The sequence below is a fragment of the Papaver somniferum genome, unplaced genomic scaffold (assembly GCF_003573695.1).
Source record: "Papaver somniferum cultivar HN1 unplaced genomic scaffold, ASM357369v1 unplaced-scaffold_67, whole genome shotgun sequence".
In the NCBI taxonomy this organism is placed as follows: Eukaryota; Viridiplantae; Streptophyta; class Magnoliopsida; order Ranunculales; family Papaveraceae; genus Papaver; species Papaver somniferum.
The window spans coordinates 1144613-1216223 of record NW_020649526.1 but is presented as its reverse complement, the minus strand read 5'-3'; the positions used below and the strand labels follow the sequence as shown (position 1 = coordinate 1216223).

Here is a 71611-nt window from a genome sequence, read left to right as displayed (position 1 = left end):
ATTTAGTTCATACCTCGCCCAATTGGTTCTTCTCAGCCGTTCAAAATATGATCCAGAGGTTTGCATTTGTTGTGGCGGGTTAATTGCAATTGTATATATACCTTGCATTTGGTACTGCAGTCTTTCTCCCAGGTACCAAACCCCTCTATCCAATGGTGGAGTGTAAACAACAACTCTACGCAGAGAATAATCAAGAATATGTTGTCCAACATCAGCATCATACTGAGGAAAATCAATGTAAGGGTGAACAACGACGTTGTTGTGGCTTTGAGTCATCTGATGAAACCTCTGAACAAAACTAGAACCCGAGATGTCGCTGCCAGTGCCCTTCACTAAGTTGGTCGAGATGTACATATTCAACACTGAAAATCTTTGGGTATCGTCTTTAAGGATTGGTTACTAACACGGAAGTAGGTATACCACCAATACTGTAAATTACTCCATAATTTTAGTATTTTGACTTAATTTACATTCGCTCATAAAAATTATTTAAATTTTAGATAATAGTTTTGATATTTACCTCTATGATGCCCCAGAAATCAGTGAAGTTATCTCCGGCCATGGACGCGTGATCCAGCCCACAGTACAATTCTGCTAAAATTGCAGATCCCCAGTCATAATCTGGTGCTTTCTCAAGATCTTTTAAAGCTTGAAGCCAACCAACACGAGCAACATAAGTTGAGTTTGGAAATGATGTCTGACCCAGTACCCATAAGATAAACATCCTTTCGAGTTCATGATAGTCATCTACATGCTCTGGGTTGGTTAAGGAAAAACTTCGACATTGAACATTTAATCCCACCTCCTTTCAATTGTTTATAATCTTCAGGTATTTCTGAATCTATAAACGAGGGAAAAAGCGTCTCCCATTTACTATTTGATATTCATTCGTCTTGGTTGAACGGTGAAGGCTCTCCTATTCCACTTGGGATCCCACAAATGAAATATAAATCAAGGGGCGTAATTCCTATTACAAGTATAATATCAACTATGATTAATTCTTTTGATTATTTAATAATTATTTAAAAAGTATAATTTAAGTTAAAAACAAGCTTACCAATTTCAAAATCAATAAAATGGAATGTGTGCGTCTTCGCCCGCCACCTTTCTACCACTGTTGTTGGAATTTTATTGTTGTGTCTTTTAGGCTTCACACTATAAAGCGCACGCCAGGGATATCTGTCAACCCTTTCTCGGACTTGAGGGGGTAAAACATCATAAATAGCCTTTAAGTCTGAAAATCCACCTCTCATTCTAAAATAATCATCAGACCGGTCTTGATGCCCCGACACATGACCTTGGACTAATGATGGACCAACAACGACACTATGCGCAGCAAACTCTGCTTCCCGATTTTGAGAAAAATCTACACCTGTGGCAGACCGCGGTGTCGGTTCATTTCTTCGATCTCTTTTCTTCTTTATACTATTGAACACTTTTCTTAAAAGGCCGCTCATATTGTATCAAAATTTTTTGATTTAGAAGAGTTTTAGAAGAAGGAAATAGTAGTGGTGTGACAGAAATGAAGTCAGCTTAATCCAATTTATAGGTTTTGAAATATAGACGTTGGAATTATGGTCGTTGGAGATTTTGTATCTCACGCCCGCGTTGATAGGACCAACGCCGAGTTTGTTTTACCAACGCCAGAGTTTGTAATCTCAACGCCCAAACTTTTTTTTTAAACTCCAGCGTTTGTCTTAAGCACGCGCGCTTGGTTATCTAAAGCCCAGTGCTTTACCATAGTTGAAAAGCCAGTTTGGTCATCCACCTGGCTCAACAGAAAAATGGATTTGGCCATTGCCATAGGAATTTCCCTAAGGGAATAAAGTGCGCAGAATCCGGCATAGTTCAAGAGGCGTAAGGAACGCAACTGTACCTTGATCAGTGTGAGATTGGTTAGGGCTCAACTACATTCCAGTTCAAAGTTAACTGGTAGTAGGCTAGTGTCTGTAGCGGCTTAATACACCATGGTGTTCAAATCTGGACTAGGTCCCGGGGTTTTTCTGCATTTGCGGTTTCCTCATTAACAAAACTTCTGGTGTGTGTGTTATTTTTTTTCCGCATTATATTTGTTTATATAATTGAAATATCATAGGTTGTGCGTGATGGGTGTTGTAAACACCTTGATATTTATCTATTGTTTATGCTTTCTTTGCTACTTTTCATGTAAATTATGTATCTTATGTTTATTTTTGAGTGTTTAGGTATTTTGGAGTCATTTGGAGCAAAAGAAGGAGAAATCGTCCATTTGGAGCGTAAAAGACAAAAAGGTCAATTCACAGGCGAATTATATTTGGAACCAGCTAAGGTTGCGCAAAGAGGAGGTGAAGAATGAACTGTCAGTTCCATATAACTGACAGGCCAAATAATCTGTTGGTGGCCCGTATTAATAACAGTGGGTGCTTGTAGTAATTCTCATCATTACCTAGCCCTAAAATCAAGAGAAAATTTTCTCTTGTCGTTACAATCATCTGAAATTGAAAGGAGAAAAGGCGGCTGTTGCTGGTGATTTTGGTCCTTGAACGAGAAATCGAGATGAAGCTGAGCTGAAATGGAAGTGATGATTATATGTATGTTAGGAGTTAACATTACAGGTACTGATGCAGCTGCAGTTAAGACAGTATTAATGGAATATGTGTTGGTGCTACAGATGTTGTTCATGGTGATAATTGCAGGTGTTGAGGTTGTTGGCCTCTGCAACAGGCTGAGGTTGTTATTCATATTAAGCAGGTGAAGGTTTTGGTGCTGAGTTCGGTTGAATGGGTTTTGGTTGTACAAAATGGTAAAAGTTCAGGCTTTGTACATGGTGGTGATATTCTGGACTGAAATGGGTGTTGCGGGCAATGCTGGTGGTGCCGAGACTATGTTTTGCAGAGAATATGACAGTGAGTTATGGAAGTAATGGAGAAGCTCATTGATGGCTATGGTAAAATGGGTTCCGCAGTTGAGAACAAAGTGTTGGTTTGAGGCTGTGTTGAAAATGGATTTGTGTTGTTGCTTGAGGTGTGAGCTGAAGGCAGAGAGCATTAGAATTATCCATGACAAATGAATGGTGAATGTGCAAATGCAGTTGTAAGCAAGGGTTGCAGTTTATGTTGGTGATTAAGCCTTGGACTGAAGCAGTGATATATTGCAGAGAGGTTGTTGTGGCTAGGTTGAGATTCTGAAGTTGTGGTTGTGTTGACTGCTACCAATTGCAGTGAATTGCACTGGCATAAGATAGGGTGCAACTGCAGTTATTTGCAATTCAGGTTAAAATGTGAAAGCTGTGATTGAGATGGCTTGAGGCATTAGTGACGCGCTGCTGCTAAGAAGTTTGAGTTTAAATGTTCGATGTTGTTGCCGTTGAGAAGAATCAGAAGAAGAATTGAGTTAAACTGAATCAATGATGCATTGGGAAGATATGAAGCTGTTGCAGCTATGGAATGTGCGCCATTGTGGTTGAACTGGATTTGTGAAGCGCCATGGTGGTGCAACACAAATCTGGCTTGTGCAACAGCCTTGGCCTAGACTACTCAGACTAGTTAGATGAGTCAGCCAGCTGACTCTCAGACTTGACATACCTGACACGATTTGACTTTCCGAGTTGACTCGTTGACAAATTTGATCTGGTTTCCGGTTTGACTTTGCCGGTCCTGAGCTACTTTCCGGTGATCTTTACGGCATTTTGCCGACCAGTTTCCGGCGACTATTTTTGGGGTCAGAGTTTTCTATTGGGCTACTTTCACACATGACTTATATGGGCTTGGTGGATATATTGGACTTGGACTTTTTAGGTTATGACCTAGTTTTGGACATAAGAAAGCTGCAAAAGGAAGAAGACTTCTACAACTTTGGACGACGTATTTTACTTGGAGCTTTGGAGAACTACTAGGGTTTGCTTTCGTATTTATTTTTCATCTTCTTCATTTCATTGATTATTATGATGATGAACTCAAAAGCTATGAGTAGCTAAATACTATTATTGGTTATGGGATAAAATTGATTTCATCAAACATGCTATTTGATTCAATGAATTAGTTTTGTCTCAATTCTATCGCTTATGATTCATTCTTTATATTATCATATGATTTGAGTGCTAGTTTGGTTGAGTCGGAATCAATTGGATTTGTTTTCATCTCTATAGATATATTAGGGTTTTCAATACGTAAAAGTTGTTAATCTCTGATTTCTAGTAGCATCTTGTGGTTATTTCTTGTAGTGATACATCTTATTAATCGCATATGAATTACAACCTTGGTTAAATTGGATTAGTGCTTTTACACGTTCAATTGCCTTGATTTGTCTTGTTTCATAAAACTTAATGCTCTTGTAAAGTTAAACTTAATTGTGCCTTTACACTTTAGGTTGCTTTCTAGGAAGATTTCACAATAGCATCTTTTAATTTTGTTTGTGATAGAATCAGGAAATAAACGGTATACTTTTGCGATCAAGATATCCTAAGACTTTTGATAATTGCGAGATTAAATTACCAATTCTAGTCATTGATGAAAATACATGTTTGTGAATGATACTATCCCGTGACCAATATCTTCTCCTTATTGATTACTTTTATTATTAATTTGCTTTCAAGTTAGCTTTATTGCATTGATAAATCAATAATCCCCCCTTGGTTACCTTGGAAACTGAAATCTTTTAACAACAAAAGCCTCCCGTGGAACGAACTCTTCCTTACTTTATACTTCATTTATATTTAGTTAAGTGAGAAAGTGAATTTATTTATGACGCATACGACAGCGATCAATGCGTAGTTCAATCAATTAGATAATCCAACCTTTGGTTGTTGATATAAACTGATTGACATTTGAACATTGGTCTTTGGTACCGTGCAAGTTGTTTCACATAATAAGCAGGCTCGCAGGTTTCTATCTGTTTGATTTGCTGGTTACATTGTGAAACGGAGAGACAACTCTTGGATATATTTTCATTATTTGAGTCTGACCGTCTAGTTGATTCTCTTGGAAATATATCGGAGATTGTCCATACAGATTACTAAGCAAAATATTGGGTGTGGTTGTTAGACCCCCGCTTTTTTAGTTACCAGCGCTAATGGTGTTTGTGGCGGAAGATGTAACACCTTGGGGTGTGCTGATGGCGGCAGATGATGCATTGGTGTCGGCAGCCAGAAGTGTGGTGCCAGGAGTATTGTCAGCGCAGCAGCATCAGGGTTAGTTACCGATCCAGACCTAAAATCCACCATTTTTCAATTGATAAAATTGAAAATTGAGAAACTGATTTTTGCAACCTAGAGATTAATTTTCCACTGTGGTTGCCAATTTGTAGTAGGGTAAAAACTGATTCTGCTGAAAATGGTAAATTTGGTGTGTCGATGAGAAACGAGTCTAGACCCTAAACAAATGTACTACACAGGAGTACTTTAGATTCGAGAGATCAATCTGTACAATTCTGGCCTAAACCTAGAAATGATCGTTCCAGTCTTGCTTCAGTTACAAAATGAAGGAGAAGGCTTGATCTTAGGGAGGAAAGGAGAGAAGGTGTTGATATCAGACAGACATATTCTGTAAGGTGTAGTTGTCTATGACTTGTATCAGAATATGAAACTTTCTTGTAATATATAAGTTGTGTGTTCTCTGTGTTTTTTCTAGATACTTTCCTTGATCATTCCTTGAATAGATTGAAAATCTATTTATATCAAGTCATAATCGAACACCCTGATCTCGTAGGAAGTGGAAACAGTTGAGATGTGGAGATCGTGTAAAAATGGTGAGGACCATATCCCTATTGTGAAGGGGAGGCTGGTCGGTTTTACATCCACTACTCATTTACTCTTGTCAACTGTCCTCCTTTCCTGACACTTTCTCATAATGGGAGTATCGCACGCCGCACGCTGTAAACCGCCAGACCAATACCCCGATGATCATCCTCCATTTATGTGACATGTTTGATGTCTCGAGTATTTTTTAGAAAATATGGAGCAAGTCACATGAAGAATGGAACAAATCTTGCATGGTAGCTGCTGAGTGGGTCTTGTTTACAAGACTTAAACATCTCGACCAATCACGCGCAAGCTAGGAAGCAGGTGATCATAAGTAACAAGTCAAGTCGTACGAATGAGACTTTCCGTGACTTAGTACTCGAAAAATAACATATAGTGCTTTTAGGTTAAATAAAAATTAAATAATTAAATTATTTATGAAATCGATATTCATAGAATACGTTTTTAATCGATACTTACAAGGCATCATTTTTAAGCAAGCAGCTCAGAATATTCGATGCATAAGAAGCATCGTTGTATAGAGCCTGCTCGAGTTAGTCGCGGATTTCACGGTCTTAAAAGGGGTGTGATGATAGACACATTTTTGTGTTTAATTTGATCTCAATATTATATATTGTTGGCACTCGAGTTTGTACTAATTTTGGTGTTTTATGTGTTTGTAGGCACCTTTGGAAAATAAACATTTTTTGGAAAATTCGGCTCGAAAAGTTGGTAAAAGCCCCGGAGGACACGTGTTATTCGGACTCTCACCGTTGGATAAGGGGCACCTCAATTACTAAGGGGCACCCCAGGTCACCCCAAAAGGTATCTGCTATTCGTACCCCAGTACAAGATTAGGGGGAGGTCATCTTCTCCATTTGAAATTTTTTTTTGGCGGGAAAATGGAGAACACTTCTGCAGATTTTTGATCGAATTGTTGAACGTGTTCTAGGGAGATTCAATGGCTGATTTTTGGTAGATAGTTGTGATATGGCCTATTAAACACACTGTGGGTGTTTGGTTCGACCAGAATTGGCTAGAATCAGCTAAACAATTCACAGGTTGAAAACAGGGCAGTTCGTGTATATCACGGGTATCACGTGATTTGGAGAAGATTCAACGTGTTTTGTGCGTGCATGGAAGACCCTCACAGCCTGTTGGAGCGTGAAGGAGTTAAATATGGTAATTTGGAGGCTTGAAAACGCGTGAGAAGATGAAACAGGAAAGAAAATATTCCCAAAAATATTTTCTTTACGGCCGAGTTAAAGAGAATTATATGGAGTGAATGAGCGAGATTTGACGGGTCTGTTGGCTATAAATAGGTTGCTGGGGTTGAGTAGAAAGGCTGTCGAGAGTCTGGGGGGATGAGGAGAGCCAGAGAAGAAGAAATTCGAGTTTTCCCAAACTCGGTTTCTGCTGCTGCTGCTGCTGATGAACATGAAGAACACGAAGAACGGACCTGCACCAGCAGTCGTTGTGCTACAGTAATAACGACTCACACCTGTGGGTCGTACATCAGGCAGACTTATTTGCTACAGCGTTTGCGACAGAGCTGCAGCAGTCTTATTTTGTCACTGAGGATCATAGTTCTCTGGTTTGTAACAAATATAATTGTTACAAACCCGGTTTTATTGTATTTCTCATATTCTCATCATTTGTAAACCATTTTTGAGCATCAATGAAATTCTTTGAGAGGTTTTCCAACATGATGAGCGGCTAATTCTCTCGTAACCAAGGCAATGGATGAAGCTATTCACACATGAACAATGGGTAATTATTTCATTTTATCTAATATTTAATTATAATTCACTCAATCACTGCTTTTGTAGAGTTCTTAAAAGTTTACATAATTTTCTTCATTAGTTGTGATTCAATTAGATAGGTTATGCTTTGGTTAGATAATCTATGCTTAAGGGATACAATTAATTTTTGAGAATATGTTTGATTATTTGTGGATTAAGAAATAAAGGATTAAAAGGATAATTAGAGTTATGAAATATTTGACATCATTCATGTGTAATAGTGGATTCTAGTGTCTTGGTTACCTCTCGCCCACTTTGTTAATATTTTTGTATATAATTTTATTAAATCTTTAAATTTAATCTTCACAAGTCCGAGAGTTTGAACCTCATTACTAAAACATCATCAAAAAAATTACATCAAATTTTGGCGCCGCCGACGCGGATTTGTGCTTAGGTAGAATTTTTAAGTTTTTATTATTCCATTTGTTCTTTTTACGTCTCTTTGGTTGTGTCTTTGTATTACAGGTTTGAAGTTGGATACTAAAGACCTTGGAATCAAAGCTTAAAGCTAAAAGAGAAGGAAAAAAGACAAAGCAAAAAAATAAAGAAAAAAGAGAGAAAAAAACAAAAAAGAGAGAGAATTATTTTTTTTAAGAGACTTTCCATTTTTTTATATTTTTTTTTGTAATTATTATTATTATTTTTTGTATTTATTTTTATTGGACTGGACTTTGGACAATTTATTTTAATTTTAAACCCTACGGAAGGGTTATATAAAATAAAAAAAAATATAAACTGTTTGCAGGGAAGGACGACGATTACAATATCGTCTCGGCCCCTCGGGTTCGCACACTGACACCGGAGTCAGTGGCCCGAGTCGACTACAGCGGTTCTTCGCCCGTCTGGTACGGGAGGTAAACTTCTAAACACCCGCGAATCTCCTGTCAGCGGGTTTACTGTCTGCCTTAAGGTGATTATATGTTGAGGACTGAACCGGCTGCTTTAGTTTCCTAGTAAAGGGCAAGAAATGGCCATATAAGATAAGGGTTCGGATTTCATCACCGTTCCCTTCTTGCCCGCCTTAGGAAAACGAAACCTAACACGAACCCAAGCTTAAAATTTGATTAGAACGAGACCAATAGGGTAACGAGCTTGGTAGGAAAATCTTTCGAAAAATATTGGTTACTCTTTTAAGCATACTTCAAAATTCTTGATGGTTTCTGTAAGTTGAATGCGTGACTGCGCCGCCTTGTAATACCGGTGAGGCTTTGGGTATCAAAGCTCCACTGAGCTGCCCTCGCCTCGATTCAACTTACATTAGCTCGGATTGATTCCAGAGGGGTGTACTAAAATTGTAACGAATTCCCTTTCGAAGGAATAGAAGCTGGTCTAGAAAACAATCTAAGTGGAACCATCATGCTTTTTGTTTGCTAGATTCTATAGGTTTGATTTGGTCGAGTCAGCCTTGCTTGTGATTGTGTAGAATTCCCTTGCAATTAAGAATGTCGAACTGGTATGATAGAAGCCAATACAATGAGTATCGACCTGAATTTGAATATGGACATCATCCTTTTTATGACCATAGTGTGAATAGTGGTTGGGAACGCCAAACTTTTAAAAGTTATAGTCCATACCATGGTAAGCCCAATTACTATCCACGTGCGCACAGGTCATACGAGCAAAATAATCCTCCTATTTCTTTAGAAGAGTCTCTCAAGAGTTTTAATGAGTCAACACAGAAGTTATTTTTGAAAGGGACTTATAATATTCCGATTCCAGAAGAGTTCGTAGAGCAGTCAACTAAGATGTCTGTAGAAGAGTCCCTCAAGCAATTTACTGAGAGCACAAATAGGATTGTGGAAAAACTTGCTCAGGATAGTCTTAAATGCCAATATAGTGTATCCAATAATACCCTTGGGAATGAAGATAGTTATTCACATAATCAAGATAACGTGGTTAGAATTGGTAACACTACTTGTTTTGATGAGGTTCGATCTTTTTCATGTTATTACAATGAGGATTATGATGAGGATAGTGTTGATGAAAAAATATATAGGCATAGTAATGAGGAATCTGTTACTCCCAATGAGATTTATAATGATAATATTATTTCTAGTTCAAATCCAAATAATTTTAATAATTATTCACCTATTCAAAAGGACGAGGATTTAACTAGAGATACCACCGTTTTAGACGAGGATTACGAAGCCGATAATGATTTAGAGGAACGAGTTTATCGTGAGAATATTGTATTAGAGTCTAGCGACTTAGAAACATTAGTCTTAGACGAAGAACATGAACTCGTAGAGATTTTAAATATGAGTGAGGATGCATCACTTGAGTATAACCTCGAAGAAGCAATTGACTATTTTCAGGATTCCAATGATCTAGAAATTAAGGAAATTGTAGCTAGTCTATCTAGAGATACCCAAAAATCTAAGTTTGGGGGTGATTATCATTCTCATTGTGCCATACCTTTAGCTCTTACAGAGATCCCTCATTTTGGACTTGATATCTCTGCCTCGACCATTTTACAAGATTACCTTCATACTTGTTTTCCCGAACCTAATGATGTCCAGGAAGAAGTTCAGTCGTTAGAAACCCATCCTCTGGTTGATGTGGTTTGCCCAGGCTATGATACCCAGATTGACTTTGTTTTCCCACCAAATAGTTTTCTTCCAAATGTGGGAACGTTTATATTTCAAATGTGTCGAATATTAAGTTGTGAGACTAAACCTAAATGCTTTAGGAAATAAGAATCGACACATTTGCTTAAGAGTAACCACTACTCTCATTGTGGTCAATTTTGTAAGTCAAATCTTATTGACTTAGAGGATCCTCAGTTATTTAGGTTATTATTGTGCGCTTCTAAGATCATATTTGAGTTTTTCCAGACTCTAGGACCTAATGATTCAGATCCCACCTATGAAGAAACGCAACTAATGAAAATATTTTATTTAGACCCTTTCTTAGAACCTGAACCTGAACCACAATTATATATAAATATCTTAATCAGGAAACTAGATAAGGGCATGCTATCCTTGTTCACTTTCTTGGGTTATTGTAGTTTCCTTTGATCAGCTCTTTTTGGTTTTGAAGACCCACAGTTATTTCGGCTGTTACTTTTTGATTCTATGAGGTGACTAATTCCTTCCGATGTCTGGCTGAAGACTTTAAACCTAGCACTTCTTGGGAGGTAACCCAATCTCATGCAACACGGTAATATCTTTCCTTAACTCTTTTGCTTCAAACGGTAAAACACTAGGTGATTCGTTAAGAGTAACTTCTGAAGAGAGAGAAAATGAGAGGAAAGAGAAACTCTGGCGAAAACACTAGGGTTTAGGTTTTTTTCACGTAAGTTTCATTCACTTTGGATTCAATATGGTAGAAGATACTCATAGTTCATCACGGATTCAGCAACACCAATCCTTTGCGGACAAGGTAAAGGCAAAACAAACCCTAAAGCCAACAGGAGTTGATATTACTAGCTTACCTAATCCTACTCTGATTGATGGAGAGCCATCCCTTGTTATACCTGAGGACTTCTATGAAGAGGGTTGTAAACCCTTTAAACACAGTTTCATTGCAAGGTTAAACTTCATGGGACTGAAGTTCTTTGAGGTAAAAACAATTTTAATCTCTCAATGGCAGATTAATCCTAATACTGTTAGGTTTATGACTATGGGAAAAGGTTTCTTTATTATTATGCTACAAGATGAGGAAACTAAAGAGAGAATCAGACGTACAAAGTGGTTTGTTCAACAGCATGAACTCAAGTTAATGGATTGGTACCCAGGTTTTGATCCTGATCGTCAAAAAACTTCCCATGTAAACGTATGGGTTCACTTTCCTGGTTTACATGTAGAACTATGGACTGAGAAGAACTTGTTATCAATGGGAAAAGTTTTAGGGACTCCAATTGTTGTTGATCAAAGAACCCTAAATCTGGAGTATGGAAACTTTGCCTCAGTTTTGGTAGATGTGGATTTTGCTAAACATATTCCAAGTAGAATTAAGATAACAGCTGGGGGGAGGACGTTTTGGCAATATTTGGATATTCCAAAATCACCTAAATTTTGTATGAAGTGCTGCATAATTGGTCATAATGATGATGAATGTAGAAGACAACCAAAGAATGATGATAAATCGTCTAAGGCTGATGCGAAAGGGGAGTGACAGAATGTGCGTAATAGGAGAAACCGTAAGGGAGGTGCTGGAGAGGATGCAACCAAGGCTGGTGAGAGTACAAACGCTGGTGTTGGCGCTGCTGTAGGTGGTGTGAATGTTGGTGCTGTTGTGGTTAACGAGGTTGTTACCGGTGCTGGTGATAATGTGGATGATGCTCTTGCTGTAGGGCATGGTGGAGTTGTGGTGAATGGGGTGGTTGAAGCTGGTTTAGTGGAGAGTGTTGTTGGTTTGGAGCAAACTATTCAGCTAGAGAATGAATTAGCGTCTTCTGAAGCCAATTTACATGCAGCGTCTGAAGCTTTTGAGAAGGCTAAGAAGGCGTTAGCATTGAAAAAGGGTTTGGCTAGTGGGTTGTCAATGGTTGAAATTGCAACCTCAGCTAAGTCAGCTAAGAGTGGTGAATTGGCAAGAACTAATCACTCTAGTGATAGGAATGAGGCTAGTTCTTCTTTTACGCCGGTTGAGGCTGTTAATAAGTCATTGCAAGACAGGGTGGTTGATAATATTGAGGATACCTCAAGCTACAGAGCTGTTGCTGAAGCTTCTATCATGATTTCTCTTAATAAGTTCAATGTCTTGAATGATGAGTTGGGTGTTGATAATGATGATGCTGAACACTCTTCTGGAGGGAGTTCGGATGCTGCTGAAAACTCTTCTGGAGGTAGTTCGGATGAAGAGTTGACGCCTGAAAAAGCTTCATCAGGTGTTAAGGGTGTTAAGTGGGCGGAAATACCAGTGGATATGCCAAAGAAAAGTAGGAGACCAGGCCGGGTTTTGCTTACAAGTTCTAGTTCTTCTCAGCAACGTTTTAATGATTCCAAATCAGATTCGGATTCTGAAGTGAATGCTTTGGGAAACCGAGTTAGAAAGGGTTTCTCACCTGTTTTAGAAAGTAGGATTCCTAGCAAGATTCCACAAGCTATTCATAAATATAAGAAGAGTGTTTCCTGATGAGAGTTGTCTATTGGAATATTAATGGGGTGGCGAAGGTGGAAGCGGGTAATAAGTTGCGTCAGTTGGTGCATGAGTTCAAGCCGGTTGTACTTTGTATTGCTGAGCCTAAGATTCGTTACACTGACAATGCTATGATAAGGTTAAATTTGGCTGGTTATAATAAGAAGGCAATTCATAATTCTACTTCTAGTTCTTTGGGTAATTTGTGGATTCTTTGGGATGATTGTATTGAGGAGCCGGTGGTGATTAATATGTCTAGGAAGGCCATTACGGTTAAAACTGAGGGGGTTTTTATCTCTTTTGTTCATGCTAGTTATATTCAAGTATTTCGAAGGAGGATTTGGAGTCAACTTGCTTCTGTTGACGCAACTACTCCTTGGTTGGTTATGGGTGATTTCAATTGTGTTCTTCGTCAAGATGAAAAGAAAGGGGGTAGGGTAACTCGTATCTCTTGTATTAATGAGTTTTCTGATTGGATGGAGGATAATAACTTGTTTGAAGCTGATTCGTTGGGGTCTAAGTTTACTTGGACCAATGGTCAGGCCTGTGTTGGTAGAATTATTAGTAAGTTGGATCGTGTTATTATTAACGAACCTTGGTTGTCTAAGTTTTCGAATTGGCGGTGTAAATCTCTTCCTAGGGAAGTTTCTGATCATTCGACTCTTATTGGTTTTCCTTTTCGTATTCAGAAGATGTGGTTTTCTCATCCGGATTTTTTGAAGATGGTGGAGTTATCTTGGATGGCGTCGGTGTATGGTAATCATGGTTTTATTTTTCCATTCAAATTAAAGCGGTTGAAGGAGGCTATCAAAGTTTGGAATCAATATGTGTTTTGGCAATGTTAATGCTAGATTAAAGCAAGCAACTCTTAAGTTTGAGGTAGCTAGTAGAAATTCAGATGATGATCCTTTTGATGTTTCTAAACTTAGTAATATGAAGGATGCTCTTGTTGAGGTTCAAGATATTCAAAGGCAGCAGAATATAATGTTAAAGCAAAAATCTAAAAATAAGTGGTTGTTGGAGGGTTCTAGTAACACTTCTTTCTTTCACAACTCTATTAAATTTCGTAGAAGTGCTAATACAATCTCGGAGCTTGTTGCTGAAGATGGAGTACTATTACCGAGCCGGTTCATCTTAGTGCTCATGTGGTTTCTTATTATCAGGCTAAATTCAATGGTGACGATAGTCAGGTAAGTGAAACTCTTTTTGATTATGATCATGATTCTATTACTGTGGAAGAGTCGCATATGTTGGATGCTATTCCTACTTGTGATGAGATTAAACAGGCGGTTTTTGATTTGGGAGCTGATAGTGCGCCTGGTCCTGATGGTTTCTCGGGGTGTTTTTATAGACATTGTTGGGAGATTATTCATAGGGATGATTTTAGCGGTTACTTATTGCTGGTCTTCTAAAACCATTCCTAATGGGGTTAATTCTAGTCTTATTTTTGCTTGCAAAGGTTAGGGGAGCTGCTAGTTTGAAGAACTTTAGGCCGATTGGTTTAAGTAATTTCTTCTTTAAGATTTTTACTAAAATCTTGGCTACGAGGCTTGGTAGTGTGTTGGGTAAGTTGGTGTCTGAAGAGCAAGTGGCTTTCATGAAGGGAAGGAATATCCATGAGAATATTAGTTTAGCTGATGGTGAATGAATTGCACATCAAAAGGAAGGACGGTAATTTGGATTGAAGCTTGATATCTCTCAGGCTTTTGATACTGTGAGCTGGTCTTTTGTTCTTGAAGTTTTTAGAAGGTATGGTTTTTCTGAAGATTGGTGCTCTTGGATTTGGAAAATTCTGGAATCGGCGCGTATTTCTATTCTTCTTAATGGTAGTCCGGAGGGTTACTTCAAGATTAATAGGGGTTTACGGCAGGGGGATCCTCTTTCTCCTCTTATTTTTGTTTTGATTGAGGATGTGCTTAGCCGCAACATCACTAAACTCTTTCAATAAGGATATGTCTTATATGGTAAAGCGTAAGGGTATTGCTCCAACATATTTTTTCTTGATGATGATATGATTTTTTGCAAGGGAAATATGAAGAGTGTGAAGAATTTGGTGAAACTTTTGGAGAGTTACCAGCAAGCATCAGGTCAAAGGGTTTGTAGGGAGAATAGCAAGATTTACTTTGGTGGTGGGACTTTGAGTAGGCGCCGGACCATTGCTACCTTCTTGGGTATGGAAATTTCTAACTTTCCTGATAGGTATTTGGGAGTTAAGGTGATGCCGGGAGTGGTAAAGTATAGTCACATCAGCAACGTTGTTGATAAGTTGAAGGATCAACTTTCGGTTCTGAAAGGTAAGATGTTATCTTTTCAAGATAGAGTTGTGCTTGTTAAGAATGTTCTTTCGAGATATTCCATTCATAACATGGCTGTGTACAAATGGCCGGTAAAATTAACTCTTCAATGTGAGCGTGTGATTCGTAATTTTCTGTGGTCGGGTGATTCCAACCTTTCTAGAGCTTTTGTAGTAGGTTTCGATAAGATTTGTAGTCCTTTAACGGAAGGTGGTCTTGGGATCACTAGCCTAAGGACTATGAATAAAGCTTTGCTGATGAAATTGTGGTGGTCTATAAAATCTTCTCGTAAGAGGTGGGCTCGGTTTTTGGATGCCAAATTCACTTGTAGGGATGGTCGTATTAAGATGGCGGGGGTGAAATCTTCTATTCTTCCTGGTCTTCGTTGGGTTCATAAGGAGATGGTGAATAACACGAAGTGTTTTATTGGAGACGGTAGGGATACTTCTTTATTCTTTGATATTTGGTATGGAAATACAACCTTAGCTAATGTTTTAAATCGCACGGACTTAGACAGATCAGCTCGTGTATGTGATATTATTGTGCAAGGTGATTGGAAGATTCAAGGAGTTCATTTGCAGCTCATCTTAAGTGCTGGTGTGGTACAACAAGATTTACCAAAAATTCATATGGGAGTGGATAGGCGTATTTGGATGCCTGATTTAAAAGGTAAATTTTCTGTCAAGGCAGCAAGGGAGTTGATTAGGAAGAAATATCCTATTTTGAGGGAGGCGTGGCTGTTATGGAAGAGGGTGGTGCATCCTTCATTGGCGGCTCAGAACTGGAAGTTTATTCGTGGTGCGTGTGCAACTCTTGATAAGGTACGCATCAGATTCAAATTTCAACTTGCATCCAAATGTAGTGTGTGTCAGATTGAGGAGGAGTCTCTCCAACATGTTCTTTGGAGCTGTAATTTTGCGCAAAGAGCTTGGGAGTGGATTGAAGGTATTTTCAACATTAAACCTCATTATGATATTATTACTTCTTACCATGAGGCAAAAAATCATAGTGGTATTGTTAAGGATTTGTGGTTGGTAGTGAATTTGGTTGTGCGTTCAGAATTATGGTTCACTAGAAACAAAAAAGTGTATGAAAAGAAGAATCCTTGTTGGTCTTTATTTCAAAAACGTGTTTTTAATTTGATGCAAGAATATTCAGTTCGAATGAAGAGTTTTATGCATAATTCTTTGGAAGACTTGAGAATTCTGGAGTTTTTTCGAGTTCGGCATAGAAAGGTGAAGTTTACTGATCCTAAGGAGTGTTTTTGGTTTTCTCCTAATGCTAATGAATTGCTTTTGTGCACGGATGGCGCCTCAAGAGGTAATCCAGGGGTGGCGGGAGCTGGTGTTGTTGCAAGGAATGCAAATTGTGAGGTGGTTGGTGCTATGTGTATTGGCTTGGGAGTTACTTCTAATTATTTGGCTGAATTGTATGGTATTATTGTGGGTATGGAGTGGGAAGTTCAGTGGGGATATGATTGCATTGTTATTAGATCAGATTCTACAAGTGTGTTGAAGGCTTTGGAAGAAGATAACGTTCCTTGGTTTGCTAGGCAAAGATGGATGGAAGTTAAAGGTTTATATGGTTCAATTCGTTTTGAACATTCCTTTAGAGAGGCAAATTTTGCAGATGATACCATGGAAAAGCGTGGTTGTTTATTAGAGGATGGGGTTGGTATTCATTTTGAAGGTCGCCCAGTTTTCTTAAGTTCAATTGAATTCCCAAATGTAATTTATTATCGTTTTAAATAGGTTTTAGGAGTTTTTGGGGTCACATTGATCTCTTTTCTCCTATATCTATCTTGTAAATAACTTTTTTATCAATACAATTTCTTGACTTAGCAAAAAAAAGGTAACAGTTTCTCCTTGTTCATATGCTTTTAATTTTATCTTTTAAACATTGAGGACAATGTTAGATTTAAGTTTGGGGGTATGGGAGAAACTTTTTAGTTGCACTTTTGAAACTTCTAGCGTCACATGGTATCCGGTTATCTAAGTTTACATACTGTTTCTCACCGAAAAGATAGAAATTGGAATGCTAGAGATAACAACTTATTGAGACATTAGAGAAAAAGACATTGAGATCCTTGAAATTCAGGAGAGAACTTGTTCCTTTTAGAGGGTAACCGTGATGGACCTAACCATACATGATGGAAAGGCAAGTAGGTCAGGGAAATGCCAGAAAGACAAAGCAACCTCACAATGTAGTCTTAGTTACTGTATTGCGACTCTCTTTCAGTAGAAACTTATCATCATCAACAAGCGGAGCGACATCAAAATCTATGAAGAAAGTTGAAGACGTTTTAGGTTTAGAAGCAACAATAGAAGAGAATAATTCAAAAATCAAAGTTGAAGTTATAAGAGAAAATGATATAAGTTGTTAGAATCCATGATACCAAGACATCACAAGTTGCGAAGATCCAAGTTTTGAAAGTCCTTCTCTCATGGCCATGTAAATTTTTGTCTTGTAATTTTTTGCTTTCAAAAATAAAAAAAAAAATGAAGAAAAAAAAAAAAAACATCATTACGTTCTTTTTGTTCAATAAGGCCATAGGGAAGAAGAAATTTATAAGTCAAGCAAGAAATCGAAGAGAAGAGTTAATTGTCAAGGTTCTATGAGGTTCGAGAGTTTATCATCAACAGTTGAAGACCGAAGAAGGCGTTGTTTCTACTGAGCACTGTGAGAGAGTCGAAGAAAGATGCATTTTGGTTTCTTTGTTAGTCTGCTTTCAATGTGGCACAAAATCTTTCTAGCACTGGTTTAACTCATCACACGTAATTAGTCCAACTGTGTAGCAGATGTCCCTCTCATTTTTATCTCTCTCCTAATCTTATCCAGCTGTAAAGCAGCGGACGCATCTTACAATGTTTATCTAGCTGTGTAGCGGATATCTCTTTATCTAGCAGTGGTGTGGATGTGTCTCCCCTTTTCTTCAGTCAGCTTTAGAGCTGAAACCTTTAATTTCTCTGACATTCTACTTACTTGGAGATAGGTTGAGAATATGTATGTCCTCATAGCTCTTTGGATACTTGTGACCAATTAGGAGTAAAGGTTTTGTGGGTACACCTCTGGTAAACCCTCCTGAGACAACACTCCGCCGCTAGGGCCACCTAGCAGTTTAACGGCCTGCTGCACGTGCTAAATGTAGTCTTTTTATCTTTTCAAAAATAAATTTTGCTCGAGGACTAGCAAATAATAAGTTTGGGGGTATTTGATAGACACATTTTTGTGTTTAATTTGATCTCAATACTATATATTGTTGGCACTCGAGTTTGTACTAATTTTGGTGTTTTATGTGTTTGTAGGCACCTTTGAAAAATAAACATTTTTTGGAAAATTCGGCTCGAAAAGTTGGTAAAAGCCCCGGAGGACACGTGTTATTCGGACTCTCACTGTTGGATAAGGGGCACCTCAATTACTAAGGGGGACCCCAGGTCACCCCAAAAGGCATCTGCTATTCGCACTCCAGTACAGGATTAGGGGGAGGTCATCTTCTCCATTTGAATTTTGTTTTTGGCGGGAAAATGGAGAACACTTCTGCAGATTTTTGATCGAATTGTTGAACGTGTTCTAGGGAGATTCAATGGCTGATTTTTGGTAGATAGTTGCGATATGGCCTATTAAACACACTGTGGGCGTTTGGTTCGACCAGAATTGGCTAGAATCATCTAAACCATTCACGGGTTGAAAACAGGGCAGTTCGTGTGTATCACGGGTTTCACGTGATTTGGAGAAGATTCAACGTGTTTTGTGCGTGCATGGAAGACCCTCACAGCCTGTTGGAGCGTGAAGGAGTTAAATATGGTAATTTGGAGGCTTGAAAACGCGTGAGAAGATGAAACAGGAAAGAAAATATTCCCAAAAATATTTTCTTTACTGCCGAGCTAAAGAGAATTATATGGAGTGAATGAGCGAGATTCGATGGGTCTGTTGGCTATAAATAGGTTGCTGGGGTTGAGTAGAAAGGGTGTCGAGAGTCTGGGGGGATGAGGAGAGCCAGAGAAGAAGAAATTCGAGTTTTCCCAAACTCGGTTTCTGCTGCTGCTGCTGCTGATGAACATGAAGAACACGAAGAACGGACCTGCACCAGCAGTCGTTGTGCTACAATAATAACGACTCACACCTATGGGTCGTACATCAGGCAGACTTATTTGCTACAGCGTTTGCGACAGAGCTCCAGCAGTCTTATTTTGTCACTGAGGGTCGTAGTTCTCTGGTTTGTAACAAATATAATTGTTACAAACCCGGTTTTATTGTATTTCTCATATTCTCATCATTTGTAAACCATTTTTGAGCATCAATGAAATTCTTTGAGAGGTTTTCCAACATGATGAGCGGCTAATTCTCTCGTAACCAAGGCAATGGATGAAGCTATTCACACATGAACAATGGGTAACTATTTCATTTTCTCTAATATTAATTATAATTCACTCAATCACTGCTTTTGCAGAGTTCTTAAAAGTTTACATAATTTTCTTCATTAGTTGTGATTCAATTAGATAGGTTATGCTTTGGTTAGATAATCTATGCTTAAGGGATACAATTAATTTTTGAGAATATGTTTGATTATTTGTGGATTAAGAAATAAAGGATTAAAAGGATAATTAGAGTTATGAAATATTTGACATCATTCATGTGTAATAGTGGATTCTAGTGTCTTGGTTACCTCTCGCCCACTTTGTTAATATTTTTGTATATAATTTTATTAAATCTTTAAATTTAATCTTCACAAGTCCGAGAGTTTGAACCTCATTACTACAACATCATCAAAAACATTACATCATGTGACCGGCTTGAATTTATCGACCATTTGAGGAATGTACATGCAAAATGGGGATGAGGTGATCGGCCCCTTTAGGAGAGGGATGGCCGATAGTGCTCATGGCACCTCATTGGTCGACCCAAATTACATCTAAGCCGGTCAAACTATCCGGTCAACTTGGATGGTTCAGATGATTTGCGGCAGTTTATGGTTATCGTTTAACCTAATTAAGACCCCTATGGGAAGCGTGACTATCCCTCTTTGGGCGATAATTCAGAGCAAAGAAGGTAGGCTAGGAGTGACCTGATTGGCTGAAATAGTAGATAGCCCGTAGGTAGCTGTCATGGAGCTTACGCGGTCATGTTATGAGAGCGCGAAGCTTGTTAAGTTGACCGACCAAGTCGTGTGGTCGTGATCGTTCTGCGACTGTCTTGGACGGTCTAGATTGAATTTCTTATATAAACAAGAAGCTTGACTAGCCTACTTTGGCCAATAATTTAGAGCGGAGCAGGTAGGCTAGGAGCGATGTAATTGGTCGAGGCAATAGATGGGTGGCTGATTTTTATAACAGCACCCTATTTTCCGAGTTTATAAGGGATTATGTTAGCTAATGGAGCTGGCCAAGTCGTGTGTTCGTGATCAATTTGCGATTGACTTGGACGGACAAGATCTGTTTTCTTAAGAAATATAAGCGCTTAGGCCAGCCTACTTCCAGTAACAATTAAAAGCGGAGCTTGTAGCTTTGAAGCGATACGATTGGCCGATAGGAAAGAGGGGCCCGTGGACATCGATATGGAGAAAGGCCGGTGGGCCATGGAAGGCGCAAGCTATGGCAAGTCGACCGGACAAGTGGCGCGGCCGTGCCCCTTTTGCTATTGCCCAAATTAGTCGCGGTTTCCCTTTTTCCCTATTTTCCAACTTTTGGTAGGATTTTGCTCCTACTAGATCTATTCCTATCTTGCTTAGGTTTTAGTCTCGACCAATCAGGATCAAGATATCATGCTTGCTCCGTTTTTAGGGCAAAAACTCTAATTTTTTGTGAGTTGACACAAAATTAGGTTAAAATTTGATTTATAGAGTTAATGAGAAATCTGTTTTGACCAAGATGTTATTTGAAAATGTTGTTACTGTCTTGATGATGGGTCTGTTAGAACAACTAAATGACTAATATCAGTTTTTGTAGGCATGGAGTTTGAGTATGTGGGTTCTAAATGACTACCAAACATCTATTTTCACTGGGTTTGTCATCTTATGAAACACCACAGTAGTATGTTTCTCGCTCACCCTTGGTTTCGTTTTATCTCGGCTTTTACCTGTTACATTAGATGGGTTTATAACTTTGATATTTTGATAACAGTCTTAGTGCCAAAAGGAGCTGCAAATGGAATTTCATCAACTGCAGTGTCTTTATTCAAAGTATTAGGTTAAGCTGGTGGTGGTTCCATGTAAGTATAATGTTTTCCATATTCTCAATGTGGTACAAAAACTAGTTTACACTTGTTAGCCATTTCTGAGATTATTTTGTTGTGGTTCAAAGGTCTTGTAGCTGATGGCAGAAGATTACTACTTTTAGAACAAGCAGGGAGGTAATAATACTGCATTAACATCTCAAATATTTATGTATGTTAACTCTGCAACCATTTTCCCATTCTCAGTTCACTATTGTGATTAGTTTCATCTGAAATTTTGCAGATAAGTCCTGCTTCAGTCCTGCGCGGTGCTCGGGAATGTGTTATGCTTGACGGAGACGAAGTTCGCAGTAAAGGAAAGTGAGTTTTTAGATTTAAAACTCCTTAATTTTTGTTCTTAAGATGTTGATTAGTCCTTATTTCACTATATTGAAAACTTTTTACTTGAAAGTATCCTTGCGTTGTAGAATACTTAAGTAGCGTATTCATGACTTGCAAAATACTTTCCACCTAAAATTAGATGTTTAATTTACATAAATAATAATGTTCTCTTTACGTTTGCTTTGCAGGTTTATACTAGACTAATGATGCTCTAAAGGCTTTTATTCGCTTATTTATCGTACATTTTAGTTTGAGGTGTACGCAAATGGATCCATTAAATGTTGATTGTAGTGTCCCTTCAGTTTATCGTACATTTATAAGGAAGCTCCTTATGTGAGCGAGGTATAATTACATGGTTTAGGAAGTGGCTATTCTGCATAGAGGTGATGTGGCTAAAGCTCTCACGGTGGACCACACAGCTCGACGAGAAGGTGAGTGTAAAAGAAATCAAGGTAGTGTATGATTTACAAAGGGTGGAGATTCAAAGAGGTGCTCAAAGGGTTCATGGTATCTTTTTGTTTCAGGTAGCATTGAAGATCTCCATCTAAGGGAATAGGTATGTGTTTCTGTTAACTTTAATGGGAATTTTGGTTCATTTCAAGATTTTGATTGCAAGTTTATTACAAATAGTTGATCTATGGGTTTGTTTCATATGTTCAAATTGTACAACAAACTCGCAATATTATTGTGAATGTGATATGTTTACTCTAGTTTTCCCTACAAAGTTTGTTGAATACTTGTAGATGAATTAAATTGTAAGTTGAGAAGACTGTAGATGCAATAATTTGATTTTAGTTGAGGATTGATTTTGAAGCTTTGAGAAATTAACATAATAAGTTAATATCTTCTTGCTATCTGCGTGAATATCTGGGCCTGGTTTTATATAACTAATTAGGCATATTTTTATTCATTTTCCGTTCACTCATTTCTTTCTTTGCCTGCTGCAGGAAATCACTTCTACTGGAATTAAGAAAGGTGAGTTGTTTATAGCTGATGTTAACACTCAGCTGAAAAACAAGAATATCACGACTAATGTCAAAGTTGACACAAACTCTAGGGTAAGTTGTTGTTTTTTTTAATAGTTGACTGATGTTTACTTTGTTGTAGTTGTACACATATATTTGTTGAGAATTAGTCCCACATTGCTAACCTTCCTAGACTAGATCCTCCTTATATGCATGAGAGCCTCTCCACTCATTTCCAATTGGTTTTGAGTTGGAATCCCAAGTGCTATTATGGTATCAGAGTTAGGCCTAGGCCCTCTATGTGTAGTAAGACCCTACGTGGGCAGGCACTCATGCAGCGGTCCACGTGTAAGGGTTCGCCCTTCACGTGGAGGGGGCGTGTTGAGGATTAGTCCCACATTGCTAACCTTCCTAGACTAGATCCTCCTTATATGCATGAGAGCCTGTCCACTCATTGCCAGTCTACAACCGAACAAGTTCACCAATATGAATTAGTTTCTTTGTATCTTTTTCAAATATATTAATGTACATGATTTATCTTGACACTTTCAGCTCTCCGCAAATGTTTCAATCGACGATCATGCACCTGGTCTCAAGGCAATTTTTAATTTTTTCGTTACCGATCAAAGGTATGGAAAGGTAATTGGTTTTCACCTTTCGGTTAACTTTTTATGTTAGTTATAGGTAGACATTGTTGAGTACTGCACAAATTAGACTAGATTTTCCTTTGTTAGTCAATGCATTTTGTTGACTCTCGGTTCATCTCATCTTATCGAATGTTGATCAAGTTCTTCTCGTTGTCTGAATTTGTTGCCAGAATCGATGGGTTATTAAATCAAAAATATATTTGCTTATTTTACCATGTATTTGTAATCTGCTAGATGCATCTGTTAACATTAATCTGATTCAGACTAGAAATTTAAAAGGTGCAGATCTTAATCTTACTCTGTTTTTGTAATCTAGTAATATTTTGCTGGGAAGTAAAATGACGATTTGATGTATTGTGTTTTTGATGATCGTAACATGAGGGTTATGTTAGTGATAATCACATCTCTGAGTGGTTTGGATGGTAACAACTCGAGCTTCAGTATCAACATGAGTACAACAGCATCAGCACTAGCATTGGCTTGACAGCAAACCCCGTGGTCAACTTCTCTGGAGTTGTAAAAACACCCCTTCTTTCTCTTGGTACTGATCTTTCTTGTGACACTGCATCCGTTAACCTCACCAAATGCAATGCTGGAGTGAGCTTCACAAATGTTGACCTGATTGCTGCTGTCACTTTGTGAGTATTTTCTTTTGAGCTCTTTAAGAAGTAAAACTCATAGATAGCTGATATGGATGACAAACACTTTGTTTTTAGTTGTTCAGTGTTTTTCTTGTTTTGATTGCCAGGCTCCTTGTTTTCTTTTGTTGATGTGTGTGTTTTTTTCAATGCTTCTTACTGCCACATTGACAATCCCTTGACCAATACAGTTGTTGGTGCCGAGCTTGCCTATAGTTTCAGTACAAATGAGAACACCTCAACCACCGGTACCCAGAAATCTTTGTTCCCATTGACTTCTATCAAGGCTAGGATCAACAACCATGGTAAGGCAAGTGCTCTTATCCAGCATGAGTGGAAGCCAAAGTCCCTCTTCTCCGTCTTAATTAACCAACTGACGGTGAGTTAGAGTAGCCAATAATATTATACTAAGTTTTCATCAACCAATCTAGTCTTTGTTATAGAAAAGCTCGGGTAATAATACTGGTTTCTTGTATGACTGTTTTACATTTTACACATTTATTTTACTGTCACAATTAGGAACTGAGAATGTGATGCTTAATATCTAATTTCTAATATGAATTGTTCAGGTATGATCATGGGTACAATTGGGTCAACCGTCTATTAAAATCTTTAGCAGTCGCACTGGCTCTCGTTTTCCTTACTAGGTATTCATATTTTCCCTAAATCTAATTAGGCTCAAACTTTATGTTCAAATGATGGAATTGAATTTAGACTGTTGGATTATATCTCACTGAAGGATTGAGAAATACATCCTTGAAATATAATTAATATCCATAACATGTCAGTTAGATGCATAATTATAATTTTTGGTGTTGTCTCTTAAAGATTTCATCATCATACTTCTGTTTTTGCGTGTTGTCTCTTCACTTGGTGTTTACCTTGTGCTTGTACCATCCAATTTCTTGACTAATCAATATATCATCTGTTGTAGCCATGGTTTTAAGTCTAATTTGAAGGAAGTGACCATACCCATCACCTATATATCGGTAAGTCATACTTATCATATCCGATTTCTTTGGCGATGTACATTTATATCCCTTTATTTCTTCTATTTTTCAGAATCATAACTTACTTTTGCTACAGATACACCATTATAAGTTGGGGGGAGTTTATCATTTTGTTGTTTAATCAATTGTCTATTAGTTAGTCATGTTTTTTAATCGTAGTACTTACTAGCTAGCTTGGACATATGTATTGCTTTGAACTTAGGATTTCAATCCCTTTTTGTATAATTTTATACCTAATGGATATAATGAATGAATGTTGAATTTTCAGTTTGAGTTTGAATTTGAGTTTTAGTTTTGGTTTCATTTGAATTTCAGTTTGGGTTCTATTTGAATTTAATTTGAGTTTCATTTGATGTTCAACAAGATTATTTCAGATTCAACCATTCAGGCATTTCAGCAAATTTGAATCTATATTTTTTTTCTATTATAATTTATATCTATGACCGGTTTAATGGGTCTGTACCTCGTTACCATTAGAATCAGTAGATATTCTGAGAACCACGACTTCTGGTCGTACAAAAAAAAAACGCTTTATCCACGACCCCATCAGAGACCGTCAAAAACAAGTACTTTAATTCATATATATGACCTGTCCTGGCGGTCACAGAACTTTTATGTTCCACTAGTGCCATTTATTACTCTTACAGTAGCGCAACATTGGTTTCGTTGCCGCAGCTTGCGCATTTCGTACCTTCGTGCATATTTTGATACAGACACTTCGGGAGATTGATGCTACTCAGCTAAGAGTGAGCATTAAATGTCATATTATGTCAGAATCAAGAGTTCAGCTAAGAACACAACATAAAATAGATATTTAGCAGGCTCCGGATTAATGGATAATGCAACTAGGAGCTTAAATAAAATTCATAGAATATCGGGGACTATTGCAACATGCACCAATATTATTCTAATAAATTTTGTATATAGAGATACTGAATTACTCAACACATATGTAAGCAGAGAGACACATGCACTCATCAGCTTTAAATGGGTCTACTTCTTAACAGAATGAAGGCACATAAATATAGGGTTTTACGGTTTTAGCCCTGAACTAAAAACCACCATCAACAGTAAGGTATTTGGGAGTCAGAAAAGGGACATGGAGTTATTGGGTAGTTTTTAGAGCCGTAGCCAGACATCAATGGTAGTTCTTAAGATTTTTATTCTTTTTCTTTTCTTTATTTTTTTAATGAGTAGCTAAACCCAATCTCTGGGGCGACGGAGGAAGTTGCAATTCTTTTATGATTTTAGCATCGAGCTTAAATTGATTATATGATTTTAACTAATTAGTTGTGTTTTTTTATTGAAGGAGCATGCTTAGCCTAGGGTTTTGATGTCCCATGCTTTTGATTAACAACTAATCTTTTGAAAATCTACTTGTCTAGGCAATATTTTTAGAATCAAATTAAACATTTGAGTTGAATAATTATTGTTATTAATTGAATCACTAATTTTGATCAATGGTGGAATCTTAGTCTTAGCGATTCACTAATTTTAGTCTTAGTAATTCACTAATTTTGAATCACTAATTTTTTTATTAATTTAAATTTTCTTTATTTTAGTATTTAAATTAAGTCTAAAAATCGAAAATCTTCACTAGTCTCAACAAACCTTTTTCTACAACTATTAATATTTTATTACAGCTAGAGTATTTTTTAAACACAGAACAATATACTGCTAGGAATAACCTAGACGTATATCATAAATTGCGGTGAGGAATTTTCGATTTTCAGTTCTCATCCTATCGACTAAATTATAGGTGGGAGTTCTTATCTTCCCAGCGTAACTAAATTATTTCTCAGTCGTGTCCTAAAGTTACGGCTGGGAACACAAGAACTCCCACCCATATGCAGTTTCTGAAACTGCTTTTTTGCAGACCTTAATTCTTCAAAACCAATTAAACGATCATAAAAATGCATAAAGAAAGAGTGGGGTTTTCAATTCATACCTTATAGCAATTATATCAGGAGTATCAGCGTCAGCTTCATCTCCTTCATTCACTACTTCATGATCTTCAGTTTCATCTTTACTTGAAGATGATGAATTTGAAATCCCTGGTTAAGGGGTTGTTTCAGATTCGCTCCTTTCAGATTTTCCTTCGTCTTCACCGTCGTTCATAGAAAGAATTTACTCGACAATGAATTTTTTTTGAATCGATGATTAATCATCTTGAAACGGAACGGAGAAAATAAGAAGTTGATGAAAATAAAAATAAAAAAGGAGAAGAGGAGGAGAAGAGGAAGATGTGAGCCGTTTACGATTTCAGTTCTTATTATTTTATTTTTTTAATTTAGTTTAGATTAATTAGTGGAAGGGTAACAGGGGAATAAGTAAAATTTATTGAGGGTGTTTTTAAACTTTTACATACATTTGGTCCCACATCCATATTTTAGACATTATAATCTAGTGCAGCCCCCAAAATCCAAATGGGTGCAGCCCCAATAATAAAATTGAAAAGAGTTGAAAAAAAAAGATATTAGCATTTCCATTCTCTATAATCCACTAAATTCATCTCACTCCATTTCGGTGAATCTGACACTCCTGGTCTCTCAAAAAAGGAAAAAAGATACAAATGTTACTAGTTGGGTTGATATTTTGTTTCAGTGCCAAATTATAGAAAAATTTCAGTCACTTTGGACGAAGCAATATCAATAAGTAAATGAGAGAATGGTGGTTGATGATGGTAATAGAACTAATAAATGGAGGTGTGGGTTTTTATATATTTCTTGGTCTCTTTTTGTTTTTCTTGATAATGAGTTGAATTTTGATGTTTTTGTGTTGTGGGTTTTGTTTCAGAGAGAAAGAGATGGAAGGAGAGAATAATTTAAGAACTTTAGAATGTTTAAGAGGAAGATTACTAGCAGAAATAGTAGCTTCAAAAGCAGCTAAAGATGATGCAGAATTCATGGAAAACAAGGTTAACTTTATCCAACATTGTTTTTGCATTTTGTTTTCTTTCTCATCTGGTATGATAATCCCTTTTCATATTCTGACTAATTTTGAAATTTTTTGGTGGGTACAGTTAATGGAGCTAGAAAAACAACTAAGTACAGAGACTGAATTGCAGACAAGAAACTAAAGTTACTAATGAAAAAGATGAAATCTATGAATATTGCATCACTTGTAAAGTCATCTACTAGTTCTTCAGATCTCAGAGAACCAGAAAAGCAAAATTCTGATTCACAAATTTCTAAGCTAGTAAAATTGTAAAATGTAGTACGTCACTTGAGGGAATTTCTGATGGTTCAACTACAAGAGTAGGTAGAGAAAATTCAGTATGTACTTTATCAGATCATGATCATCAAATGACAACAACTGCGAGTAGTTCGGGTTTTGTGGGTACAGCTCATTCTTGTAAGAATAGCGACGATCGTTTTTCCAAGGAAGAACCTAGAAAATTTAAAGACGATGAACCAAGAGAATTTCAAGAGGAAAGACAAAACAACATTCAACAGGAAGAACCGTGTGAAATTCAAGACGAAAGACACAGAGAATCAATGGCAGACCATATGAGGTATTGAGTTCTTGATCAGTCAACTGCATTTTCCATGTTTTGGGATGGCTAGATATAAATTTGTATCTGAATATATTAGTTTGTTCTGTCTTCTTTCAGACAAACTTCGATAGATGAAAAAGAGGCAAGTGAAAACAACCCAGACGAGTTTGTCACTAACTCGTTGGCTTTAGTTCCAGCTACTATTTGGCCAACGTCAACAACTAATGAACCAAAGATTAACAGCGGAAAAGTTCTTGATGTTCTTACTGCTTTAGGACATGCAAAGAAACAACTTGAGAACTCAATGGGGAGAAAAGATGTTATTTGCTCCAGATGAGTGACTTCCGTTTCTCCACAGTTAGTGTTATTAATAAAAACACTGCTTGTTGGTATTACATTTCGATCATTTTCATAAGGTTTTGTTACCAACTAGTACCATACGTCGTTTGTTATTTACATTCAAAATTTCGCTACATCTTTCTCAGAACCCACATTGGGTCAATATATCACGTACTGCCTATCAACAAAGATTGTTACAACATTAAATTTCAAAACGAAACAAAGCATCACCACCACTATCAGCTATACACGTTTAAGGAATATGTAGGTTATTGACAGTTAAATGTTGGTTCTGTTACTTAAATATATCGTCGGTTCTGAACCAAGTTTGCTTAATAATTGGAAATGAGTTGGTATTACATTTTGAACAGATCCGACTCTGACTGCCGATTAAAAACATAAAATCTTAGAATGATCACTGCAAGATCCCTGTTCCTCTATGCAACTGTTCAATCAATTTCTTGTCCTAACTGATAACATGAACATGACGAGGGCCTCATACAAGCACTCAAATATATGGAGTATCGCATTTAAGTATTTTATTTCTCTTAATCAATGTAACAATGTTCAAAAACATACTTTCGCAGTGATGCCTGAAGAACACCTTCTCTAAAAGTCAGGGAGAAGCAGAGTTCCAGAATTCAAGTGGCTTCATATGCTGGAAAACAAGATTAAAACATTAGGGAAACCAAAAACAAAACGTAATCTATGTTTTCATTAGTATTCTAACATATGACAGTAGACCAAAAGGGGTACTTTCTTTAAGGAAAGTTAACACTTCAAACATAAGGATGCCCTAACATCCTTTGCTCTGTTGGTCAGCTAGATACTGTAAGTTTTTATAGAGTTTTACCTCTGAAATAGGCATTTTAGTTCTAACAGAATCTATTAATGAGAAGTCAATATCTGCTACAACAATACCAGTTGAAACTCGATCTGCAACAAAACGCAAAAAAATAAAAAATATTAAGTGTTGGTAGACTGCCATTGAATTCGAGTACGGGGATACCTTAAAAAAACAACTATCCCTGATGTAGGACATCTTTCTCTGTATCAACAATGGTTGTTGATCCTTTTCTTTTATATCAACTTTAACAGTTGATCCCATGCTTATGGATCAACTATGACAGTTGATCCCTTACGTCAGTTTAAGTTTATTTGCTTTGGAAGTATTTCCTTTTCTAGTTTTCGTTAAACTCTTTCCTTTTATCATCTCATGTAATCCTATATAAAGGCTAGGTCTCTTGTTTACAAGAACACAACTTATTATTATTTTTATTATCAAAATTGATTATCAATCTTTATCTTTAGAATCTTGATTCTAGAATCAGTTTTCTATTAAGTTTCTGACGAAACTTAAACCTATCCATGTTACCCTAATCTGTGCTACACTAGTTGGTAGCAGATACAATGTTTTTAGTTTTTATCTAGAAACAGATCCTTACACAGCTTCCGCACAATTTCAACAACCCTACAGATTTCATCAACCTTATTTCTTTTCTTCTGTAGTATTCAATGGTAGATAAAACTCCTACCCTAGCTGAAATCGCAGAACTTTTGAAAACTATTCAAACCTCTATTGATACAAATAAAACTGACATCAAAGATCTTACAGATGGTATTAAAAAGCAGTTTGGATCTATTGAAACAAGGTTGATATCCCATGGAGAGTATATAAAAAAATTATTGAAACACACTGGTTTGGAAAAGAAAGACATACCTGATTTAGTCGATGATACAGATGGAGAGAAGAAAATTGGGGAAAAAGAAGTTGATGAAACAAAGAAAGTTAATCCTTCTTTTGTTAAGAATAAGTTTACTACTGATAATATCTCCCATAATCTTCAAAATAATGAGCCTTTAGAAGGTTTTCTTAACAAAAAACTTACTCCTGTGACTATCCACAGTGATGAAGAAGACCAAAGCGAAGAAGTTGAAAGACAGAAGTGGATGGATGAAAAGAGATTAAATTCTACTATGAATTCTTATGGCAATCTACCAGAATTCAAATTAAAGGCTGATAAACCTAGTTTTCACGGTGGTTTACAAATTGAAGGTTTACTGGATTGGTTTTATGAAGTAGAATCTTTCTTCAAGTTCATGGACGTCCCTGACTCTTTTAAAGTAAAACTGGTAGCCTATAAATTGAAAGGTGGAGCTGCAGCTTGGTGGGAAACACTATGCGAAGATCGAGATAAGTATCATAAACCTCTTATACTTACATGGACTCGCATGAGACGTTTATTAAGAGAAAATTTTTTACCAAAAGATTATAAGAAGCAACTGTTTATCAAACTTCAAAACTGTCGACAAGGAGCTAAATTAATTGACGAAAATGTAGCTGAATTCTATGGTTTGGTTGCTCGTAACCAATTGAAGGAAACTGAAGAACAATTAGTTGCACGTTTTATAGATGGATTGAACAATTTAATTCAACAAGGGATGACACAATCAGCTTTTACAATGGTTGAAGCAATACAACAAGCTCTTAAGGTTGAAAGGCCTGTGCTCAGTACTTCTCGCCAAGCAAATCCAAGACAGGCTCGTTATCAACATTTTTACAAAACTTCCAGACCATACAACTCTTATGGTTACCAGGGTGAGAAGGGATCAACAGTCGTTGTTGATCCATATTCACAGGGATCAACTGCCTTTGTTGATCCACATGACAGAAGTGCAAGCCAAACGTATCAGCAACATCAATCTACATCTGTTCCTCCAAAAACTGCTCCAACAATGAATATATCATATGCTAAGCTACCTCAGGCTACTCCACGACGGGATTTTGTTCGAAATACTAGAAGTAATCCTAATCAACAACCGTTTCCACCATTATCTAAACCCTCAAATCCTTATTCAAAATTTCGATGAGATAGATGTAACAAGTGTAACCAAACTGGCCATACTTCTAGTGATTGTCGCAAGTTTCATGCTTACATTAATGAAACTCCAGAAGAAACACAAGAAGAAGAAGCTCTTGGAGATGATGAGTTACTTTATATTCAAGAACATGAGACTTATGATGTTGATTTCCTTGGAGTAATTCGACTAGTTTTAATCACTGAACCATGTCCTAATCAAAGACATAGTATTTTCAGATCTCATTGTCTCATTGAAGAGAAACTTTGCAACATGATTATTGATAGTGGAAGTACAGAAAACTACGTTTCTGCAAAACTAGTTGAAAAACTTGGTTTACCTGTTACTCTTCATCCAAAACCATATTCAGTTGGTTGGATAAACAGTTCTTCCACTCAGCAGATCACTCATCAATGTTTGGTGAAGTTTTCTTTCCCTGGTTATTCGGATTATGTTTTATGTGATGTAATTAACATGACAACAACAAGTTTATTATTGGGAAGACCATGGTAGTATGATATTCGTGATGTTCATAACTGTTATAAGAATACTTATACCTTTGTTCATGACGGTTTCACCAAAGTTTTGTGGCCTTTACAATCTTCTTCTTCACTCAAAGAACCAACAGACAAGAAGACTACTGCGTTGGTGGCTACAATTGTTCATTCTTTGAATACACCATTCCCTGAGCTCTCATGAAGTTACTAAACCAATGGTGGAGATTCCAGACAAGGTACAAACTTTATTGTCTTCTGTTAGTGACTTATTTCCAGCTGAGTTACCAAATGTTTTGCCTCCATTAAGAGATCTACAACATCAGATAGACTTTATACCTGGAACTTCTATTCCTAATCAACCTCATTATATGTTAAGTCCTAAAGAGCATGATATATTACAAGGTCAGGTTGATGATTTGTTACAAAAAGGTTTGATAAGACTTAACAAAAGTCTTTGTGCTGGTCCAGCCTTTTTAGTAGACAAGAAAGATGGTGGATATCGTATGTGTATTGACTGTAGAGATTTAAATAGAGTTACAATACCATATAGGTTTCCTGTACCAAGAATTGATGACATGATTGATATGCTTTGTGGTGCTAAAGTCTTTACCAAGCTTTATTTACGTAGTGGATATCATCAAATACGTATCCGTGAAGGTGATGAGTGGAAAACTGCATTCAAAACTAAGGAAGGTTTATATGAATGGTTAGTAATGCCATTTGGTTTATCTAATGCTCCTAGTACTTTTATGCGCCTCACGAATCAGGTTCTCCAACCTTTTCTTGGAAAGTTTGTCATTGTATATTTTGATGACATACTGATTTTTAGCAACAATGAGGAGGAACATCTTACACATTTATCTCATGTTTTTAAAACATTACAAGACAATGTTTTGTATGCGAACTTAAAGAAGTGCACATTCTTTACAAACAAAGTTACTTTTTTGGGATATGTTGTGTCAGATAGTGGTATCTCTGTGGATGATTCTAAGGTTAAGGCAATTGTGGAATGGCCTACTCCAACATCTATACATGAAGTAAGAAGTTTTCATGGGTGAGCTTCATTCTATAGAAGATTTGTGAGAAATTTTATTACAATTGCAGCTGGTTTGACAGATTGTTTGAAGTGTGATACTTTTGAATGGACTGAAGAAGCAGATAAAATCTTTAATCTTCTTAAGGAAAAATTATGCAGTGTACATGTTCTTGCCTTGCCAAACTTTGATAAGCCTTTTGAGATTCATTGTGATGCTTCTATTGTTGGCATTGGTGCTGTGTTATCTCAAGAAGGACATCCCAGTTGCATATTATAGTGAAAAGAATTCAGATACAAGGAAGAAGTGGTCCACTTATGAGTTGGAATTAATTGTTCTTGTTCAAGCTCTTAAGAATTGGAATCCTTATCTTATTCACAGTGAGTTTGTTGTCAACACTGATAATCAAGCTCTCAAGTTTTTGAAAACTTGAGCAAAGGTCAATGAGATGCATGATAGATGGTTATCTACTATCAACCAATATACTTTTTCCATTAAACATCAAAGTGGAAAACTTAATCAAGTTGTTGATGCTTTGAGTAGGAGAGCTCATCTTCTGGTTACTCTTAAACATGAGAGTTTAGCCTTTAATTTCTTAAAGTATTTATATAATGAAGACAAAGAATTTAAGCAACTCTGGGACAAGTGTGGTTCTTCAACAGGAAGTGTTGATGATTTTCTCATTCAAGAAGGGTTTCTCTTTAAAGAAAATTGTTTATGTATTCCACAATGTTCTCTACGTCTTCATCTCATCCAAAAATTACATGGCAGTGGCATTGGTGGACATTTTGGACTTGATAAAACTATAGCTTTGGTTGAAGAACGTTATTTTTGGCCTTCTATTAAAAGAGACGTTCAAAAGTACGTATAAACATGAATAATACCAGAATATTAGAAGCAAGATATCACATCAGATTAGATAACCTAGTCAAGAAAGTTAGAACCGAAAAAGTTAAGACATAATACATAACATTGGGTTTCAATTGCACGAGCATGAAGAAGAATCTCCCATTGAGCCTCCCCAGTTATCTTAGTAAAAGCTGCAGGTACTAAGAGAACCTGCAAGGAGTTCTCATTGGAAATAAACACGAGGTTATGAAACACAATGTTGAACTATTTTATTCTTCTTTTGGTGAAGAAAAAGAACAGAAAAACATAATATGTTTAGTAAACGAAATTCATATTCTACCTGTGCTTGATGCTGATAACCGCTGGTAAAGCTCCGGAAACCTCAAATCGTAGCAGACAGTTATACCCAAACGCCCAACATGACTATCTACTACGACAACATTCTTCCCTGAAAACTACAGTAGTTTAATAATCTAGTATCCAAAAGTCACAAATTGCCGCTTGTTGGTATAGAAACAACCGTATATGGCTAGCGATTAACACGTAACATAAAGATGTATGTATAGATTGGAAGGGAGGCTTCGATGGGAAATGCACAAGATGGTTGTGTGTTCAATGGTAATCAACCAATTAATTAGGTTCAGAAGGTTACTGAAACTACAGTGCTTTTGGATGGACAGTTACCTCCATATTTCGCGTAATATTCAACAACCAAGTAGAATATAGATTTATGATCATTTGAATAGAGCTCATTTTTTCAATCTAGGGAATTCATGTGGGGTTCTAATGACCCATTAATACTTCTAACCATGTATGTGCTATTGTTCATACCTGTTTCAGTAAAACAACTCTCCTTGAAGACAGCTCCTCCAGGAATATCCATATCAAACCTTCAGATAATAGGAAAGATAAGAGCATTATACTGTAGCAAGTACAAAGGTTTTCTGTAATCTTTACCATGTGATGACAAGATATTCGGTTGATAGTTCAAACTAATGTAAGAAGACATAAAAATAAGCCCAATCGGATGAGAAGACGTACCTTATAAGTGTATTTTCCGGTATGTGCTCCTAAGATTCCCAGTATCATCAATTAAAACATGTGCATTACACAAGTGTGTATCATTAGGTTCTTTCTCTTGAAATCCTCCCAGTGACAACCATATGTTGGATTCTCTGTCATTTACAAACTACAAATTTTTACACTCAAAGTGATCAAAATATCAGTTTACATATACTAATGGTAGCTGGGTCTTTCTTTACCTAGCCAGGGAACAATATTTTTGCATGATTGGCCCATCTAGAGGTTTCGCAATTTTCATACTTTCTCCATCTCTGGCACCAACAAAAGAAAAGTTTTCTGGAAAACAAAGCATTTTTGCTCCAGCAACAACAGCCTCCTTCAAAACATAAATACTAAAACCAATTTAATTCGATTTTCCTAACGATTTTGATCCAATTCATTCTTAATCTATAAGAAAAAAATATTTTACCATTACGAGATGAGAACAAGTATTGAAATTGGAAGTTAGGTCATTGATTGATGTCATCTGTTTAGCAGCTATTCTCACTGTGTTGTTGTTGTTGTTTGCCATCGATGAAGAAGAGGACTAAGTCAGAGTTAACGAAACGGAACGGATCACTGGAAGGCGAGTGATGAAGTTTGGATCCGAGTCAAAACCAACTGCCATCTTAATTTGACTTCTCTGACTTAAATTTTTTTTATTCTATTCGGCAGAATTTGACACGTGTCAAGTTCACAGGATTTACAAAAATCTATTTCCTTTCTCTCTCTGAATCTGCTGCAGCTGATCAATGGGTGTGATTGAAAAAAAGAATGTCCCGTTAATGGAATCGCAACTCGCCAAGTGTATGAGATTGACCAAAATATTATGGCCTTTAGATCTGCTACATGGGTTGATGAAATCTCCTTCGAGTGGTGTGCCGTGCTCTCTCAAAGGAAACATATTAATGCTGCATAAGTAATAATGGAATGGATACAGATACTCATGTATTTAGATGCAATTTAAGTTATGTCAATTGTCGGGGAGACTGGAAGAATAATGGGTGCAAGTTGTAAAGTTGGATCCACCGAATGGTTTCCCTGAACCAGGTGAAAGTATCCAAGTTTATGCAAGGATTCAGCTGAGCACTTGTTTCAGCCTCTAATCTTACAAGAACTTCACAAAGATAAACCAAACAACAAATGATCAACCTTATTCAAGTACACCTATTTTATTCTGCATTTTCTTTCGCGTACAAAAGATATAAATCCCTGTATGAACGTAACACAACTAAAAGATGACAACCGCTTGAATTCAAAATATCAATATCAAAACTAAAAAGAGAACGGGTGTCTTGTATTCATTAATTATGCCTACTGTAGGATTTTTTTATAGAGAGCCTTGTGAGTTGCACTTGCAGCAGAAATCTGCAATAACTCCGGTATTCTACTGGTTCAAAGTTCCTCTTTGGCAATATTAAGAAGCTTGGCTAATTCTCCACTTTCATAAGCATCAAGGGTATCTGACATCAGTTTCATCAATGAATTAGTACAGTGTCAAGAATTTGCCAAGTAATGTTCTGTAACTCTGAAGATAAATCAAATCATATGCATGGCTGAGGCTGGTTAAATTACCGTCTGAGCCACCTATGTGTTCTCCATTAACAAAAACTTGTGGTACAGTTCGCCTGCCAAGTTTCTCGCCAAGTGCACCTTGAATATCGTACCCATCATCTGAGGAAGAAAATGAAATTTCGTATAAGTTTTGTACAACTTACACTACATATTGTTAAAATGGTAACCAATATGTTGGAAAATTCTGACATGGTTGGCGAGATGATCTAATCTATCCTTTCCATTTTGTATTAACACCAACGCATAGAGTACACTACTTGTTGTGAATGGGACAAAGTCTTTTAATTACCATACAGAAGACCGTTGCTGCTGATATATGTCTTTTGTACACAAATGGAACAATTTTTTGTATAGTATTTGTAGGTTTGTCTTTTTCTACGCATATAATGTACCTAAGATGCAATTCTGCTTGTTCAACTCCACTTTAAATTATAAAATCTCATTCTCAGAAACCCACCATGCTGTGACGAGAATCGAGAAAACAAAAACAACACCATCTTACAGAACTAGACACCATAGAAAAGGGATGGACACATGAGTATAAAATACCATTAGTATATCATCCAAGTCTTGAGAACAAAATTGAAGGTAGTATATACCTCGTTCGTCCAATTCAATGACATGAGGTGTTTGATTCAACTCTTTGAAAACAGCTTTCGCCCTCTTACAGTATCTGCACAAAACAGCAGAACAGAATCAATGGTGATGGATACATTTACAGTAATTGTATAAAATTCCCAAGCACAAGAATAACCAGTGGCAGCAGCATGTGAAGCTATAAAACAGGATGCCATTCGCTATGCTCAGGTATCTCTGGGCATGTTAATGTTACAGTAAAGTGAGGGCAGAAATAGAAGCAAGGACATAAGGTCTTTAGTATATGGAGCCTACCCATCAAATGAGTGACTGAGTTTAGCTCTAGCTTATATACTATTAGAAAACCTAATTGAGGCAAAACATCCTACTACCACCAAATGTTTGCACAGTTCTATTCATAAATCCAAAGAATGGAATAATCTTGTGAATTAAACATTTATATCCTTTAAAGTCGTATTAATAAAAGTCCTACAAGATTAGGTCTGATCCCTCTGGACCGGGAGCTACTTCAAATTATGAATTTAGAACGATATAGTTAACAAATTTAAAACACATACCTCTTAAACTAACAGAACAAGCATCACACGCATCAACATGGGAACTTCATTACCAAATTCAAGATCAATTAGGAAAAAAGTGAAAGAGTTAAAGGATACTTACGGGCAATAAGACTTAGAGAAGATAACAATGTTATGAGAAGAGATAGTTTTGTCAATAAATGCAGCCTCAGAAGAAGATCCAGATCCAGAAGTTGCATATACAGTTGTTGTTGATGAACAAAGTGAAGCTACAATTATAGTCATCATCAAAGGCATACCGCGATTCATAATCATCATCCTTCTTCCTATTGAACTTATCTCACTCTCACTTTGTCTCTCCAAAACTCTTACTCTTAATCTCTTCTGCACGTACAACAGCAAACAAAATCATTTAAAACCCGGATATATTTTTGATTAAGATGTGGGTTAACAGTCGGATCAGGGTCGATCCAGACCCGAATTAATCACTTTACTAATCAAAACCCTAATTAACAATGACATCTGCGATTATAACTTTGACTTACCTTTGAAAGTGGGGAGAATGAAGAAAAATTGGAGTTTAATAGAAATGGAACCAGTGACTCCGTGTAGTTATCTGAAGATTGATGAAAAAAAATTGTCAGAAAATTGAATTGGAAAACAAATTCAAGAAGAAGAAGAAGTGATTACTGACTGATTGAGAGAAATCGAGGAGATTTAGTTGTTGCTGTCGAGAAAGTCGTAGTTTTCGGAGTAGAGATTATGAGAGAAGGAGATGAAGACATGGTTTTAGTACGTGTTGAAAAAGAAGAAGATAATACTTGTTTTATGAAGAAGATGGTTTTCTTCATTGTGGAGTTGAATGTTTTTTGTTGTTTTCTTCGAAATGGGATTCTTACAGGAAGGTTAATAACGTCAATGTACACATCCTTGATTTCTTTTCTACGGTGGTAACTTGAAAGTTGGTTGAATCAAGAAATCACCGCCAAAAAGAGAGGGTCTGTTTGGCAGTACAAAAACTTAGGACAAGCTGTACATTAGGAATTACCATTAGGTACTACCATCATAAAACAAATATTATAAAAGAGCTCAGGGCAGGATCAGGGTGCCCCTTAGACGCAGAAGCCTAGCATCTCTTGAAGCGCTCAAGTGGATTAAGGAACTGAAGATAACCTTATATTGTTTTGTCAATAATTACAAAAATCTCGTCTCGTCTATGCATGGAGTTCAAACTTCTCAGTATTATTGGAGAGTGCAGAATACTATCTTGAAATGCAGAAACTAATTTAGCTTGTTTAGTCATGTGTCTTTTATTTTTAGACATAGAAATTTCTTGTTTTCAGTTGACAAATTAGCTAAAGAAGCTAGAGTGTTAAGTGCTAAAAGTTTCTCTACGGAAACCCTTCTGAATAGGCTAAGTAGCCTTTTATAGTAGTTTGAAAATGCACTGCTCTTCTCGTAAGTAGTGGCGATAGTCAGGTTGTCAAGAGATGGATAACATGGAGATGATGTAGGTGAGGTGAGATAATTTAGGAAAGTTTCTGGAAAACCATTTTTCACCATATCCACTATCTCTCCAACTGCTATAACCGTCACCACTACTTTAGCTTTTCACATGAGGTGTTGCCACGCCGCATGTTTTCGTAGACCACCGGACCAATACCCCATGAAGAATCTCTCTATGTGATGTATTTTGATGTTCCTTAGGTGTTTTAGATGAGCTATGGACTTCATCTTGTTTAGGTTAAATCGTAGCCATTGATATGCCATATGCCTTATAGGCATATGTTGAATCGTATTTTGTGGAGCTGCTATGAGAAACAACTTGGCCATGACCAACTAAGGCATTGTGGCATGCTCATGGCCTGTTGAGGCGTTAGATGGCATGTTAATGGCGTAAAAGTGGCATAATACGTCCGCACTTTATGCCACAGCTAAGATGGAGAGAAATATTCCAGAACATAATCTTTATGCGAGATGTAGGAATGCTAAATTATTGTATGACCTTTGGATGTCTTATTTATGGTCATAGCAAATGGCGTAACGGCGTTGCCATGTCCTTTAATGGCGCGCTAACTAAGAAAGTTGTGGTTTTGTAACGGCTTAATGTGCTTATGGTAATTAAGACCGAAATTGTTGGATCTCTTCTTGTCCATAGACTTTTACAGTACATGTGCGACATTATAGCACGCCTATAGTCATTCATAGAGGTTGGACCAATGCGTGTTTGGCCATGACTCGATATTGGCCGATTATGGCATAGGAATGATACGAATAGGTCATGGCCTATTATTAGGCTTTGGCCTCAATTCGTCCAAGGTCATCGGGATGGGATTCCTATTTTAGCTGGGATAACCAAGTTGGATTTGGAATGGAACTAGGTTAATCATAAACGGATTATGAGTTAAGATCGGATCATTTTTAGACCGTTGATTGGCCATGGCCCTAATGGCATATTAAGAATTCACGAACTTGGCCACGACATGTTGATGCCTTATAGGGGAAAAATAACATTTATTATGGTCTTGGCCATAGCTGGCCGAGGTACCATAAAATTGCGGCTCTCGTGTTATGTCATTGGCCGTGACTGGCCAAGGTCCGATAAAGTTGCAGCAGCCTTGGCCACGGCTAGTTAGGGTCCATCAATATCGCAACATCCTTGGTTATGGATGGCAAAGGTCCGGTAATATCGCAACAGCCTTGGCCACGGCTGGACAAGGTCCGATATTACCGCAGCTGCCTTGGCCACGGCTGGTCAAGGTCCGATATTGTTGCAATTCTCCTTCCATGACTTTGGTCGTGGTTAGCCAAGGTCCTATATTGTCGCATCTCCCCTACTCTTGGCCAAAAATCCGGCCAAGCTGCGTATGCGCGATGAGCTAGGCCACAAGCTTGGTCATAGCTGTCTGCTCTGAAATAAGTGTAGCAAGTTGTGTATGGACTTGGTCAACGTCGGTCTAAGTCGTATTTGGCGCGGCAAGCGGTAACGACACAAATATATTCGTTGGGCTTTGAGCCCTAGCCCAACCCAATATGGATGCCTTAACCAAGTAGTTATCCCATAGAAATATCAGTAAGCATGATTAGTAGACACTTTAGAGAACTCTGGAAATTTTTAGCATGCTTGACGTGTGGCAAACATGAGCAAATAGGGAGATTTATGTCATTTTACAAAACCAACTCAATATACTGGAAATCACCCTTCTTCCTCCGTGTTATTCCACCATCTTTCGTTGCCCTAAAATTCAACTCTTCCACAATTGAATTTCGACACCATCTCGAGAAAACGCAATTGTTAAATTTCCAAATGGAATTCAAGCTCTATCCTTCTTCGGTGTCAGGTTGATTTTATCTTATACAAGGTAGGGATTTCTTTTCTTATCATTTTGAACTATTGATTCCAATTGAATAAATTGATATTGCTACTGCATGATTTGTTTTATCTCCTTTTCATATTTCGTAATTGCTACAAATCAAAGAATGGGTGATTGTAATTTCATCTCGTTCTGTGCTTAACTAAGTTTTGTGAATTTCTTAAACACGAAAAATCCTTAAAATTTACTTGTTTTGTCGTAATTGCCGAGAGTGAACCTGAATATCTCTTTTCATAGCTATATTGATATTTTATCTGATTTGGTTTGAAATTATGATCATTTAGAGTATGAGTTAGTTCTTTGAATTTACAAAAATATCTTACTTTGGGGTTTAGGAATACTTATTTTGAATGTCCTGCACATGCATGAAATTTGGCTGAAAGGCTTACATTTCATCGTAGTTCATTATTTGCGTATTGAATTGCATCAAAGGTTTATAAATGATTTTATGAAAAATAAAGATGATTTACAGCTATCTAAGATATGCTCAAAAGAATTTTCAAGTATTGAATTTCGTTTTTCTGAAATAGCCCGACACTTGTTTGTGAAAAAGACCTAGTGAGCTTCTATTTGAAACTCCAACTGTTAGCTAAAAATATAACTTCTTTTTCATGGGTTTTGTGCCAGCATCTCCTTTCCAACCTTATAAGATAGACCCATTGCTTTACCGTATGTTTCTCTATTATGCTCCTTATTTAAATTGGTTTCTTGCTTTAGACCTTGAATTTGATTTTTGGTCAATGGAAATGTTTTGAAATCAAATTGTCACTTTTCAGTTTTAGCCTTCTTCTTTGTTCCCATTTTGGACACTACTGACACTAATCTTATTTTATTATATTTTTGTATTAGAAATGAAATGAACTTTAATTGGCTGGTTTTAAAATTTGCTGATCAACAAGTTAGTTTCACTTTTGTACTGGGTTTTCTCTTTAAATCACTTACACCAGCTTGAGTATTTTTCCCATGCCTTTTTCAGCGGTAAGTCTCCCTCTCTCGGCAATTAGGAAACACATTTTGGGTTGAACTTTAGAGGTTTAAATTGAGCATGGATTCACATATTTCTCGTTTAGTGCATTATGTTTCCGAACCTAATCTCACGCTCTCGTTAGCGGTTTCCTAGTAAGGTTTTATGAATGCTGCCAATGTTATAATTGCGTAATTTTTGAAGTTGTGGATTTACCATATTTTCATAACTTGTTTTGTGGATTTTCCTTTATGACGACCGTACTTGGAAACTAGAGAACTCTACTTTAGGAACGTCGGGCCTCAGTGGCACCCCACCACCTCGGTGGCAACCTGGAAGATCGTTGCGGCAACGATGGCTGGTAACCAGAACTACTCTGACGGTGGCACTGGCCATGTAAAGAGTAGAGTAATTTAACTGAACTTAAATGAATGGCAGCTTGCAAATGTCTATGAACAAATGCTTTATATTTTTCTTATGAATTTTGTATTCCAGCTTGTTGATCTATTGTTGCCTTTAGCCATTGGCATTTTATTTGTTTATCTCCTGGTATTTGATTATCGTTATAACTCCTACTGGGCTGTGGGCTCACCCTGTTTTGTTTTGTTTTTCCACAGTGTACGAAGCGAGGTCTAGGCAGTAAGCTTGGGAAAAGCTTACGACAAGAAGTGTTTGAGCAAAAACTAGTATTTTTGCTTGTATCTCTTATATGTATGTCACGGGGATAAATCTGGGGTAGTTTAGTCTCGGCATTTCAACTATGTTTTATTGTATTTTGTCGTACCTATATGTTAAGATATTTGTGAAGTTTGTAATGAAGTGAGAAAAACCGTGGTTCTGCCGTGTATATTGAGTCTGATTTGAAACTCCTTTTACTGTTCAATTTCGATGCATTTAGCTTTTATAAAATGTGTTATCACCTCTTGTTCTTTTCATTTATGTAACTACTAAGTTGTGGTCTTCTTACGCTGGGGGTAACCAAAATGCTATTAGCATATTTGACTCATGTTCAACTGTTATAAGAGTACTGCTGGTGTTTGCAGGGAATTAATTTGTCCTCGTAGGCTAATAGGCTTAGTAAAGTTAGTTGTGGTGTTTGCTTTGAAATAAGGAAGTGTGTACAGTCTCTTCCATTTTTGGTATTTTCATTCCCTCCATTATGTTCCGTAAATTAATTAGCATGATTTCTTTTTGAATTCGTGTTGCTGATTGTGCTAGGATATTTGTCTCTCCCACTCTTCTCTTCAAGTATTTTAAATTTTCATTTTTATTTAGCTTACCAATCTAGCTGGTTAATTGAGAAAGATAGAAAGTTTTGGACCTTCTTGATTGTATACGAGTCTTTTCTCAAAACAGAAACTTGGTTTAGGCTGAATCTGTATCTAGTCCACGTTTAGCTGAATTTTTGGGATTCTATATTTAAGTTATGTGGATTTCCCGCCACTTAGTTTTGAGCTTCCAAAATATTGATTTCCCGTTGCATTTTTGAATCTCATGCTGTGATTTTAAGCCTAAGACTTTATCCACAAGTGATTCTCTGTATTATATTGATGTTTACCACCTCTCTTGAACAAATAGTAAATGAGCATTGTACATACTTCTTGTTCCTCCAACTTTGCCGTTATCCTTAAAAACTTTTGTTTTCCAGATTTTTGAATTGGCTATATATTTTATTTCTGTTTTTTTTTTTTTTTTTTTTTTTTTTTTCCGAGTGACGTGATGGGAGGTTTGTGCTTGCCAGTCGAGTCGGATTCCGATTTGGCGGAAGCAAAAATCTTTTGTCCGCTACAGTTGGTAATCAAAGCAAAGGTTCCGACTTACCGGGACTGTGTTTGGTTTTCTTACCTTTTTTCAAAGTTTTATTTACTTCGATTATTGAAATTTTATAGTAATTATTGATTAGTCGCATTTGAATCTGTTTCAGTTTGCGAAGAACACGTGCTTTCGCTCATAATGACGGATCCTGTTTTGTTATGCGAATATGACGATGAAAGCTTTTCCGAAAATTTTTGCTAAGAGTCTGATAGTTTTGTGGTTTGAAAAAGTCCTGTCGATTTTGGGGATTGGGAAAAACTATCTGGATACCGTGATATACATATCCTTTAGGTATGTTAGTAATGTACATCACTAACCAGTTGTGAAATAACGTATGTTCTGTTTTGAAGATGTCGTGCTGTGCAAACTCTGTAACCTCCAGCTCGATACGTGAAAAGAAAAATCTGAACGAGGAAACAGAACGTCTAGAGAACAACATAGAACATCTGTTAGGTTCGTTGTTGACTATTGTCGATGTTGTTATTGACTATAGGAAGTTGAGATTCGCTGCAGACTCGAAGGAGTTGCAAATATGGGAGAAGACGTCTTTGTGGTTAGATAATTGGCTGATATCTTTCCAGAAACTTTGCGCAAGTTACCAGCAAAGACAAAGATCGTCTTTAATATTAAAATACAACCATAGGCATCGCCAGTATTTATACCTCCTTATAGTTGACGCCTAAGGAAATGAAGGATTTGCGCGTACAAGTTGACGAGTTTATTGAATAGGGTTTCCGACGGAGTACATCCTGTGGTGGACACAAGTTTTGTTTGTGCTCAAGAAGGACAAACCATTGAGAATGTGTATTGAACCAGGTTACAATCAGGAATGAGTTCTCGGTGCCAAGACGATGATTTTTCTTTTCGAACAATTGAAGGGAGCGAAACACTTTTCCAAGATTCATCTTCGACTTGTCTACCGCTATCAGGCTTACCAACCATGCAACAACGTACCACCAATTCAAGGAAAACTTAATCATGTCGCAGAGATTAAAGAGGAAGATGAAATGCCGTAATCAAGGGTAACTTCCTAATTTATAATTATTGCGTTAAAATTCCGTTTCACGTTCATAGTTTTTCGTTTATTTTGAATTGCGGGACGCAATTCTTTTTAGGGTGTAATGGTGTAACCACATAAATATATTCGTTGGGCTTTGAGCCCTAGCCCAACCCAATATGGATGCCTTAACCAAGTAGTTATCCCTTAGCAATATCAGTAAGCATGATTAGTAGACACTTTAGAGAACTCAGGAAATTTTTAGCATGATTGACGTGTGGCAAACATGAGCAAATAGGGAGATTTATGTCATTTTACAAAACCAAATTCAACTCTTTCCTTGCCCTAAAATTCAACTCTTCCACAATTGAATTTCGACACCATCTCGAGAAAACACAATTGTTAAATTTCCAAATGGAATTCAAGCTCTATCCTTCTTCGGTGTCAGGTTGATTTTATCTTATACAAGGTAGGGGTTTCTTTTTTTTATCATTTTGAACTATTGGTTCCAATTGAATGAATCGATATTGCTAGTGCATGATTTGTTTTATCTCCTTTTCATATTTCGTAATTGCTACAAATCAAAGAATGGGTGATTGTAATTTCATCTCGTTTTGTGCTTAACTAAGTTTTGTGAATTTCTTAAACACGAAAAATCCTTAAAATTTACTTGTTTTGTCGTAATTGCCAAGAGTGAACCTGAATATCTCTTTTCATAGCTATATTGATCTTTTATCTGATTTGGTTTGAAATTATGATCATTTACAGTATGAGTTAGTTCTTTGAATTTACAAAAACATCTTACTTTGGGGTTTAGGAATACTTATTTTGAATGTTCTGCACATGCATGAAATTTGGCTGAAAGGCTTACATTTCATCGTAGTTCATTATTTGCGTATTGAATTGCATCAAAGGTTTATAAATGATTTTATGAAAAATAAAGATGATTTACTGCTATCTAAGATATGCTCAAAAGAATTTTCAAGTATTGAATTTAGGTTTTCTGAAATAGCCCAGCACTTGTTTGTGAAAATGACCTAGTGAGCTATCTATTTGAAACTCCAACTGTTAGCTAAAAATGTAACTTCTTTTTCATGGGTTTTGTGCCAGCATCTCCTTTCCAACCTTATAAGATAGACCCATTGCTTTACCGTATGTTTCTCTATTATGCTCCTTATTTAAATTGGTTTCTTGCTTTAGACCTTGAATTTGATTTTTGGTCAATGGAAATGTTTTGAAATCAAATTCTCACTTTTCAGTTTTAGCCTTCTTCTTTGTTCTCATTTTGGAAATTACTGACACTAATCTTATTTTATTATATTTTTGTATTAGAAATGAAATGAACTTTAATTGGCTCGCATTTGGTTTTAAAATTTGCTGATCAACAAGTTAGTTTCACTTTTGTACTGGGTTTTCTCTTTAAATCACTTACACCAGCTTGAGTATTTTTCCCATGCCTTATTCATCGGTAAGTCTCCCTCTCTCGGCCATTAGGAAACACATTTTGGGTTGAACTTCAGAGGTTTAAATTGAGCATGGATTCACATATTTCTCGTTTAGTGCATTATGTTTCCGAACCTAATCTTACGCTCTCGTTAGCGGTTTCCTAGTAAGGTTTTATGAATGCTGCCAATGTTATAATTGCATAATTTTTGAAGTTGTGGATTTACCATATTTTCATAACTTGTTTTGTGGTTTTTCCTTTATGACGACCGTACTTGGAAACCAGAGAACTCTACTTTAGGAACGTCGGGCCTCAGTGGCACCCCACCACCTCGGTGGCAACCCGGAAGATCGTTGCGGCAACGATGGCCGGTAACCAGAACTACCCTGACGGTGGCACTGGCCATGTAAAGAGTAGAGTAATTTAACTGAACTTAAATGAATGGCAGCTTGCAAATGTTTATGAACAAATATGCTTTATATTTTTCTTATGAATTTTGTATTCCAGCTTGATGCTCTATTGTTGCCTTTAGCCATTGGCATTTTATTTGTTTATCTCCTGGTATTTGGTTATCGTTATAACTCCTACTGGGCTGTGGGCTCACCCTGTTTTGTTTTGTTTTCCCACAGAGTACGAAGCGAGGTCTAGGCAGTAAGCTTGGGAAAAGCTGACGACAAGAAGTGTTTGAGCAAAAACTGGTATTTTTGCTTGTATCTCTTATATGTATATCACGGGGATAAATCTGGGGTAGTTTAGTCTCGGCATTTCAACTATGTTTTATTGTATTTTGTCGTACCTATATGTTAAGATATTTGAAGTTTGTAATGAAGTGAGAAAAACCGTGGTTCTGCCGTGTATATTGAGTCTGATTTGAAACTCCTTTTACTGTTCAATTTCGATGCATTTAGTTTTTATAAAATGTGTTATCACCTCTTGTTCTTTTCATTTATGTAACTACTAAGTTGTGGTCTTCTTACACTGGGGGTAACTAAAATGCTATTAGCATATTTGAATCATGTTCAACTGTTATAAGAGTACTGCTGGTGTTTGTAGGGAATTAATTTGTCCTCGTAGGCTAATAGGCTTAGTAAAGTTAGTTGTGGTGTTTGCTTTGAAATAAGGAAGTGTGTACAGTCTCTTCCATTTTTGGTATTTTCATTCCCTCCATTATGTTCCGTAAATTGATTAGCATGATTTCGTTTTGAATTCATGTTGCTAATTGTACTAGGATATTTGTCTCTCCCACTCTTCTCTTCAAGTATTTTAAATTTTCATTTTTATTTAGCTTACCAATCTAGCTGGTTAATTGAGAAAGATAGAAAGTCTTGGACCTTCTTGATTGTATATGAGTCTTTTCTCAAAACAGAAACTTGGTTTAGCCTGAATCTGTATCTAGTCCACGTTTAGCTGAATTTTTGGGATTCTATATTTAAGTTATGTGGATTTCCCGCCACTTAGTTTTGAGCTTCCAAAATATTGATTTCCCGTTGCATTTTTGAATCTTATGCTGTGATTTTAAGACTTTATCCACAAGTGATTCTCTGTATTATATTGATGTTTACCACCGTCAATGCATCTTCCAGTTCTTTTACTGCTCTCTTGAACAAATAGAAAATGAGCATTGTACATACTTCTTGTTCCTCCAACTTTGCTGTTATCCTTAAAATTTTTGTTTTCCAGATTTTTGAATTGGCTATATATTTTATTTCTGTTTTATTTTTTGTTCCGAATGACGTGATGGGAGGTTTGTGCTTGCCAGTCGAGCCGGATTCCGGTTCGGCGGAAGCAAAAATCTTCTGTCCGTTACACAAGCTGTGCCACAAACCTGCCAATGCCTAGGCCAACTTAAGGTCTGCATCTTGGCCGTGATTCACGGCTTGTAGGCGCGATAGTGGTTATGCTACAATTTTGGCCGTAGCTTGCCAAGTTGTGATTAACTATGCTATGGACTTAGCCGATTGCTTTGGGATGATTTCAACTAAGCGATTAGTCCATTATTATCTTATCTGAAAGCGATATGAGCTGCAACAGCTGTATTATGGGATATGCAGTATATGCTATGGGTTTCGCCATGCCTAACCAATGTGCTGCAATCCTTACGCCATCATGATGTGATCTTCATATGGCTATAATCTAAGGTTATTTATGGCGATATGCCAGGCCTAGATTTGAAGTGCAATGCTATTCTAGTACGAATTTAAATACGATAGTGTTGCTATAGTATGTTCAAAGAACCCAGCTATGTGAGTTTGCGACTTGAGACGATACTGATATGACTATGTGCTAAATATAATACTATACTGATATGACTATGTGCTAAATATAATACTCTTAGTAGCGTGTTAATTCAATAATGGCGTCAAATCCTATTCTGAATATAAATAATGCCATCTATGTAGCATAAAACGTGTATATATTAGCGCACATGAAATAACGAGGTTTCTATCCGGGAAAGTCCTGTAACTTAGAATAGATACAAGACTATTGGATTTGTTAATTGAATATGCTTTATTGATTTTCTTGCGGAATACAAATTGTTTAATGCATAATCTCCAATCCTGATGTCGGGACAGGAATTTTCATTATATTTCTACAACTAGGGCAAAGCTAATTTACTACGAATTTCTTTGTCAAAAACTCACCATCAACACTAGTCAAATAATTTCTTTGTGGAATGAGTTAGTGGTTTTTGCTGAGTTTAATAATAGACCCTGGATGATTATGAGGTATTTCAATTCCATTTTGTATACTCATTAGTAGATGGGTGTAGTTGTTGTCACTTCAAGTCAAATGTCAGACTTCCATAATTGCATTCAAGCCTCTTGCCTTTTTGATTTTTATTATTCTGGTTTTTTTTTACTTGGTGTAATCAACAACAAGGTGATGGGATGATTGCCTCAAAATTAGATAGAATTATAGTGAACATTAAATAGATCAACCAGTTTGAAGACTTTAAAGCTGAATTTCTTACTAATGGTGTATCTGATCATTCCCCTAGAGTAGCTATTATCTCTGAAAAGAGGAAACATCACCCTCCTTTTAGATTTTATAATTTTATTAATGAGGAACTTGATTTTTTGTTGTTAGTGAAAAACAGTTGGCAGCACAAGATTCGTGGCAATCCTATGTTTGTTTTGGTGTCCAAGCTTAAGAGACTTAAACAAGTTCTTATCAAATGAAAGAAATAGAGATTTTAATTCATGTCTGCTAGGTGTTAAAGGCTAAGAAAAAAATGCAGCATGCTTCATTTCAAGTTCAAGATCATCCTCTTTCTCCTCAAATTTCTCATAGGGAGAGAGTTTCTGTTAAGAAGTAATCAGTTTTGGTTAAGTATGAAGAATCCATGTTAAAGCATAAATCAAAAATTATGTAGTTAGATCTTGGGAACTCTAACTCTTCCTTTTTCTTTAACTCTGTGAATGAAAGAAGATCTAGAAATAACATTTCGTCTATTACTTCTTTATCTGGTGAAGTGTTGGATGAGGATTTTCCCCTTGCCAAGGAATGCATTGGTATCTACTCAAACTTGTTTGATGAAAATGGTTTGTTAGTGTTGATACTAGTGGTATCGTTTCTTTACACTTTCCTTCTATTATGATTGCTGCTACTTCAGTGAGTCTGATAACAGATGTTGCTAGATGTAAATAAGATTGTTTTATCTCTGTCATCTAGTGGCTCTAATAAAGTTCCTGGACCTAATGGGTCTTTAAGTCACTTCTTTAAAGTTTGATGGTTTATTGTTAGTGATGATTTTGTTGCTGCTATTCAAAACCTTTTCTCTAAATCTAGAATTCTAAAGGAAGTTAACAACACTTTTATTACTTCAGTGGCTTAATGTCGAAATCCTTTTAAGGTTTCTGATTTTAGGTTGTTGCAGTGTAATCTATAAGTGCATTACTAAAATTATCTCTTAGGATGAAAAGGGTGCTTCAGGATCTAATTAATTCCAATCAATTAGCTTTTGTCTATGGCAGAGCCATCAAGACAATATTATAGCAACTCATGAAGTATTTAGTGGAGAGCATAAGACAACAATTCCTTGTGGTAAACTGGACTAAGAAAGTATGGCATTCTAGTGTGTCAAGTAATATTTGGAAGGTGATAAGGGGATTATGGTCAACTGATGAGAATATGAAGAAAAGAGGAAGAATCTACTGAGCATATATTATGGCATTGTAACTTCAGTGAACTCATCTGGCAATGGCTTGGTGGAATCTTCAATTTTTTCAACCCATTATCTTTTGAAGAGGTAATTTCTATGGCACAAAATAACAGCCCAGCTGTAAAGGAGATATGGAGATCTGCGGCTTTTATCACAATAAATGAGTTGTGTTTTTTGAGAAATAAAGTAATCTATGAAGACATTCAACCTGATACAGAAGTTCTGAAGAGGATAATAATACAATTTACAAGTGAATGTGAAGTTAGAATGAAAGGAAATATGTGGAATACTGCTCAGGACTTACAAATTCTAATTTTCTATAGAATGAAATGCAGAAGTGTGAAGATTAGCAAGGTCACTGATTTTTTTTCATCTTCCCAGTGGAAACAAAATTCTGCTATGTTGTGATGGAGCCTCTAGAGGGAACCCATGTGATGCAGGTTATGGATATATATAGGCGGGGACAATGGAGGAGGATTTCTAGTAGAAACTGCAGGGGGATTGGGTAAAGCAACTAATTTTCTGGCAGAGATATTAACAGTTTTATTTGCATGTGAATGGGCAATAAGTGTTGGTTTTCTGCAGGTATGCAAAGCTGTTATTCAGTGTTTTATTTCAAGAAAGCTTCCATGGTATGCAGTTACTAGATGGAATAAGGTATTAGCAAAACTGGAGAGTTGTGTTTTATCCATAGCCACAGAGAAATAAATTTCTCTGCAGATAGCCTAGCCAAAGAAGGAGTTACTTTGCAAAGAGGAGAAAAAAGAATTTATTTGAATAAACCAAGTTTTTTGGTGCATCTGGAAAACCCAGATAAAATTTATTTTCGTTTCAGTTGAGTGAATATGAAGGCCTATAATGTGTGGCTTTCTTTTTGAGTGAATTGTAAAAGTTTATTTTTTGTTACATATTTGGTTGTCGATAAAATCAGGATTATCAAGCCAAAAAAAAATAAAGTATTTAAAAACTATCACATAAGCTCAGGTACTCCTAAAAGTTCTCTTAAATTTGATCTTAAAAAGGCCTACGATACTGTGAGTTGGAATGATGTTATGAGCACTATGAAGAAAATGGGATTTCCTAAGAAGTTTTTGAATTGGATATATTTGTACATGTCCACTGCTAAATACTCTTACTAATGGAGTTTTTAATGGTTTTTTTGGTGCTAAAAAATGTTTGAGGCAGGGTTGCCCTCTATCCCTTTATCTTTATGGGGTGGTTATGAAGATATTCAATAGTTTTTTACAACAACAAGCAGTTCATGGATTTTTTGGTTTTCATCCAAGATGCTCTTTAACTAAAATTACACAATTATGCTTTGTTGATGATGGTTTGGTGTTTTCTAAAGGCTCTGTTACCACTGCTTCAGTTGTTAAGAGTTTTTTTGGATGCTTTCAACAGTTGTTATGGGCATGACGTTAATAAACAAAAGACTACTCTTTATGCTTCTGCAGTGGATTCTTCTGTTCTTTTTGGTATTACTTCTTGTTTGGAACGTACTTTAAATTCTCTCCCTATCAGTACTTTGGATTATCTCTCCTCTCCACTAGATTATCTTATATTGTCTGTCTTCCTCTTGTATCTAGAGTTTCAGCCAAAGTTACGTCTTCGAAAGCTAAGCATTTTGCTTTTCCGGGAAGACCTAGATTTATCAAAGCCGTTCTCATTGGTATGATTCAATTTTGGTTATCTTGTTTTATTTTACCTCAAAGAGCTATTAAGGAATTGACTAGTATTTTTAAGAGATTTTTGTGGTCTGGATCTGACCCGGGAAATAAACATATTCCAATTAGCTAGGATAGTTTTTGCTTGTCTTATGAGGAATGAGGATTAGGTGTTAAAGATTTCTCTGTTTCAAATGTTGATTCTAATGTGAGACATATATGAAACCTGGTTTCTGATAGACATTCTGTTAGGACTTAATGGATTCATAAAAATTTCATTAAGAACAAGAATTTCTAGAATTTGAAAACCCCCGATGTGTTGTGATAGTAAATAAGATGTTCGTTTCTCGGACTTGTTGAGATTCAATTTAAGACTTAATAGAAAACACTAAAACTAAAGAAAATATATACAAGAGATTGTCATGATGCCGAGAGGTCCTGAGACTTAGGATTTCACCAATTTCCATATTCATGTGGCGCAACTAATAATTCTAGACATATATAGCTCAAATAATAACAATTTATTGACTCTAATTCCTTGCTGAAAGCAGATTCTAAAAGTAATGACTGTAAATCTAAAGCATGGGACATCAAAACACTTAATCTAAGCATGACCCATCAATTGAAATCACAAACATTCAACAAAAATCATAAATTGATTAAAATTCAATGCAATAAGTCATAAAAGAATTAATAGAATTGCCACAGTGACGAAAAAGGGCTTCCTCCTTTTTTCTTTTTTTTGTTAAGTCAAAAAATTGTATTAATCAAAAATAATATTTACAAGGTAGCAAGAGAGAAAAGAGGTCACAGCAACCCCAAAAACTCTCAAAGACTACTTAAAACGAAAATAAGCAACATTTGGTAATTCAATAGAAATTAAAAAATCTGGGCGGCCTACATAATGTATTCCAACCCTATGACCTAAATTACAACCTCTTCTTGCCATTTTATCCGCTGAAAAATTCGCTTCACGGAACGAATGAACGAATCTGATAGAATCATAATGTTGACACACAGTTTTCCATCTTTGCTGCACAAACCATGGCAAACTTTTCCTCTCCAAAATACCCAACACACTAGTTGAATCCGATCTAATGAGGATCCTCCGGTATCCCCATTGGATAGCCCACTCAAGCCCAACAACAACTCCGTAAAGTTCATCCAGGAAATTGGAAGTAATACCCAACCCAATTTCCATAGAACCCACCACTCCACAGCTCGCGTCCCTTGCAATAGCCCCTGCACCAGCCACGCCTGGATTGTTTCTCGAGGCCACGTCACAGCAAAGAAGGAGCTCTCCCTGCTCCGGTGGTACCCAGTCACACTGAATAGGAATATTGTGTTTAAACTTTCTAAACTTCACACGGAAGAAATCCAGAACCCGCAGATCTTCAGACGTGTTTTAGCTTATCATGCTCAAAACATACTCAAAAACAGTTTGTATTGAAGAAATAATATAACAGAGAAATTTGCAATGCTACAGTGGTGTTACAGAGACGTCATTGTTACAAAGGTATAGTCACTAAAGCTTAACTGTAGTTGCCAAAGGTTTGTTGCAACCACGGATGCAAAACAACAACTTCTGTGACTTTTCTTCTTTCCACGACTGACTTGTTCAGTCTTTTTTTCTTCAGCTTCTTCATTCTTCTCTTCAATGGCAGCAGCAGAAAAATCTGCTCTGCAACCCTATTTCTCGCTCCCTAGCCTCCCCTAACTCTCGATACCTATTCTATGAGACCAACCTCACTATTTATACACCACCATCCCTAAGTATTCTGAATCTATCTTGACTTTTCTTCATCCAAAAGCTATGGATTTTTGTTTCCTTTTTATCCTCAATGCGGCTTTTGTGACTTAATAAATACTTTCCCAAACTCTCCGTTATATGGAATAAAATTTGTAGAAGACATTCTTTCATATTCTTCTATGCAACTGCCAAGAACGAAACCAAATCCCGTGAAACTCCCCTTCTCTGTTTTAGATAACTACCACTGTGACTACTAATTTTTCCATAGTCTACGTAATGTATACATCTCAGTGAATCCAATACTAAGTAGTAATGATATCTCAGTTGAACTGATATGGTTAAGTAATAGAAGGTAATAGATAAAGACGATAATAACAAACAATACTAAGGTAATGTAAATGCTACTAAGTTATCAAGAGACACAAGAGATTGCGTGGTTCAACTTTCGTCTACGTCCACGGGGTAATGAGTGATTGTTTGTATTAAGTGTGGTTGTTACAAAGATCTTAAATACTTTCTATAAATACTTCCCAAAGTAATAGAGAGAACTCAAGCTATAGTAAATACTTAAGTTCTAAACATTAAAAGAGGTATAATCTTAAGACTAGATCTTCTCTCCTTCGGGTATTGAATGCCTTTCTTTGTTGGTGAAGCTTGGTATTTATAGCCCCTTCTGATCCATATATATCTTTGCTATCTTTGGGTCCATCGTATCCTGATATATCTTCCGTACAAATGGTACCTTCGTCCACCACACGCTTTCTCCAGTCGGACTATGCCACCTCAGCTAACCCACGTTCCCTCGATTAGATATGTCAGCTACCTCTGTCCCTTCGCCAGCTGCCATCTCTCTAGACTAGGGTTTACTTTACCATCTAAGTCGTCGAGGTATGCTTCCTCGATATGGGATAAAGCAAATCATGAAGGGATCTGTTGCTCCTCACACTCCTGTGTATCGCTGGGGCTATACAGTTATCTTGTATACGACCACAAAAATCGTGACACGTCCTCCATAGAATAGTGGTATTCACTATTTGCCCTTTTTATTTCATATTATACTGATTGGTAGGATTGGAAGAAAAACCTTCCATAACGCCGCCACTTTTGCACGCAGGGATTGGGTGGTCCCCATGTGTCCTTTTTTTAGAGCACTGCTCGGTCGAACTCGCAAGCATTGCTATCTCAAGCTTGTTTGTCAAGTTTAGTTTCCAAAACTATAAGTCTTGATTTCTATTCTACTTATAGCTATGTCTCAGATTAACATAGAATGTGTAGTTGAGATTTAGATTCACGACATTCATCGATTGAAGATGAAGAACTACTAAGGGGAGCTTGTGGAACTTCATCAACAAAAGGTATGTGGAGACTTGAACTCATCTATCACTCAGAAGTCTATTTCTATTTTATCTCCTATTGAGACAAAATTCGTATAGCTATATAAACTTTACTTTATAAACATTTGATATTTCGAGCTGAGTTTAACTAGCTTACATATTTCTTGAAATATGTGTTGGTAAGCTTTTTCTTTAACCAAGTTCATCTTTTATTCTTGAAGAAAGTCAAAAGATGATCATGTGAAAATCGCCTGGTAACATCTTACATGATTTGTGTGAGACAGTCATTTGATGTAGACTCGGAATGTTTCGTATTGATCTATTGATCACTTGAAAATTGATTTGAAGCTAATAGTTTGTGTGAGACAGCTATTCCCGTCTTCTAAGAATGTTTCAATGATTAAAATGGAGTTTAGAAAAATTAACCATTGATTGGATATATCACAGTATGCGTACTTGTATGCTAACTGTTGCAAGTTACTCCAAGTCCGGGAACCATAGTATGCATACCCGTATGCGTACTGGTTTAATAGTTGAAGTCCGGGAACTTAGTATGTGTTAGAGCACTGCTCGGTCGAACTTGCATGCGTTTCTATCTCAAGCATGTTTGTCAATGTTAGTGATCAAAACTATAAGTCTTGATTTCTAGCCTATTTATAGATGTCTCGGACTAGGACATAGATTGTGTAGTTGAGCTTAGACTTCACGGCGTTCATCATTTGAAGATGAAGAACTACTAAGGGGAGATTGTGGAACTTCATCAACAAAAGGTATGTGGAGACTATAAACTCATCTATCACTTGGAAAGTCTATTCTATTATCTCCTATATTGAGACATAAGTCGTGTTACGATATAGTTTTCTATATACACATTTGAGATTTCGAGCTGAGTATATCTCGCTTACAAATTTCTTGAAATATGTGTTGGTAAGCTTTCGCTTCGACCAAGTTCATCTTGTATCATGAGAAAATTTCCGAGTAACATCTTACATGTTTGTGTGATACAATGATTTAGTGTAGGCTTGGAATGTTTCGATAATGATTATTTCAATATCTTGAAAATTGCTTTGATACTAATAGTGTGTGAAAACGGCTATTGTCATCCTCTAAGATTGTTTCAATGATTGAAATAAAGAGTTTAGAATCTTGTAACCATCTTTGGATATAAGCATAGTGTGTTCGAACATTAGTGTATAAGTCCAAAAACCGGGAACCAAAAGTATGAATACTTGTGTATATACAAAATGTTTGAAGGAGACTGGGTAAGTATGCGTACCCGTACGCATACTGGCGGAAGTTCACTTCTGTGAATTTCTGCCAAGTTTGAAAACCAAACCAAACTCATCCGGTTACCTTAAGTACGCGTACCCGTACGCATACTGGCGGAAATTTCACGTCCGTGAATTTCTGTTGAGTTTGAAAACCAAACCAAACTCAAATCCGGTTACTTAAGTACGGATACCCGTACGCATACTTAAGTGGGTTACTTTCTAAAATCGATTGTGTACATGAACTTAAACATATATTATTAAGGAATGCAATCTTTGCAAACCGTGGCTATAATGTTCATGTATTGATTCGAGTGAGTCAAACCGATTTTGCTTCAATTGTGTTCTTGTATAATTCTATGAGAATATAGCAATTGAACAACTCTTTAACTAGTTTCATTTGAGTTATTTGAACTAGTTATGGTTAATATGAATAAGGTTAATATGGCTAACCTCGGTTAACTATTTGTGAACCAACATGGTGTACATGTTTGGGTACAGTTACATAAACCTAAATGAGGGTACATTTCATTTGTGTGTAACAAGTTAAGTTCGATCTAACGGTTGAAAGATATTAGCTTGGTTGAATCAGTTTTTTCATCTAACGGTGAATATTTAATGCTTTGTTACCAAGGTAACTTGGATTGCAAACCCTGATTTGAAAACTGTATAAAGGAGAACTCTAGCAACTGGGAAAACTAATCCCACACCTCATGTGTGTTACTAGTTGCATAACTAGAGTCGATTCTCCTTTAACCTTAGGTTTCTTCCGAGACCCTGTAGGTTAACGACTTGAAGACTTCATTGGGATTGTGAATCCAGACCCAACTATTTTCTTTGTAGTTGCGTGATCTGATCTTGCTGTTTCTATCGTGATTGAGTGCAATCGTAAGATTGGCTTGAGATTTATATCTCCGATAGGCAAGTCTGAAAAGTAGTCACAAACACCTTCATCTCATCGTTTGTGATTCCACAATATCTTGTTTCGCTAATCGATTAAGATTATTGTGAGTGTAGATGGGGCAAAACGATTTGCTGGTTTTTAAGGAATTGAGGAGACGACCGTGCCGGGGAGACTCCTTGAACCGAGCAAACTGCTCAACCTCACACAGATGCACTGCAAAAAGGGAGTGCTTGAATTCGAGAGATCAATCTGTAGGACTCCGGCCTAAACCAAGACAATGGTCGTCCCAGAGTCAATTCGGTCACAAGAGAGGATGGGTCGATCTGTAGGAGGGAAGCTGAGAAATGTATGATATCAATGGTGATCAAGAATTGTAGGTGTATTGTGTATTCTGCGTGAAGAAATAAGATAAGTTCTGATTGATTGAATTTTTGCTCTGTTGAGAGTAATTTCTCAGACGCTGAGTTCTTATTCTCATGTTGTCTGTTGTTTCAATCATGATTCAGAGACTTATTTATATTTCAAGAATTGTAGAAACTTTGATACAATGAAGTGTGACAGTTGCTGGAGTCAAAGAGTGGGGAAGTGGAAATCGTGTTAAAACCAGTTGCTCATCATGCAGAGACTTGGTTGATTTTCTACCCACTACTTTGCTAACTCCTCTAACTACTTGCACGACTTGCTCACATTCTCATTGTGTGTATGAACACACGTGCCGTAAACCGCCAGACCAAACCCTAGTTGATATCCCCCCATATGACACGATTGATGTCTCTTGATTGTGGAGTCTGCAAGGCAGACATGTATTTAGTTAGTCAGTTGTTGGCTTTATGAGACGATGAGTCTTTGTATTTCTGAGTCGAACGTGATTTGCAAATGTTCTAGGACATGAATTTAATATGTCTGTTGAGACAGAGATATAATTGTATAGTTAAAGTGAGCAAATATTGCTCATTTGATGAATTATTGATTGCGGACCAAATGAAATATTAATTTAAGATACTAGCAACTGAGCCGAGTATAATAATTAAAATGTTGATCACGGGATCAACATAAAATTATTAGTGTTCGAATCTGCTCAGAATTATGCTTTGCAGAGCCTTGGATTCGAAATCCTAATTTTGATCAATTGCTGATCAATTGAAGATTTATTGAAAATCAACCACAGAGTGAAGGAGGGACCGGATACATGAGATGATGGGTCGACCATGTAGCGCTCAGATGCTTGAGTGAGCCAGCACCTAAGTCTCTTGAATACCAGTTGGTGAAAGGATGATTAAATGCTGGTTTAATAATTTATTGAAATAACGCTCTTCTTAGCCTTAGGTGATAAAACCTAATTATGACGGAATGAGGGACCGACCAAGGGATCATGGAACCAACCCTGGTTTGTCATGGGACCGACTGACGATCATTTGATGAAATTCCAAGTTGTTTGGAAGAGTTTGAACCTAATATGAACGAAGTAGGTCAAATTATGAAAATATGTGGGACCGGCCTCTTGCAAGCCAAAGAGCCAACCTTGGTCGGTCAAGGTAATATGCCCATGTCACCAGAGTGTCCATGTCTCAGTCCTGAGAATTTTGTGTGCATTTGAGCAGCATTTGAGAATATATGAAGAAATCAGGGTTTTACTGAAACTAAGGAACTTCATAAGATGAAGGAAATAATAATAATAGAATAAGGAATTATAAGATGTGGGACCGGTCATGGATAAGGCATGGCCGGCCGGCTAATGAGCCCGGTCCCATGACACCTTTCCTAATTTTATATTATTTTCATGATTTGAAGAAAATATCATGAAATTAAGGAGTTTGTTGAAACGAATGAGCTTCCTTAAAACGAAGGAGTTTCCATGAGATGAAGGAAACAATAATAATAATAATAATATAAAACAAAGGGCGTGTGGGACCGGCCACGGCTAGGGCATCGTCGGCCGGCTAGTGGCCGGTCCCGTGAACCTTTCCTAATTTTATATTATTTTCTTGATATGAAGGAAACACCATGAAACTGAGGAGTTTTCTTAAGACAGAGGAGTTTTGTTCAAATGAAGGAATTTTCATGATATCAAGGAAAAATAATAAAATATGATAAAATAAAGAATTAGGCGAGGGACCAGCCACGGCATGACCGGCCGGCCGGTGGGCCCAGTCCCCTGGCGCCTTAGCTAATATTTTTTTATTATTATTTTTCTTCCTATTTTGCATAGGTTCATCGTTCCTTCGTATTTTTGAATGCTCGTTCGCGCATTCAAGTGCTCATTAGTGCATTATTGCTGAGTACACTTGCACTATTTTGGTCGGGGCTTACTCGATAGTGGCTCAAATGCCCGTACGTTGAATATTTATTACTAGCCCATGGAATTCTGTTGGGAAGAACCATGAATTGAAGTAATGAAATATTATGAAGAATTGTAGAAATATTTTCTAAGGATTCAATTCATGAATCCAGTGACTAGAAATAATTAATTGATGGTTCTATACTAGCACGTCGTCTAGGAGCATTAATTATTCGAGAATTGAGAGATATGAGCTAGTTGAAGCGTCATATTTATTATGTATCATCAGGGAAAACGTTGTTGCATCCTGAAGACGTTATCGCTTTATACTAACAGGAAAGCTGTCTAGGAGCCGTCCAATAATTAAGATTCTATATGCATGTCTTTTGTATAGTCAGGGAAAACATTGTTACATCCTGAAGACGTTATGCTCTATACTAGCAGGCGAGTTGTCTAGGAGCCGTCCGATTGTTCGATTCTATATATGTGAATACCAATATTCCGTGGAGCACGTGTCATGATCTTAGTGGTCGCGTACAGGATAACTGTGTATCCCTCGCTATACATTAAAACCTGAGTAGCAGAGGATACCTTCGCAGATTTACTTTATCTCATCCCAAGAAGGGAAACCTCGACGACCAAGATGGAGACAGTAAAGCCTAGTCTAGAGAGAGGCAGTTGGAAAAGAGACAAAGGTATATGACATATCTAATCAGCATTAAATGCACAAATCTCTTATCTACATGCATAACCAAAGCACGTGGAGAGAGATGATGTGGCGGAATCTGACTAGCAAAGGCTAGCGGTGAACGAAGGTACAATCTGTACTGAGGTTGCGAAGTTCCCGAAGGAACATGGGTCAGCTGAGGTGGCAGAGTCCGACTGGAGAAAGCATGTGGTGAACGAAGGTACCATTTGTACGGAAGGTATATCAGGGACCGATGGACCCAAAGACAGCAAAGATATACCTGGAGCAGAAGGGGCTATAAATACCAAGCTTCACCAACAAATTAAAGGCATTCAATATCTAGGAGAGAAGATCTAGTCTTAAGCTTATACCTCTTTAATGTTTAGAACTTAAGTATTTACTTCAACTTGAGTTCTCTCTATTACTTTGGGAAGCATTTAAGATCTTTGTAACCACCACAACTTAATACAAACAATCACTCATTACCCCGTGGACGCAGACGGAAGTCGAACCACGTAATCACTTGTGTCTCATGAGAATTTAGTAGCATTTACGTTATATTTGTGTTCTTCGTTATTATTGTGACCTCGAATATCTTTTATTACTTAGCATTATCAGTTCAACAGAGGCATCAGTACTACTAGTATTCGATTCTATAAGCTGTATACATTACGTAGACTATGGGAAAATTAGTAGTCACAATATAAAAGTGATTACTGAATTTGCTCAGTATTTCATAAAATGTGTCGTTGCCTCAATAGAGAGACTGCACATTCATGTAGGCTCTGAGAGACAATATACTCAGTCAGAGGTTCTTGTGGAATAAGTTTTCATGCTTTCATGAGAGACATGAGCCTCAATACTCATCTGATTGCTGGATCAGGAATATGTAAGATTATGGTTTTACGATTTTAGCCTTTGTCGAAAATCCACCATCAACATTAAGTCCCCTGCTTAGTGAGGGACAGTCATGTTCCTCAGTCAGCACTAGATGGTGATTTTTCTAGATACAGGCGAAATAAGTAATTGAACTTAGTCGTAAGAAAGAATGTTACCGGATTTTCGATTGCACGAGCGAGCCATGGCTTGACCAAAGATACCAGTGGTATGATAGAGCATCGTCTAACAAACGTAAATTGGTGTAGCACCGCTGATTTGGTGATGGAACCTTGGTCGTTTAGGATTCACGGGTCCGAGCCCAAGAAAGGAAATCCTTGTGGAATTAGGTTTTGGAAATAAAATTTGATATAAAAGGGATAAATACCTTCTTTTTTTTTTTTTTAATTTCTCCTTCACATAACCGACCACCACCTTCATCTCCTCACCTCCTTCACGCCAGCAGAAGAGGAACGAAAAAAATATTTGCCGGGAATTCTCACCGCCGACCGTCCGACCAGTTTCCGGCCGGCCCCGACCAGGTAAGCAAAAGTTGTTTTTTTTCCCCAGAAGTTTATAACTTGTTCCTGAGTTGTTCATGTTAAAATTATATATATATATATATATATATATATGCATATATAGGCGTGAGTTTTGTAGAAAACCCTTGTTTTAGGAACGTACGTTCGTTCGTTAGTTTAAGAAACGAGCAATAATCCCTAACTTAGGAGAGATTTTTTTTTGTTATAGACCTGTGTCTGATGATAAAATTTTGTCTATGAGCTTTCATGAAAATCAAAATTTTACCTTGATGTGTGAATTTTCACAAAACCGGAATAAACCTTCGTTTCAAACACGGACGATCATACGAAGGAAAAAGAGATTTTTTTTTTAAAATACGTGAATATTCACGAAAAATATATCATATATATTTTTTTTTATTTACGTGAGTTTGCTCAGGTTAAAAAAGTTTTTTTTTGAAAATTTTACGTGAGTAATTCACGTTTTTATTACTTTGTTAAAATCGAAAGTTGATTTTGAGTAATCTTTAAAAGCAGACAATTGTTTGTGATAAAATAACGTCTTGGTGTGAGTACTTTTTTCATAACTCAGTGGTGAATGTTCACACAGTGAAAATGATGTTCATGATTTTATGAAAATCAGGTTTCGATTTTTTGAAAATCAAGTTTCGATTTTTTGAAAAATCAAAGTTTTGCTCATATTTTGCAGGTTCAAAGAAACGAGCAAGTTTTAAAACCACTAATTGCTAGTGAAATTGTAATCAGGTAAGGATTAGAGTGTTACCATTTTGATACATGTTGTTACGTACGCATTTTGACTCCACGTTCTTCGTAACAGATAGACAATGGCAGCTCGTGGAGATAATCCTGCTCCTGAATTCTATGAGAGATGTTCCAGAAATATTGAACCGAAGAAGATAAGGTTTGAAGATGTTATCAACCAACTCTTCAGCGAGGAAAGAAAGTTGATACACGGCCTGTCTCTTGCTCATCTAGAAGTGGTTGGTGCTTGGATCCATGAGTTCTTGAGCTTCGTGGAGAAAGAAGCAGAACAAAGAAGTGATGAAATATCATGAAAGAAAAAGGTTGAGGATGAAAAGCTCGCAACTTATCGGCAGAGACGGCGCATGAATCAGCAAAAGAGGCTAGCAGCTGAAGACAAGGTTCGATCATGTGCTGATGGTGTAGCTTCTGATTCAGATGCCGACGAGGTTGAGGACGAAAAACTCGTAAGACCGTTGTAAATGCTGAGATCAGAATGATTACGCTCCATATATCCTTTTTGATGCTGAGACCATCGATAGAGTTCCTCTAGAAATCAGTTTTGATGTTAATACCTGTTTGAGGGTAAAAACAAGTTTTGCTGTTTTTGGTAAATTTGGGTGTGTTGATGAGAAACGAATTCAAACCCTAAACAATGCACTGCACGGGAGTACTTTTAGATTCGAGAGATCAATCTGTAAGACTCTGCCTAAATCAAGAAATGGTCGTTCCAGATTCAATTCGGTGACAAAAGTAAGGAGAAGGGGTTGATCTTAGGGAGGGAAGCGAAGAAGGTGTTTGAGATCAAAATGTTGAATTGTGAAGGTGTGGCTGTTTTATGACTTGTATCAGAATGTGGAACTGGCTTGCAGAATGTAAGCTAGCAGTTCTTGGTGTTTTCTGGATACTGTGTTAATAACACTTGTCTTCTTGTTGTCGAAATAGGTTGAAAACGTATTTATACAAGTCATTTTAGCGCACCCTTGATCTCGTAGGAAGTGGAGAAGGTTAAGTGATGGAGTAGTGGGGTTGTGTAGGAGATGGTGATCATCACATGGTCAATCCTTCACCCACTTCTTTCATCGTGTTTAACCGTTCATCTTTTCCGGACACGTTCTTGTAATGAGTGCGTTGCACGCTGCACGTTGTAAACCGCCAGACCAATACCCCAGTAAGTATCCCCCAGTTTGCGACATGTGTGATTTCTCGAGTAAGTGGGCCAAGTCGTGTGACTTGCCGCTAAAATCAGCACATAGTGCTTTTAAGGCTAAAATGATAAGTTATTCGTGAAATCAATTGCTTATAATCGATGTGTATAAAGCATCGCTTTCGAATAAGCAGCTGAAATACGATGTGCTAGAAGCATCACTGTTTTTGATCTCGATCGAAACAGTCACGGATTGAGCGTCTTAAAAGGAGCGGGACCGCTCTCTTTCAGGGAGTTGGTAGGAGCTACGAACACATCCCAAGGATTGGATGGTCAGTCCCTATAGGAGAGTGGCGACTGGTGGCCATTCTAAAATCCTATTGGTCGATCCAGCTTAGATCTGGACCGCTTAAATTGGCTAGCCAAGTTAAGTGGCTGAGATGATGTGCGGTAGTTAATGAATGTTGTTGAAGTAGCGCGAATGGCCACTTTTGGGTGATCACTCGGAGGCCACATGAGCAATCTGTGGCTTGGATTGCTCTTCACGGAAGAAGGGTCGTCGGTGATCACAGTGTCACCCTATTGGCCATCTGGAATCCAATCTGAGTCGTTCGACCAAGCTGGCAAAGATGGACGAACGCGATTGATTTGCGACATTTGCATAACGCCATTTGTTCGATTTAGGGTTTACGCACGCCCCTACTTTGGCTGGTCGAATCCAAGCACTAGGTTCTAATTTGAACAGACCGATTGGGCATGCATGGAGTCGAGCCGCCAGCGTGCGTGCCTACAACTCTTGGTCCATCAAAATTTGATCTAGGCCACTCGATCCGATCGGCGAAGATGAGTGGCCACGATCAATTTGCGACTGCCGCAAAGTGTAAATTAGGGTTTTGGTCGGCCGCGGATACTCTAGTTCGATCGAGCAATTAGATGCTTCATTGAACTCCCACAGGTAAGTCGATCAAACATGGATGGAGTTGAGTCGGCGGTGAACTCGTGTGCACCTTCCTGATGGTCCAAAACGCGATCTAAGCCATCCAAATAGGATGGCTAAGTTGGATGGTCGTGATCAATTTAAGACGCTAGTGTACTTCCGTGACCCAAAATTAGGGTTTAGAAGCATCACGCCTGCCATAGTTTGGGAAAACGTTTTATTTCCCTATGGTCTTGTCGTGGGCAAACCGATCGAGTGGGGGGAAAGCTGGGCTGCTGGTGGACACGCCCGCGCTTCTTTGATATCTCAAGATGCGATATAAGCCGTCCAACTAGGCCGGCTAAGTTGGACGGACGTGATGCGTTTTGAAACCGACTTTGTCGGTCTCAATTCGTTTGAGCTATTTTACGCAGCGTGAATGCCCATGTTTGGGTAAGCGATTGAGCAATCTATAGGTTTGCCGCTGCAAGTCGACCGACTAGGGCACTAGTGGGCCCGCCAATGATCATGTTAGCACTTCCTTAACCGTTCGTAGGAGGATCCAAGCCGTCCAACCAGGCTGGCAAAGTTGGACGTTCGTGATGCTTCTGAGACTGTTTTAGACAGTCTAGCTCGTTCAAGCTTCTTTTAACAGCGTGATCACCTTGTTTAGGGTTGGCGTTTGACAACACTGGAATGTGTTTAAATAAATTCCGATTGGTTGGGACACCAGTAGGCCCACCGGCGGTTAATGCGGTGATTACCTAGTTCTGCCAGGAGTAGTCTGGGTTTGCTAAAACATGCGGATTAATTGTGTGGCCGTGATTGTTTCTGAGACTGATATTAACAGTCTAAATTTTACTTAAGGAATTCAAGCGTGATCGATCCAATTTAAAAGTGCGCCGATACGAGATTCACTTTGTCAGAGAGTGATGCAGATGTGTGGGTATTTTCATGCAGATCTCGATACTGGCACTTCGGGAGATTCATGCTACTTTGCTGAGAGTGAACACTTCATCGTCATGTCATGTCAATAACGAGAGTTCGGCTGAGAACATAGCACGTAAAATACTAGGCAAATCATGCATTAATTAATAATGCTGGTACAGAATAGAAACCACATAATATTTGGGATTGCTACTACATGCACCATTCTGAGTGAATTTCATATACATTGAATTGCTCAATTAGCGAGGGTTTTTTTTTGCACTCGTCACTTTTCAAATGGCTTTACCCCTTGTAGGGTGACATCACATTAAATACTGGTTTTATAATTTTAGCCTTGAACTAAAAACCACCATCAACATTAAGTCCCCTGCTTAACACGTAATAGTTACACTATTGCGGGGTAAGCACTAGATGATGACAAATAAAGATAAAACTTATGAGACAAAGTTAGATGTTACCAGGAGAGATGAGTCGTCCTGTCTTTGGAACATGTCACGTTCAAGAGGCGTCCAGGTGAGCATTCCCCTAACATGATGTCGGTTGGCCCCAAGTAGATTAGGCATATGGTTGGTTGGGATCTCAAACTATTCATGATGATGTCGTAATCCTCGACTCTGATGTGGACGATCCTTATCATGAGGAATATCCTTAAAGGGCTGCTGAAGCAATTTCTGAAAAAGATGTTCAAGCAGCTCCCAAAGAGAACGTTGATGCAGTTTCCGAGAAGGGTGTCGAAGTGGCTTCCAGAGAGGATGTTGAAGCATCTCCTGGAGAGGAATCTAGTGAAGGCACCATTGGCCCTGGCGTTGACAACACTTCTTTGATGTTTAGTAGTCTTTGTTTCATGCGGCTGGAGCCAAGGATTGATCGAATAATAATCCCTCATTCATGATGTAACTTCCATTTGTTATATCACGTGTGTTGTGCTTCCATGAACAGGAGATCCAGGAGTCGTATTTGTTTGGTGCGGAGGCTCTATCTCCAATTAATAGCGCGTGTGATGTGATTCGACACGTCTGAAGAATTAATTACAATATGGGAATACTGCGTGCACTAGCTCGCTGCTTCCTGATTTCGTGAAGGGATCTAGGCACAATGAGATGGTGATTGAGAGGTTGTTTATTCATTGAAGCAGCTGCACTTCAGGGTACGAATGACGCTTGCCATAAGAAGCATGTATTGGCTGCTTGATGATTTCCTTCAGTCATCTTGCTCCTTCTGATTGCGATGATGATATGATGGGGATGCTTGTACGGGCACAATCTTCCGGAGCCGTTAAGTGAAGTAGACAAGCTGAGAGGCGTTGTCGTCGTTCCGCTATCAAGTCTTCAAGGACTTCGTTTCAAGCAACATCCTTTGAAGCGTCTTCTGAATCTTGGATGGTTGTATGGAATGGGATGCGATGAGTAGTCCCAGTTACACTTCAGAATCGATGGCGTGGCTGGACACGTGAAAACATCTCTTATTTGTACTTTGGAGTATTTGATGCACACGTACGTCTTCATGTTGAGAATTTTCTGCGGCTCATAAAGCTTCAATAGTGATGATTGCTGATATTAGAAATAAATCGGTTGAGGGACATGAAGGCATCCTGTGCTGGCAGTCCCCAGGTGTAATTATCCCGAGCTTATTTTCTCTTGAAAGACATACTTCCTTTGCATTTGCTGGTAAGGTGTTGAAGCGGCTTCGGGAGAGAGAGAGTTGGAGCGACTTCTTCTGGAGAAAGCGTGCGTTGAAGCGGCTTCTTCTGGAGAAAGCGTTGAAGCGGATTCATGAGAGAGAACTCCAGTGAGGGCGCCCTTAACTCTCGATTTCGAAAAATGAGTTCTTCCCATTCTTATAATATGGCAGATGGGAAAACGACACACAAATAGTGTTGGCCGGCAAGTCGTGTTTTCTCCTCATGGGAAAGAATACCATTTCTATTGTAACATCTCAACGCATGAAAAGTTCTCTTCCAGCAATTCGAAATAGGGGAGATAACAATAATGGTTAAGGATTCGACCAACCTTCAATTTGATTTTCCTTTGCAAATTGCATGCTTCTTGATTGACAGTCTCTCTTGTGTTGAAGAAGTCCTTGATAATGAAGGGATTTTGTGTCGAGCCTCAGTCCCCAAGTGTGAGTTACTTGGCTCTCTTTCCGTAGTGGTTGTTGCTATGGTGAAGCTCTGGAGAGCAACAACGATTCTTGGCAGCAGCTGTGATCAGAAGAGACCGGCAGGGAGAGGCGTGGTAGCTACTTGCACGAACTTGGCGGTTTTCATATAACGGTAGAGATCATCTCGTTATTAGAGGGAGAAGCTGATGATGGAACCGATAGCTTCCTTGATGTTTCCTCATGGAACGGAAAAGAGGGAGACAGTCCCATGACCACGAGTATCTACTGAGCTTTCAACTTGATAGATGTTGTCACGCTGGGTTTCTGAAGAAATGATTTGGATGAGAGTTGGAGTTGAACCCAACGTTGATGAGGATCGTACGAGTTGATAACCATGAGATCATCTTTGCATCTTCGTTGTGTTTCATAGACATCCAGGCATATCGCTAGTCTTTAACAATACGTCTTCTCTCTTGAGTATGTTTACGTCTTTGGACATCTTGGAATCATAACGATAGCGTGCTTTCTCTCTAAATTCAGCATCTCCGGGATGGGTAGTACTGAGCACTCTTCAGTGACGCTCCTTTGATTTTATCATCTTTGGATCGTGTCTTTGAGGAGTAGGGAAGTTCCCTCATGTGAATGACTTAACTAATATGTTCTGCAAATATGATGAAGCTCTCGACATGGGGAGTCTGTATGTACCTCTTAAGTCCCAGGTGCGATCCCCTGCAGTAACGCAACTACTTCTTCTACGAAAGACGAAATTCTGAAAGCGTCTCTCATTTATGTTGTTGCCGTCGAGCCAGATGTGGAATATCTTGGACGTTGTTTTATCATTGTGATAGTCGTGCATGTGGTACTGAGGTTGGAGTTGGCAGTTTTGGACGCACAGGATGTTGTATCTTGGTGGTTTTCCTCTTGCTGCTTCAGTGAAGCTGCTTACAGGAGGCTGAAGGTTGTATTGCCCGTTGGTGAGATGTATGCTTCCACGAATATCATGGGGCTCTTCATTCCTAGCAGGCATGGTTCTTTCTAGCATGGAAGGGGTTGTTGTAGCCGAGCGTTTAACAACCTCATGAAGTCCAGAGGATGTCTGAAATTGCAGACTCTCCAGCATAGCACGATAGATGGGTACCATCCTATTAATGCATAATTCCACCAGTCGTTGCTCAATCATATTTGGATCATGACAATCCAGTGCCTGGATTTTAAACCTCTTGAAATAATCATTTGGATGCTCATTGTTTCGTTGGAACATCCTTCCCAAATCTGAAAAGGTGATTTGCTCGGATACGAAGAAATACTTCTTGTAGAAAACGGTTACCATCTCACACAAGTTGGATACGCAGTTCCGTCATAAAGGGAAAATTGAGGAGAGGAGTATCCTCTCGGAAGAGAAACTCTTTGCACATCAGGAGGATAAGGAGGCCGATGCTGGTGCAGGTCTACCGGCTTTTCCTTGTCTCGCTGCTGGAGAAGTCGTTTTAGATCCTCACGCGTGATGAAATTGGACGGTTGATTCCTTTCCCTTGAGCGCTCAGGAGCAACACGAATCTCTTCATCTATGAATGCACTCCCTGTTGAAGTGCTTGCGCCAAAAGTGTTGAAAATACTCCTCATTGGTTCTATGGGATGACATGGCTCTTGTGGTAATCGCTCCATTAGCGTCTTGAGAAAAGTGAGCACCTCTTTCTGAGTTGTAGCCATGTACGTCTGAGCCTTAGCGAGAACTTCTCATCTTGGCTCCTCCGGTCTCTCGTCTTGATTGGTAACCGCTCTGGTGACGACCGGAGGCGTCATACTCGAAGAAATGTTGGTGGCGGAAACGACTCTGGATCTGGTGATCAGAGGCGTTACATCTAAGGGAATGTCTCGCTGTTGTCCAGGTTGACATAATAGGCGAACCCTTTATGATGATTTGAAGATGGGTCAAGCCTCCTTTGTTGTTGTAGATGTGCGAATTCTTGGAATTACGCCATGTTTTGGATCTAAACGTCTTGTTGATGAAGTGGTAGCGGATATTCCCAACTTTAAATTGGTAGCAACGGTGGAATAAAGATAGACCTTTTCTTTTGGGATCTCTGCAGGTGTCTCTTTAGGACTCCAATGGTGTTGAGATTCGTTGTCGACTATCTGCATGCTGGAACAACAACTATGTGAATATTCACTTCGTCTTTCTGGGTGCGGACCCTTTGAGGCATTTTTGGCTTGCTCCATATAACACTTGTGGTGTTGCAGAAAAGGTGATTGCTCCATCCGGATCTCGAGAGAAGCCGTTGCGTTCTTCTAAATAGTAGTCGCGTCTTGTGTCTCTACGCGGCTTTCTGGTCCTTTCATCTGGGAGATTTACTGGTGCTCAACTATCCAAGGTATTTCCAGTAACATTGCTTGAAAAAGCATTTTTGTGAAGCTTTTTAGTGAATGGAACACCAGAATTGAGATTGGTTGTTGAACCTAAATTTAATTTAATGATTGAACTGAATCTAAGATCTACTCTTTTAAAATTGAGAAAACTGGAATGAATCTTGAGAAACTGATTTTGCAACCGAGAGATCAATCCCCCACTGTGGTAGCCAATTGTTTGAGGCTAAAAACTGGTTTTGCTATTTTTGGTAAATTTGGGTGTGTTGATGAGAAACGAATTCAAACCCTAAACAATGCATTGCACGGGAGTACTTTTAGATTCGAGATATCAATCTGTAAGACTCTGGCTTAAACCAAGAAATGGCCGTTCCAGATTCAATTCGGTCACAAAGTGAAGGAGAAGGGGTTGGTCTTAGGGAGGGAAGCGAAGAAGGTGTTTGAGATCAAAATGTTGAATTATGAAGGTGTGGCTGTTTTATGACTTGTATCAGAATGTGGAACTGGCTTGCATAATGTAAGCTATCAGTTCTTGGTGTTTTCTGGATACTGTGTTAATAACACTTGTCTTCTTGTTGTCGAAATAGGTTGAAAACCTATTTATACAAGTCATTTGAGCGCACCCTTGATCTCGTAGGAAGTGGAGAAGGTTAAGTGATGGAGTAGTGGGGTTGTGTAGGATATGGTGATCATCACGTGGTCACTCCTTCACCCACTTCTTTCATCGTGTTTAATCGTTCATCTTTTCCGGACACGTTCTTGTAATGAGTGCGTTGCATGCCGCACGCTGTAAACCGCCAGACCAATACCCCAGTAAGTATCCCCCAGTTTGCGACATGTGTGATGTCTCGATTAAGTGGGCCAAGTCGTGTGACTTGCCGCTAAAATCAGCACATAGTGCTTTTTAGGCTAAAATGATAAGTTATTCGTGAAATCAATTGCTTATAATCGTGTGGATTGGGAAAGCAGTTTACTGGTTTTTTAGGAAGGTGAAGAATCGAGCGTGCGGCCGAGATTCCTTAACCGAGCAAATTACTGAACCTCACACAGATGCACTACAAAGGGAGTGCTTAGATTCGAGAAATCAATCTGTAGGACTCCGGCTTAAACCAAGTCAATGGCCATTCTAGAGTCAATTCGGTCGCAAAGAGGAAGATGGGTTGATTTGTAGGAGGGAAGCTGAGAATTGTGTGGAATCAATGATGATCAAGGATTGTGGATGTGTTGAAGGTTTCTGCAATAATTGGTAAACTGTGGAGTTTTTGAATAAGTTCTGAAAGATTGATGAATTCTTGAGAGTGATTACTCGTAAAATTCTTGTTAGACGAGTGTTCGAATCTTGTCCTTCAATCATGAATTCAGAGACTTATTTATGTTGTCAGAGTGGTGAACACATTGATCCCTGTAAGTGTGACGGTTTCTTGTGTGAAAGAGTGGGAAAGTGGGAGATCGTGTTAAAGTCAGTCCCATGTCGTGTGGAGAGTTGACTGATCATGCACCCACTACTTTGCTAACTCCTTCAACTGTTTTCACGACTTACGAACATTTCTCGTCGTGGATGAATCCACGTGTCGTTGACCGCCAGACCAAAACCCTAAGTGATATCCCCCATTTGTGACGTGATTGATGTCTCACGAATCGTGGAGTTTATATGACAAACGTATCTTAGTTAGTCAGTTGTTGACTGATTAGACAGTAAGTCTAGATTTTTTTGAATCAAGCATGATTGACAAATGCTCAGCGATTCATGAATATCAATATTGCTTGTCTGAGCAAATATTGTAAATTCGACGAGTTGTTGAA

General features: G+C 37.7%; 4 protein-coding genes, 2 long non-coding RNA genes and 1 pseudogene across 7 annotated transcripts; 4 read left to right on the top strand and 3 right to left on the bottom strand.

Annotated features, from left to right (window-relative positions):
* The first annotated feature begins 21832 nt into the window (after positions 1 to 21832).
* Positions 21833 to 24271, top strand: LOC113343827 (mitochondrial outer membrane protein porin of 36 kDa-like). Its single transcript, XM_026587942.1, has 6 exons — positions 21833 to 21970; positions 22394 to 22504; positions 22964 to 23071; positions 23500 to 23697; positions 23824 to 24075; positions 24266 to 24271. Exons 1-6 carry the CDS (start codon positions 21833 to 21835, stop codon positions 24269 to 24271), a joined length of 813 nt encoding a protein of 270 aa, XP_026443727.1.
* Positions 24272 to 27156: 2885 nt separating this feature from the next.
* Positions 27157 to 28694, top strand: LOC113343800. Of its 2 annotated transcripts, none has more exons than XM_026587920.1 (4): positions 27157 to 27389; positions 27503 to 27623; positions 27729 to 28220; positions 28320 to 28694. In XM_026587920.1, exons 3-4 carry the CDS (start codon positions 28012 to 28014, stop codon positions 28537 to 28539), a joined length of 429 nt encoding a protein of 142 aa, XP_026443705.1. In that variant the 5' UTR covers positions 27157 to 27389; positions 27503 to 27623; positions 27729 to 28011; the 3' UTR covers positions 28540 to 28694. The 2 variants fall into 2 exon arrangements, with proteins under 2 accessions (XP_026443705.1, XP_026443704.1); XM_026587919.1 differs by having other exon boundaries at positions 27157 to 27411.
* Positions 28695 to 33855: 5161 nt separating this feature from the next.
* LOC113343826 lies at positions 33856 to 35470 on the bottom strand (annotated as a pseudogene).
* Positions 35471 to 35970: 500 nt separating this feature from the next.
* Positions 35971 to 38380, bottom strand: LOC113343801 (glutaredoxin-C4-like). The gene is made up of 6 exons (XM_026587922.1): positions 38227 to 38380; positions 38078 to 38148; positions 37675 to 37916; positions 37017 to 37090; positions 36418 to 36516; positions 35971 to 36305 (listed from the first exon to the last, which is right to left on the bottom strand). Exons 1-6 carry the CDS (start codon positions 38315 to 38317, stop codon positions 36238 to 36240), a joined length of 645 nt encoding a protein of 214 aa, XP_026443707.1. The 5' UTR covers positions 38318 to 38380; the 3' UTR covers positions 35971 to 36237.
* A 2358-nt stretch (positions 38381 to 40738) lies between these two features.
* LOC113343809 lies at positions 40739 to 42805 on the top strand. Its single transcript, XR_003357427.1, has 3 exons — positions 40739 to 40894; positions 42146 to 42278; positions 42488 to 42805. It is a non-coding gene; the product is annotated as an uncharacterized LOC113343809 (long non-coding RNA).
* Positions 42806 to 44976: 2171 nt separating this feature from the next.
* On the top strand, positions 44977 to 47045 carry LOC113343805. The gene is made up of 3 exons (XR_003357424.1): positions 44977 to 45151; positions 46412 to 46544; positions 46756 to 47045. It is a non-coding gene; the product is annotated as an uncharacterized LOC113343805 (long non-coding RNA).
* Positions 47046 to 52787: 5742 nt separating this feature from the next.
* On the bottom strand, positions 52788 to 54549 carry LOC113343824. Its single transcript, XM_026587941.1, has 2 exons — positions 54526 to 54549; positions 52788 to 53279 (listed from the first exon to the last, which is right to left on the bottom strand). Exons 1-2 carry the CDS (start codon positions 54547 to 54549, stop codon positions 52788 to 52790), a joined length of 516 nt encoding a protein of 171 aa, XP_026443726.1.
* Positions 54550 to 71611: the final 17062 nt, after the last annotated feature.

Excerpts from the sequence above, each read along its gene's own strand:
- LOC113343827 (XM_026587942.1), top strand. The coding sequence starts at position 21,833 with ATGTGGCTAAAGCTCTCACGGTGGACCACACAGCTCGACGAGAAGGTG. Across the intron at positions 21,971-22,393 it reads ATGGTATCTTTTTGTTTCAG|GAAATCACTTCTACTGGAAT; the intron begins GTAGCATTGAAG and ends TGCCTGCTGCAG. Across the intron at positions 22,505-22,963 it reads AAGTTGACACAAACTCTAGG|CTCTCCGCAAATGTTTCAAT; the intron begins GTAAGTTGTTGT and ends TGACACTTTCAG.
- LOC113343800 (XM_026587920.1), top strand. The coding sequence starts at position 28,012 with ATGACAACAACTGCGAGTAGTTCGGGTTTTGTGGGTACAGCTCATTCT. Across the intron at positions 28,221-28,319 it reads TCAATGGCAGACCATATGAG|ACAAACTTCGATAGATGAAA; the intron begins GTATTGAGTTCT and ends GTCTTCTTTCAG.
- LOC113343801 (XM_026587922.1), bottom strand. The coding sequence starts at position 38,317 with ATGTCTTCATCTCCTTCTCTCATAATCTCTACTCCGAAAACTACGACT. Across the intron at positions 37,917-38,077 it reads CATTCTCCCCACTTTCAAAG|AAGAGATTAAGAGTAAGAGT; the intron begins GTAAGTCAAAGT and ends TTGTACGTGCAG. Across the intron at positions 36,517-37,016 it reads CATTGAATTGGACGAACGAG|ATGATGGGTACGATATTCAA; the intron begins GTATATACTACC and ends TTTCTTCCTCAG.
- LOC113343824 (XM_026587941.1), bottom strand. The coding sequence starts at position 54,549 with ATGGCAGCTGGCGAAGGGACAGAG. Across the intron at positions 53,280-54,525 it reads CAGCTGGCGAAGGGACAGAG|TGTGACTGGGTACCACCGGA; the intron begins GTAGCTGACATA and ends ATTCCTATTCAG.